The sequence below is a fragment of the Lepidochelys olivacea genome (assembly GCF_965140295.1).
Source record: "Lepidochelys olivacea isolate rLepOli2 genome assembly, chromosome: 1".
NCBI lineage: Eukaryota > Metazoa > Chordata > Testudines > Cheloniidae > Lepidochelys > Lepidochelys olivacea.
The window spans coordinates 34658710-34730544 of NC_140411.1; the positions used below are offsets into that span (position 1 = coordinate 34658710).

General features: G+C 42.6%; 3 protein-coding genes across 3 annotated transcripts; all 3 read right to left on the bottom strand.

Annotated features, from left to right (window-relative positions):
- Window positions 1-1255: 1255 nt before the first annotated feature.
- Window positions 1256-9794, bottom strand: LOC311515064 (matrix metalloproteinase-27-like). The gene is made up of 10 exons (XM_084617916.1): window positions 9634-9794; window positions 9030-9268; window positions 8241-8389; window positions 8013-8141; window positions 5921-6082; window positions 5640-5760; window positions 4567-4697; window positions 3899-4058; window positions 1872-1975; window positions 1256-1612 (listed from the first exon to the last, which is right to left on the bottom strand). Exons 1-10 carry the CDS (start codon window positions 9748-9750, stop codon window positions 1512-1514), a joined length of 1413 nt encoding a protein of 470 aa, XP_084474042.1. The 5' UTR covers window positions 9751-9794; the 3' UTR covers window positions 1256-1511.
- Window positions 9795-24177: 14383 nt separating this feature from the next.
- Window positions 24178-32710, bottom strand: LOC311515065 (interstitial collagenase-like). The gene is made up of 10 exons (XM_084617917.1): window positions 32491-32710; window positions 31387-31631; window positions 30896-31044; window positions 30676-30801; window positions 29063-29224; window positions 28522-28639; window positions 27601-27734; window positions 25875-26034; window positions 24713-24816; window positions 24178-24476 (listed from the first exon to the last, which is right to left on the bottom strand). Exons 1-10 carry the CDS (start codon window positions 32593-32595, stop codon window positions 24376-24378), a joined length of 1404 nt encoding a protein of 467 aa, XP_084474043.1. The 5' UTR covers window positions 32596-32710; the 3' UTR covers window positions 24178-24375.
- A 7909-nt stretch (window positions 32711-40619) lies between these two features.
- Window positions 40620-49455, bottom strand: LOC311515982 (stromelysin-1-like; the record flags this gene model as incomplete). The annotated part of the gene is made up of 9 exons (XM_084619550.1): window positions 49261-49455; window positions 48794-48942; window positions 48574-48699; window positions 46266-46427; window positions 45275-45419; window positions 43855-43988; window positions 43104-43263; window positions 40914-41017; window positions 40620-40723 (listed from the first exon to the last, which is right to left on the bottom strand). The coding sequence occupies exons 1-9, from the start codon at window positions 49449-49451 to the stop codon at window positions 40620-40622; spliced, it is 1275 nt and encodes a 424-aa protein (XP_084475676.1). The 5' UTR covers window positions 49452-49455.
- Between the last annotated feature and the right edge of the window lie 22380 nt (window positions 49456-71835).

Consider the following 71835-nt stretch of genomic DNA (forward strand, 5'->3'; position numbering starts at 1 on the left):
TAGCTGTGTTTCTTTTGTTCTTGAATTTACATGTTCACAGTCACAAAACTGAAATATCTGACCTGACATATTGCCCCAGGGTACTCTCGGGTGCACCAGACTCTAGGGTTTGTTGAATTTTTATCTCATTTTTAGATGCAATTGGCCAATCGTGTAATTCAGTGTCACTCCATTGGCTTCAGTGAGACTAGAACAAGAAGAGAAGTATTAAATTCTACGGAGCTACACAGAACAATGGAAAGAACTGTTGAAGCCCTGATTGGCCCCATATTGGTTCAGATTCCCTGATAGCAAACAGGTCAATGGGAATGGAGTAGTCACACTTTCATCTCAATATTATATTATTATTATACTTTTTATTATTATTATTTTATTATATTTACAGTAGGGCCATGAGGTCCCAGGTAGGGATCAGGGTCCCACTGCACTCAGCACTGTGCACACATGTAGTAAAAAGAAACTCCTTATTCCAAAGATGCAATATGCGACTGAAACAAAGATGACAAAGAGGGGGAAGGAGGACAAACCAATACAGTGCAAGCATGTTTTCACATAGATTAGTGCACAATATAACTTGCTGACGAGGTGTTCTATAGGCATTATTGCATAAGGGTGTCTGAAGGAAACATATGAAGGGAGGATAAGGTAGCGACTTTATGGATTTTTGTGGGGAGTTTGTTCCATGCACAAGGAGCAGCATGAGATAAAGCACACAGGTACTCAAGTTAGAAGTAGACTAATGGGTGGGAAAGGCTGTCATTGTTGGTGGCACAAAGATTTACCCATGGTAAGATAATGGATTGACTGAACAGAACAGGGTTAAATTATGAATGGACATAATGTTCCAAGAAGATTATACTTGATGCAAGAGAGAGGGGTGACATGGTTGAAGCAACAAGCAAGGAGAGTGATTCTGAATTGATTTGAGGGTGAAGGTTGAAGCAATCAAGGCCAAAGAGGAGATGATGAGAAAGTTAAGACACAAGACAATAAGGGCCTGAATGACAGATTTGGCAATGTGGACAGAATTATTATTCGTTAAAACGGAGCTACAAATGACTTGGAGATTGGAGGTGTTGTGAAGGAAAAAATGAAAAGATGGGGATATATAATTTAAAAATATATTCAGCATATTTGTGTCAAGTCCTTCAGACCTTTTCTGTTTTAGAAATGTGAAGTGTCATAAACAGATGAAGCAAACAGCAGTTAATACCAAGCATAAAACACTTTATTGCCAAAATAGTGGGAAGTCCATTCAGAGTATAAAACACACATGAATATGTTATACTTTGTTATGAAAAGAAATCGAAGACTGTAGCTCTACTTTGACCATTGGACATACAATGAATATGAACAATACTGAGAATTAAAAAATGTAGACATTCATGAAAAAACAGCCCTGTTGCCTTTCCAATATACTAGGTTCTTTGATATCACAGTGATGTGCGATTTTATAGAAAGCTAGCTAGCTAGTCTTTCTTTTCTTAGGTTGCATATAATAATGTTTCATATTAACAGTTAAACCAGATATTGCTCTTCATCACACGAATAACTCTCTTAGCATTAGGGTCAAACTCCCATTGCTTTGATCCACGGAAAAAGTAGAAGAATCCTAGAAATAAAAGTAAGTGGTATGATTAGATTGTACAAGTCATTTGTAGCTCTATTTTAACAAATAATGCTGGAGACAATAGCAAAATTCCATCTTCCATATGCACAGAAAACCTCTTGTTACTTTCTGCTCTTAGCAAGGTAATAATAATAATGGCATATAATGTGACTAATATAATAATGACTAATAATATTTTTAATCCTCCTGAAATTTACAACAGTGCAAATATTCTGCTTACTTTAAAGTTCATTCCACTTACCTTTATGCTGGAAAACAGCATCAACTTTCTTGCCAATTCCTGGAAAATCATCTGTTACCTGTCTTGGATAGCCCTTTTCCATGGATTGACTGCTTTCCTCATACCTGAATGATATAACAGGGTAGAATGGATTTGCAAGAATTTAAGCCCTAATCCTGCAAAGATTTAAGCACGTGATTAACTTTATTCACTGTGAGTAGACCAATTGACTTCATTAGGCTACCCACATTGCACAAAGTTAAGCACATGCAGCAACTCAAGACTACATGATCACAGTGGACTCTTCTAACCTTAAAACCTATGAGCCTATCTACTCTTTGCAGGAGTGTGGCCTCGTGTTTAATATGGGAGCAAACTCTTTGAGGGGCAGAGCTGGAAGTGTCTAGCTGGGAGCTGAAGAAAAGCGAATTCAAATTAAAAAAAACCAAGGCACAAGTTTTTAACAGTGAGGGTGATTAGCCATTGAAACAAACTGCCAACAGAAGTGGTGGATATTCCATCTCTTCAAGTCAAGACTGGATGACTTTCTAGAAGATGCATTTTAGTTAAACACAAGTTACTGATCTAAATGCAGGGGTAAATGCATGAAATGTAATGACTTGTGTTATACAGGAGGTGAGACAAGATGATCTAATGATCTGTTCTGGCCCTAAAAGCTGTGAATTTATGTATTACCATATGGAGGCACAAAGTTTGGCATTTAAGCTTTGTCCATAGCTTGTAACCTGGAAGCATACTCAGCTTTGAAATTTAGAGGAGAGAGGGGGAACTGGCTTATCACTCTTTGATGATCCATCTAGTCAAATTAAGGTCAGTTCTGATGGACCCAGTTCTCCTTGGTGTGAAGGACAGTTAATATAATACTGGGTTTACTTTAGCGGGTGAAAGGAGGAACTAAATGGTTCTTTGTTCAGAAAGAACTAGGAACACTCCCTGCTGAAACAAAAAGAAAATAATTTGTTTTGTCTTTGGATATAAGACATTTTTGGAGGAAGGCTGTGGTTCTGAAATAATTACTGTATTAATAGTACATTTTAAAACTCTGTATGGTAGCTTTTATGTGGGCAGCTAATGTTCCTTTGCCCTGTCACCAGGTCAGTAGAACAGCAGCATATGTTATTGCAAGGGTTTTTTCCAAAACCAGTAAATACAAATGATAGGAAACCACAGACAACTGTAAATTCAGCAAACATTGTGTGGCTGACTTGACTCATCAGACTAAGGAAATACACAATGATGATAAAGCTTCTTTGACTCATCCATGCTCCTTACTTATTGCAGGGACCTCTGAATAGTGACCAACTCTGCATAATGGGCCACTCACATGTCTAGTTTATTATCTGTCTTATCTGCCTGTTTCTTATTTCTCTGGTATTTCGTGCTAAAAGGCACTCCTGTGAATTAGGTGAGCACGGTTTGGCCATGGCTAAGCCATGCTTCTGCTGCACCTACCATACTACTGTGACTACACAGCTATTTATACTCATGCTCGTTCAACAAGCGCTAACCATGAATCTGCGTACGTGAGCAGGGGAATTGCACCTTCAGCTCATGGTATAGACATAAGCCGACACTGTGAGTCAATGTACTGTTATTTGTACAGAAGTTAGAGTAGGTAAAGTCCGGTTGGATCATCCAGTCCATCTCCCTGCCAACAGATAATTGCTTTGTACAGCACATTTTCTAGTTTTTTGTCCACTTTATTTGTAAAAGTCCCAAGTGTTGAGGCATCTACCATTTTCCTTGAATACTCTTATTGTCTTATACAGTGCACCAAAAGAAATCTACATGCAGAGTACTGTATTAACAGTCCTGTTAAACCGGTCTTTGAAAGAGAAGCAAAGGTATATTCTTTTCTCAGTTCAGGAGTCATTTAAACAAATACTTTCCTTGAAAATTAAAATATATTCCTTAATAAAGTGTCCTAGCTGTCTAAATATTTAAAGGGAAAATCTTATATTTAAATGCACACATGAAGGTTGCACGGAAGTCAACCAGAAAGAAAAAAATTTAGCCATTGATCTTACCTCCAATACTTGTCACCTACAAAAAAGTCTGTTGTTCCTGTGTTTTTATTAGAAACGGCTGCATCAATTTTCTTAACACTCCTTGGGAAACCCAATGTGTTGATGTTCTTAGGATAACCAGGGAGCACCTGGTACCCACTGATAACCCAGAAATTATTTCCTGTTAAAAACAACAACAAGATTTGTAATGTTTCACCTGTGGTTTTTGACAAGCCAAACAAACACAAGTGCATTTGCTTAGTGGAAGTAACACATGGGCCTGCACAGTAGCAGAATTCAGGAAATCACATATAAGGAAAACTAGGTGAAATTTCCTGTAATTGTTCATTTTATCCAGGCCAGGTCTATACAGGGAATTACACTGGTGTAAATATGTCTCTCGGGGTGTGAGACATCCACACCACTGAGAGATGTAGCTATACCAATCTTACCTCTCCCTGCTACTCCCTCGCTCCCCCCGTGAAGAAAGCCACTTGGTCAACAGAAGAATTCTTCCATCAACCTACCTATGGCCTCTTGGGAAGGTGGATTACCTACACCAGTGGGAAAATCCTCCCATTGGCATAGGTATTACTCACATTGAAGCACTACACACCCCGTGCTTTCCTCCAATTTCCTCCCAAAAATTACACGTAAGAAGAATTTAGAGAAAATCATACATATTTTACCTTTGAAAAATAGAATCTGATCTTTAATATTTTCATAAGCAGCTTGAATACCAGATGGGAGAAAAGGCCAGAATGTAGAAATTAATTCAAGTTCAACTTCTGAATTATCAGGATAAACTCTCCATATGTGCCTGATTTAAATATGATACAATTTTCACAGTAAATAATAAACCCATGTACATTTCTGTATATTCATAAGACTGTAAACAGTGATGGGACGTATAACCTCTTTCTTGTCAAGGGAATCTAGCAGGATACCATGTGCATTCTATTAATCAGTCAATGATTTCACCATGCTAGAAAGTAAAACATTGGACATACTGGGAAAGAAAATTCTGTCACTTGCTGCAGTCAAATATCCAAATATATCAGCTACTTGTAGAAACCCCTTTTGGTGACTGACCAGTCCACCCTTGCTGTTGACTGACTAAGAATATAAATTAGGGCTAGATGAGGGATTAGGTAGTTTCTGTGCCACAGTCTAACACATGAAAGAATCAGCTAGAGGATCCAGGATACACAAAATAATGAGTCTGATTCTGATCTGCTAACTTATGAGTTCCCACTGATTGTGGGCTTGTACAGGTATAACTGAGAACTGAATTTGGCCCCAAGAGGTATTACAGAACATAACCATTCCTTTGCAAATGATGGTAGCATTTACTTATCTCACAACTCAATCTGACCATCTGCTTATTTTGGAATGAATCATAGACCTTTGCTGGACCTGAGATATTTTCTGGGAAAGACAAGGCAACTCTTGCCAGAGGACTCACTTGACATCTAGTATAAATGTAGGCGAGTTTGTAAATAGCTTCACTGTTAACAATAAAACATCTCTTATTTCTGTGGGTAATTAATTTTGAAATCTTTCTTTCTTTCTTTCTTTCTTTCTTTCTTTCTTTCTTTCTTTCTTTCTTTCTTTCTTTCTTTCTTTCTTTCTTTCTTTCTTTCTTTCTTTCTTTCTATGGTGCTTATCACTGGAGTATGTTGTTGCATTCAGTCATTAAGAAATAACGTAAAAGAAATGTCCAAACAAAGGTTAATGTCAATTGAAGAGGGACTGGGTTTACCTGTCTTTAAAAAACATGACTTCTCTGCGCAGTGTAGTGATAGCATCGAAAGACACCATAGGGTCACAGGTTTTAGGTGATGCGGGTCTGGCTGGCTTATCCGGGGTGTTAGGTGAGGGTCCTAGGGAAAGCAGTTTAAAAAGAATGTACCAAAATGTGTGGGATAGTCATGTATTTCACACACAAGAGGACAATATTGAAATATAATTAGTTAAAAATTATTTCACTTTGTCTGAGATATTGTTTGTTTCTGATTTTTTGAGGAGATGGATTCTACTCACCGTAAATGGCCTGTATGCCACTAATGTCATCCGGGGACAGTGGGAATTCAGTGGGGTTGATGTAGGCATAATTTGGGAACATCAAGGCTCCACGGTCAGTGGAATGTGAGAGACCCAATGCGTGGCCAAACTCGTGGGCAGCGACAAGAAACAAGTTGAACCCTAAAAAAAGCATAGGTGCAAGACAGTTTAGATGTATTTTTGTCTACAGGACTGCAACTGAGAAGTCCAGCTGACTGCTCAACACACAAGTGCTACAGAGGATCTTAGTGGTTCTACAGCCATCACAGACTATACCTCAAACCACTGGTGGTGGGATATAGCATGAAACGTTATATAAACAAGGTGGTCAGGGCTTAAATTCAGCTAGAGCTGTCCAGAGTGGAGCTCCAGCAAATATTTTCAAACCTGTGGAGCGAGCCCTGGTGCAACCCAAGGGGCTGAAGCCCCAAGTCCCAGCGTGCCCCATAGGGCTATAGCCCTGAGACTCCCCCACCCCGCAGCTGAAACCTGGAGCCCTGAATGGGAGGAGTGTAGGGGGCTCCAGGAAATCGTATATGAGAATTTGAGCCCTGAAGGTGATGTTCTTCCAGAGTCAAGAAAGGAGTGCCTGTTTGGCTCTTTCCTGTTGTTGTTGAAACTAGGTGAGCTGAGTGAGTAGTTAGCTAGAGGCGAGCATGAGAGCAGTTTTGATGAATTGCCAGGAAAGGCTTTCCAGTTTACCTACCCCTGACTGTCTGGTGATTCAGACCTATCAAGAGCAGGAGGGCTAGAACAAGAAGAATACTCATATTTATGCCTGAGGCACTGAATTGTTGTTCTATGGGACTTTCTTCCTTGCACACATGGTATACACAGTTTGGGCAGGAAATATAAAAAAAAAATAGTGCTGACTGGACGTTTTCCCTTTTATAAATAGATTTTTTTCTAGGTCTATGGTTTATTTAAAATATCCCCTAATAAAACTCATCAGACAAAGGTAGCCCTGATTTAATGTCAGCTCAACAAACAGGAGAAATTAGATTAGCTCAGATAGTTATCTTGATACTTTATAGTTATCAGTGTAGTATCTGAGCGCCTCACAGACATTAATAGATTTAGCTTCACAAACCCCTTGTAAGGCAAGGAAGAATTATTATCTCTCCTTCAAAGACAAAAAACTGAGGTCCAGAGTTGTCAAGTGACTTGCCAATATCACAAGTCTGTGGCAGAGCAGTGAATTGAACCTAGATCTCCTGAGTATGGCTGGCTAGAAAACAATAATTCCATTTTGCAAACAAAATATGAGGTTTGGACATTTCTTTTTGTTCCATTGAGGAATGAAACCAAGACTTTCTGAAACTTTTCACTGGGGGGAAGGAATGGAAGAAGAGAGAGAGGGAAAAGAGAGTGGAGTGGGCCATCCTTGAATATTCAATAGCCCAGTGGTTTGGACACTTACCTTAGATTTGAGAGACCTGGATTCAAGTCCTTCCTCTGCCAGTGTGGAACATAAGAAAAGGACTAGGAAATTGTATTGGAACCGGAGGATTAATGTGAGTTCCTCCAGAGGATTCTGGGAGTTTGACCTCTTTCACAATTTCCTATGGTTCCCCAGGGAATTCCAAAAAGCTTTTTGAAATATCCCACAAACCACCACTTGAGGGAGCTGTGCTGGAAACTGTGTGAGAGGTACTGCAGAAGTGTACTACAGCTCTAGTGTGGACATGGGGCAAAACTGCAATAGCCCTATTGCTACAGCATTAACAAGGACACACTATACTGCTGGTGCTTCAGACAGTGCTGTGCCATTTGGTACATTTACCACTGGTTCCATCCTATAGTATAGACAAGGCCAAATTTGTATATCTTCAGTCAGGCACTGTGGATACCTGAATCTAAACAAACCAGGTTGCTCAGGAGAAGTATGTACTCTTCCTCTACAATCTTTTTTCAAGCAAGACTGTGAAAGACATTTGAAGATGATCTTTAATATCCTAATTATTTTTAACATTAACATTGTACTACAAAAGGGTCCTTTATCTCAGGGCATTCCTTCCTCTAAACAACATCAAGATATCATTAACACATAGTACAGGAGATCTGGACCTACCAGCAGAGCCTTCTGTCCAGTGTTCATCTTCATCAAAGTGGACATCCCCTCCAATACCATTGCCAGGTGGAAAAGCATGGCCAAGAACACCAAGGGGTCCATCAAAATAACGGGGACAGTGACCATGAGCTAAACAGGAATTTGTTGAAAAAAAATTAGAGTTCCATATCATTGCTGTAGACAACAATATAAATTCATCTTACAAGTTCCATACAATTATTACAGTACCTCCAGTCCCAAAAGCAATCATTATATCTGCTATCCCTTTATAAATCCGAGTGAAAGTCAGTGGGGACACAGTGCTCCACACTTTAAATGCCTTCTGGATTGCTTTATCCACATCAGTTTGTGTCATATCTGGAGTGTAGTTCACAATTCTGTAGGAATAAAGAAACAAATGCATATGCTGCAATAATAATACTTATGGTTTATCTAGAGAGTTTATCCAGCAATGATAGCATATTGTACTAGAAGATACAAAAGGAGGCCTGACCGATGATCCTTGAGCATTCAAAACTCACTTTGGTTTCTGTGTGCCAGGAATGCAAGAACTCGTCTTTTCCATCTCTAATATTTATAATACCAATGTTCTATCATATATATCTGTCCTCTTAAATAATACCCTGACAAAATGGCTGCTGTTCAACAGATCTTCTCCTTGGGCACACTGAAAGTCATATCGACTGACTCTGGAGACACATTAAGTTGCCATTGATGACATCATTTGAAGACAACAGGGGTGTAACGAACATAAGTGAGACTCATGGTTGGCCTACAGAATCTTGACTAGAAATTATGTCAGAGAGGTAAAGTACCCAGCTAGACTCCCAGAGCCCAGGGTATATTTGCATGACTGGCAGGGAAAAACTGACAAATTTTTGTTTGTGTTAACCGAGCACACTTGCTAGGAGTGCTTTTTAAAAGAAAATAAATAAGGATGTCCACAAGATAACTTTTGAGCTCCTTTTCAGATGAGAACCACATTTTAAACACAAGAAAAAATTACATAGATATTACCTGTATGTCAATTTGGTTTTTTTCCATCCTGGGAGAATGAAACCATACTGTCCGACATCAGGAACTCCACACCTGGGCTTCTGCATCACTTCCAAAGTCTCAGGATCTGGCTTCCCGGTCACTTCCAATCCAAAAAATTCTTGCATTTTTTGGATCTTTTCAACCATGGGGCTAGTGCTCCTTCTCCATGCTAGATGCTCTGGATCTGGTTGAAGCTCATAAAATTTCTCTAGATACTCCTGACAAGAAATACATAAATAAATGAATGAATTCCACAACCTTTTTTTTAGATCTTAAAAAAATTACCTTAGGACCACTATTATTCGTACACTATGCTTTCATCCTCAATTTCCATGTGCTCCAGCAGCTATTTGTCTTAGGAATCTGGCTAAATAGAAACAGACCACACTTTCCATTTTTTTAATCACTTGACAATTCCTACTTATTTTTATCTGTTTTAGCAAAGTGTGCTTACGAGAGCTGTGCATGGTTGGGTAGGGAATTGTCATGGGATAACAATGTCTTGACCAATTCAAACATGCAGCTGCTTTAAAATCTAAAAGGAAATGGCTCAGCACATCTTAGATTCAGAAAATGAAGTTACCTGTACAAGCTGCATATTTTCTCCCTCATTGTTTTTTTCTGGAAGCACAGGAAAAGCATAAGAAAATGCCACATATAGAAACAGTGAAAATGGAAGGCTCTTCATTCTTATCCTCATTTCTGCCTTAGCGTAGCAAGAGTCAGGCACTACTTTCGGTATATGTGTCTTTCAGGCTTGTCAGTTTATATGGTTAATAGGGTGTTTCATAAAGTCTGCTGTAGAATGACTCACGGTTTAAAAGGCTTTAATTAGCAACAGATATCATATAACACAAGATGGAGTGACACAATACAAGTTAACTAATACCATCTGATTGTGCAACCATTTGAAGACAGTAAATACTGGAGGTGATTGTGAAATTTTTTATTCAAGGTTTTAATCTAAAATGAAGATTCATCAAAATGGAATCGTTTTGCTGTAACAGACCAGTTTTGATCCTACTTGCAAAGAGAGAACCCCCCCTCCCCCTTCCCATGAATAGCTGGGTGGTTAAGCCATTTACTTTGCTTATAGGAAGTCCAGGTCCAAGTTTCCAATTTGTCTGATTCAAACCAAGAGCTTGAACCTAGGTGTCTCAGTTCCCAGCTGAGTGCTTTAACAACTGGGCTATTGGCAGGTGAGACTCAATTTGTCCTATTGAAGCTGTTCCACTTTGTATAAATATTTATTGGAACAGGGATTTGAACATCCACACAGCTAACATTCCCATCCAAGCTCTGGTCATCTATGCCTTGATTATTGCAACATCCTGCTCTTCTTAGGTCTTAACAAATGTGATCTTGCCCCACTCATATCCATTTAGAAAGCTGCTACAAAGAGAATTTTCCTAGCCCATTGGTTTGACCATGTTTCAAGGCTGATTCCCCACTCTGACACTTCGAGTGCAGAAGGTGGGGGCCCACAAGGATTCTAAAAATTAATAGGTTTCAGAGTAGCAGCCGTGTTAGTCTGTATTCTCAAAAAGAAAAGGAGGACTTGTGGCACCTTAGAGACTAACAAATTTATTTGAGCATAAGCTTTCGTGAGCTACAGCTCACTTCACCGGATGCATTCAGTGGAAAATACAGTGGGGAGATTTATATACATAGAGAACATGAAACAATGGGTGTTACCATACACACTGTAACCAGAGTGATCACTTAAGGTGAGCAATTACCAGCAGGAGAGCGGGGGGGGGACCTTTTGTAGTGATAATCAAGGTGGGCCATTTCCAGCAGTTGACAAGAATGTCCGAGGAACAGTGGGGGGTGGGGGGAATAAACATGGGGAAATAGTTTTACTTTGTGTAATGACCCATCCAATCCCAGTCTCTATTCAAGCCTAAATTAATTGTATCCAGTTTGCAAATTAATTCCAATTCAGCAGTCTCTCGTTGGAGTCTGTTTTTGAAGTATTTTTTGTTGAAGAATTGCAACTTTCATGTCTGTAATCACGTGACCAGAGAGATTGAAGTGTTCTCCGGCTGGTTTATGAATGTTATAATTCTTGATGTCTGATTTGTGTCCATTTATTCTTTTATGTAGAGACTGTCCAGTTTGACCAATGGCAGAGGGGCATTACATGGCAGAGGGGCATTGCTGGCACATGATGGCATATATCACATTGGTAGATGTGCAGGTGAACGAGCCTCTGATAGTGTGGCTGATGTGATTAGGCCCTATGATGGTGTCCCCGAATAGATATGTGGACACAGTTGACAACGGGCTTTGTTGCAACGATAGGTGCCTGGGTTAGTGTTTTTGTTGTGTGGTGTGTGGTTGCTGGGGAGTATTTGCTTCAGGTTGGGGGGCTGTCTTTAAGCAAGGACTGGCCTGTCTCCCAAGATCTGTGAGAGTGATGGGTCGTCCTTCAGGATAGGTTGTAGATCCTTGATGATGCGTTGGAGAGGTTTTAGTTGAGGGGCTGAAGGTGATGGCTAGTGGCGTTCTGTTATTTTCTTTGTTGGGCCTGTCCTGTAGTAGGTGACTTCTGGGTACTCTTCTGGCTCTGCCAGTCTGTTTCTTCACTTGCGCAGGTGGGTATTGTAGTTGTAAGAATGCTTGATAGAAATCTTGTAGGTGTTTGTCTCTGTCTGAGGGGTTGGAGCAAATGCGGTTGTATCGTAGAGCTTGGCTGTAGACAATGGATCGTGTGGTGTGGTCTTGATGAAAACTGGAGGCATGTAGGTCGGAATAGCGGTCAGTAGGTTTCCGGTATAGGGTGGTGTTTATGTGACCATCACTTATTAGCACCATAGTGTCCAGGAAGTGGATCTCTTGTGTGGACTGGACAAGGCTGAGGTTGATGGTGGGATGGAAATTGTTGAAATCATGGTGGAATTCCTCAAGGGCTTCTTTTCCATGGGTCCAGATAATGAAGATGTCATCAATGTAGCTCAAGTAGAGTAGGGGCATTAGGGAACGAGAGCTGAGGAAGCGTTGTTCTAAGTCAGCCATAAAAATGTTGGCATACTGTGGGGCCATGCGGGTACCCATAGCAGTGCCGCAGATAATGCCTTATAGTGTAAGGTTTGCTGACGCCAAGTTAAAGGTAATAGGAGAGAGAGCTACAAGGCCAGACAGAATGTGCTGGTTGTTTAAGTTGCTAGGAATGCTTGTTAGAGGTTGCAGGAAATAAACATTGTTGTAACCCATATAAGGAAGGCAGAGAATTTGTGCAAAGTGTTAATTGGCTGATGTGTAGTGCAGTAGCATTAAGGAATATAAAAGTGTGTGTAATGACCTGCTCTGGTGTGCAGGATTTGAGATTGTATTCTCCCTGTACCTTGTTTGCAGCTGCAAATAAACTTTTCTGCTTCTCCACTCCATTGTGATTATTGAGTGAAGCACACTGGGTAACGAACCCCTGCTGTTGTTTTGCCTTTCGGCACTGGGTGCCGGCAACACTTCAATCTCTCTGGTCACTTGATTACAGACCTAAAATTTGCAATTCTTCAACAAAAAATACTTCAAAAACAGACTCCAACGAGAGACTGCTGAATTGGAATTAATTTGCAAACTGGATACAATTAATTTAGGCTTGAATAGAGACTGGGATTGGATGGGTCATTACACAGAAGTAAAACTATTTCCCCATGTTTATTCCCCCCACCCCCCACTGTTCCTCGGACGTTCTTGTCAACTGCTGGAAATGGCCCACCTTGATTATCACTACAAAAGGTTCCCCCCCCCCGCTCTCCTGCTGGTAATTGCTCACCTTAAGTGATCACTCTGGTTACAGTGTGTATGGTAACACCCATTGTTTCATGTTCTCTATGTATATAAATCTCCCCACTGTATTTTCCACTGAATGCATCCGATGAAGTGAGCTGTAGCTCACGAAAGCTTATGCTCAAATAAATTTGTTAGTCTCTAAGGTGCCACAAGTACTCCTTTTCTTTTTTAAAAAATTAATACTGGCCACTCCAGGCTTGTATTAAACTCCCAAGGTTACAGCTTTCTCTGACCTTGGCTTGGTAAATGCTGCCACCACCGAAATGCAAAAACCCCTTGGGACCCAGGAAGGCACACTTGGGAATTCCTCCCTGTGGGGTACTCTCAAGCCCTTTCACCCCCTCTCTAGGGAAGAGCTGAGAAAGAAAACAAAGGAAATCAGCTGTTGCCACCGGCTAATTAAAAAACATATGCACAAACCTCTTAGGACACAAAAAATCCAATCCTGTTCTTAAAAAAGGTAAATTTTATTGAAAACAAAAACAAAGAAAATACATCTGAAACTTGGTTTTTTTGCTAGATCTTAAAAGAAACAATTACAAAAATTAAGCATCAAGATAGCTCTCTTGAGGTTCAGCTTAAAGGTTACAAGCAAAACAAAAGCATCTGGTGTTAGCACAGAGGAGTCCACAAGCCTTTCAGAAAATAAAAGAAATAAACCTAATTGCTTCTTTCTAGACATTTTCTACTCTACTTACATATTTGGATAGTTCTAGGTATAATATAATAATTTCCATACTTGGCAAAAACAGAGCCCTGGCTTTGCTCTGTTCCCTCTCTCTGGAGAACAACCACAGAACACAAAGAGAAAGCTTTTCCTCCAATTTTAAAAAGTTTTAGCCTTCCCATTGGCTCTTTTGGTCAGGTGCCCACTCCCTTTCCTTTGAAGCTGGTCCAATAAAAGATATTACCTCACCGACCTTGTCTCTCTTCCTATCATCTCTCTTTTGTTATGTGAGCTGTCAGTAGGCCCATTATATCAGCCTCCCATTGCCCACTTGCAATGCCCACTTATCATAGTGTCTAGGAGCCTTAGTCATGGACCCTATTGTGCTAGGTGCTTTGTGAACACGGAACAAAAAGACAGTCCCTGCCCCAAGGAGCTTATAATTTAAGTATAAAACAAGAGATGACAGATGGATAAGAGAGGCAGATAGATGGGGGAGTGCAAGGAAATAATGAGACCACATTGCGTAGCAGCATAGGCTGGGTCTCACGTAAGTAGTTTGTCTGTCCGTCTATCTATTACATTTAATCAAAATGGTTTCACAACTTAGTTCGTCATTTTAACCACATTCACCACAGGACACTATCTCTGAGTAATTTAGAAGAAAGGACGGTTCAAGCTGTAACAAATTAGAGCCTGAACCTGTAAGATGCTGAACTGCTCCCAGTCCCATTGGTGTCCATGGGAGCTGAGAGGGTTCAGCACTTCTCAGGATCTGCAGAGCCTCTGACAAGATAGCGCTCGTCATTTGCAAAATAAGAGACAAATGTCCTCCATGTCTGGCTGTGTCATTCTGAGGAAAGACTTGTTTTCATGTTTGTTGCTTCACTGTCCTTTTTCAACCAGCATCTGAGGAAGTTGGTGGATGATGGACACAATCCCAGTTTCATTGTATAACATTGTTTGCTGAGGGGTTTCTATTGTTACTTAGCTTCAATGTGAAAACCTACTCTATTATTATTAATTGATGTTATGATGGCACTTAAGGACTCAAGTTCAGATTGGGGGTCCATTATGCTAGGTCAGTAACTTTCAACCTGAGGCCCTCAAAACTTTGAACTGTTGCCCTTGAAGATAGCTATGTTCATCAGAAAATGAATTTTTAACTATTCACGGAGGCTGTGTTTCTTCAGCTGTGCTTTCTATTTATAAGTGAAAGTGTTTATTAGATTAATAGATTTTAAGGCCAGAAGGGACCACTGTGATCATCTAGTCTGACCTCCTGGAGAACATAGTCCATAGAATTAATGATTCCTGCAGCAAGCACATAACTTCTGGCTGAAGTTTATACAGGTATTCAAAACTCTCTTTTATGCAGGTATTCAAAACTGATTACTGTCAAGGTTTGAATTAGCCCTGTAGCTATAGGGAGGAGGTAGGGGCATCACTTCCCCCACTTCCTCCCCTGTAGCATTAACAGCAGCCCTGGTGTGAGATGAGAGTGATCTGAGAAGCTGCTGTTTCCTCTCTACTATGGTTTCTCATCAACTCCTCCACTGGTGGCCTGTTAAATTGGTAAGGGAGGGAAGAGAGAGTATCTCCGGCAATTCCACAGCCTGATTTCCTCCCATTCTCTGGGAGCCCCAAGAAAAGCAGGGCAGGAGCTTATGAGAGCACCTAGTAAGGGATGACTCCTCTACCCCATGCCCCATGACGGGCTAGGAGAGGACAAAAAGTAGAAATGTGAGCTGGCAACGAGTTATAGCTCCTTGATTCTTTGTGTCAGGCCCAGCGCAGGTGAGAGTTGCCGCAACAGTGCTCTAATTTGTGCCAGCCCGCTGTGGTCCCAGTATCTGGGTACGTAACAACATGTATACTAAAATAGAAAAAAGAAAAGGAGTACTTGTGGCACCTTAGAGACTAACAAATTTATTTGAGCATAAGCTTTCGTGAGCTACAGCTCACTTCATGAAAGCTTATGCTCAAATAAATTTGTTAGTCTCTAAGGTGCCACAAGTACTCCTTTTCTTTTTGTGAATACAGATGAACACGGCTGCTACTCTGAAACTAAAATCAAAAACACCCTATCAAAACTAGACGCCACTGCACACACTTCTCCCCAATATGTTGCCTGCATCTGGGGCTGCCCAGAGAGGACCAGAATCAGACTATGCTGTGAGTGAACCTTACTTCAGTATCAGGAAAATTAGTTAAAAAAACAATTAAATATAAAAACACCTAGATGAACTTGATGTGATAGGGACAAATGAATATGAATTCTGCAAAAGAAAATCATGCCACTCCAATCTACTAGAATTTTTGGGGTATAGTCAACAAACACTGGATTCTGGAGAAATGGTTGAAACAATTTATTTGAACTTTCACAAAACTTTTGGCAAAATTCTTCCTAAGAGACTCTTGAGTTATTGAAAGGTTTCAGTGGTATCTGTGTTAGTCTGTATCAGCAAAAAAAAAGAAGAGTCCTGAGGGCACCTCAGAGACTCTAAGCCCTGGTCTACACTAGGACTTTAGGTCGAATTTAGCAGCGTTAAATCGATGTAAACCTGCACCCGTCCACACAATGAAGCCCTTTATTTCGACTTAAAGGGCTCTTAAAATCGATTTCCTTACTCCACCCCTGACAAGTGGATTAGCGCTTAAATCGATGTTGCCGGCTCGAATTTGGGGTACTGTGGACACAATTCGATGGTATTGGCCTCCGGGAGCTATCCCAGAGTGCTCCATTATGACCGCTCTGGACAGCACTCTCAACTCAGATGCACTGGCCGGGTAGACAGGAAAAGAACCGCGAACTTTTGAATCTCATTTCCTGTTTGGCCAGCGTGGCAAGCTGCAGGTAACCATGCAGAGCTCATCAGCACAGGTGACCATGATGGAGTCCCAGAATCGCAAAAGAGCTCCAGCATGGACCGAACGGGAGGTACGGGATCTGATCGCTGTTTGGGGAGAGGAATCCGTGCTATCAGAGCTCCGTTCCAGTTTTCGAAATGCCAAAACCTTTGTGAAAATCTCCCAGGGCATGAAGGACAGAGGCCATAACAGGGACCCGAAGCAGTGCCGCGTGAAACTTAAGGAGCTGAGGCAAGCCTACCAGAAAACCAGAGAGGCGAACAGCCGCTCTGGGTCAGAGCCCCAAACATGCCGCTTCTATGATGAGCTGCATGCCATTTTAGGGGGTTCAGCCACCACTACCCCAGCCGTGTTGTTTGACTCCTTCAATGGAGATGGGGGCAATACGGAAGCAGGTTTTGGGGACGAAGAAGATGATGATGATGAGGAGGTTGTAGATAGCTCACAGCAAGCAAGCGGAGAAACCGGTTTTCCCGACAGCCAGGAACTGTTTCTCACCCTAGACCTGGAGCCAGTACCCCCCAAACCCACCCAAGGCTGCCTCCTGGACCCAGCAGGTGGAGAAGGGACCTCTGGTGAGTGTACCTTTTAAAATACTATACATGGTTTAAAAGCAAGCATGTGAAAGGATTACTTTGCCCTGGCATTTGCGGTTCTCCTAGATGTAGTCCTAAAGCCTTTGCAAAAGGTTTCTGGGGAGGGCAGCCTTATTGCGTCCTTCATGGTAGGACACTTTACCACTCCAGGCCAGTAACACGTACTCGGGAAACATTGTAGAACACAGCATTGCAGTGTATGTTTGCTGGCATTCAAACAACATCCATTCTTTATCTCTCTGTGTTATCCTCAGGAGAGTGAGATATAATTCATGGTCACCTGGTTGAAATAGAGTGCTTTTCTTCAGGGGACACTCAGAGGAGCCCATTCCTGCTGGGCTGTTTGCCTGTGGCTAAACAGAAATGTTCCCCGCTGTTAGCCACAGGGAGGGGGGAAGGTTGAGGGGGTAGTCATGCGGTGGGAGGAGGCAAAATGCGACCTTGTAACGAAAGCACATGTGCTATGTATGTAATGTTAACAGCAAGGTTTACCCTGAAAGAGTGTAGCCACTGTTTTATAAAATGTGTCTTTTTAAATACCGCTGTCCCTTTTTTTTTCTCCACCAGCTGCATGTGTTTCAATGATCACAGGATCTTCTCCTTCCCAGAGGCTAGTGAAGCTTAGAAAGAAAAAAAAACGCACTCGTGATGAAATGTTCTCCGAGCTCATGCTGTCCTCCCACACTGACAGAGCACAGACGAATGCATGGAGGCAAATAATGTCAGAGTGCAGGAAAGCACAAAATGACCGGGAGGAGAGGTGGCGGGCTGAAGAGAGTAAGTGGCGGGCTGAAGACAGGGCTGAAGCTCAAGTGTGGCAGCAGCGTGATGAGAGGAGGCAGGATTCAATGCTGAGGCTGCTGCAGGACCAAACCAGTATGCTCCAGTGTATGGTTGAGCTGCAGCAAAGGCAGCTGGAGCACAGACTGCCACTGCTGCCCCTCTGTAACCAACCGCCCTCCTCCCCAAGTTCCATAGCCTCCACACCCAGATGCCCAAGAACGCGGTGGGGGGGCCTCCGGCCAACCAGCCACTCCACCACAGAGGATTGCCCAAAAAAAAGAAGGCTGTCATTCAATAAATTTTAAAGTTGTAAACTTTTAAAGTGCTGTGCTTAAAGTGCTGTGTGGCATTTTCCTTCCCTCCTCCACCACCCCTCCTGGGCTACCTTGGTAGTCATCCCCCTATTTGTGTGATGAATGAATAAAGAATGCATGAATGTGAAGCAACAATGACTTTATTGCCTCTGCAAGCGATGATTGAAGGGAGGAGAGGCGGGTGGTTAGCTTACAGGGAAGTAGAGTGAACCAAGGGGCGGGGGGTTTCATCAAGGAGAAACAAACAGAACTTTCACACCGTAGCCTGGCCAGTCATGAAACTGGTTTTCAAAGCTTCTCTGATGCGTACCGTGCCCTCCTGTGCTCTTCTAACCGCCCTGGTGTCTGGCTGTGCATAACCAGCAGCCAGGCGATTTGCCTCAACCTCCCACCCCGCCATAAACGTCTCCCCCTTACTCTCACAGATATTGTGGAGCACACAGCAAGCAGTAATAACAGTGGGAATATTGGTTTCGCTGAGGTCTAAGCGAGTCAGTAAACTGCGCCAGCGCGCCTTTAAACATCCAAATGCACATTCTACCACTATTCTGCAGTTGCTCAGCCTGTAGTTGAACAGCTCCTGACTACTGTCCAGGCTGCCTGTGTATGGCTTCATGAGCCATGGCATTAAGGGGTAGGCTGGGTCCCCAAGGATACATATAGGCATTTCAACATCCCCAACAGTTATTTTCTGGTCTGGGAATAAAGTCCCTTCCTGCAGCTTTTGAAACAGACCAGAGTTCCTGAAGATGCGAGCATCATGCACCTTTCCCGGCCATCCCACGTTGATGTTGGTGAAACATCCCTTGTGATCCACCAGAGCTTGCAGCACTATCGAAAAGTACCCCTTGCGGTTTATGTACTCGGCGGCTTGGTGCTCCGGTGCCAAGATAGGGATATGGGTTCCGTCTATAGCCCCACCACAGTTAGGGAATCCCATTGCAGCAAAGCCATCCACTATGACCTGCACATTTCCCAGGATCACTACCCTTGATATCAGCAGATCTTTGATTGCGTGGGCTACTTGCATCACAGCAGCCCCCACAGTAGATTTGCCCACTCCAAGTTGATTCCCAACTGACCGGTAGCTGTCTGGCGTTGCAAGCTTCCACAGGGCTATCACCACTCGTTTCTCAACTGTGAGGGCTGCTCTCATCTTGGTATTCATGCGCATCAGGGCAGGGGAAAGCAAGTCACAAAGTTCCATGAAAGTGCCCTTACGTATGCGAAAGTTTCGCAGCCGCTGGGAATCGTCCCAGACCTGCAACACTATGCGGTCCCACCAGTCTGTACTTGTTTCCCGAGCCCAGAATCGGCGTTCCACAGCATGAACCTGCCCCATTAGCAACATGATGCATGCATTGGCAGGGCCCATGCTTTCAGAGAAATCTGTGTCCATGTCCTGATCACTCACGTGACCGCGCTGACGTCGCCTCCTCGCCTGGTATCACTTTGCCAGGTTCTGGTGCTGCATATACTGCTGGATAATGCGTGTGGTGTTTAATGTGCTCCTAATTGCCAAAGTGAGCTGAGCGGCCTCCATGCTTGCCTTGGTATGGCATCTGCACAGAAAAAAGGCGCGGAACGATTGTCTGCCGTTGCTCTGATGGAGGGAGGGGCGACTGACGACACGGCTTACAGGGTTGGCTTCAGGGAGCTAAAATCAACAAAGGGGGTGCCTGTACATCAAGGAGTATTTCAGGCAGGACTGCATGGAGGGTTCCAATAAGAAATGGTGCACCTAAGTTATCGTTGTTATTGGAACAAGGAGGTTAGCCTGGCCTCTGATTGATACGTGGCTAGATTTACCTCGCTGCACCTTCTCTGTGAGTGACTGCAGTGTGATCTAGAGGAATGAGTCCCCTAGACAGGGGAGGAGGCAAATGAGTACAAAACAAATCTGGTCTATTTCTTGTTTTGATCCACTCCATCTATCTTTTACATCTTTGGCTGGCAGCAGATGGTGCAGAAGGACTGCATGCCATCCACATCTCATGGCTGCTCGGCAGAAGATGGTACAGTACGACTGCTAGCAGTCCGTATCGCCTGCCCGCTCACCATAAGACGGTTCAATAGGACTGACTGCAGGACTAAAGAGAATGACCTGGTCAAGTCACTCCAAATTTAGTCCCTGCGCCCATGTCTGCCCAGGCGCTCCCAGCCGACGTGGCCAGGAGCACCTCGGACATGACGATGACGGCTACCAGTCGTACTGTACCGTCTGCTGCCACAAGGCAAGGGGTTGCTGCTACTGTGTAGCAATGCCGTACCGCGTCTGCCAGCACCCAGGAGACATAGGGTGACGGTTACCTGAGTGGGCTCCATGCTTGCAGTGGTATGGTGTCTGCACAGGTAACTCAGGAAAAAAGGCGCGAAATGATTGTCTGCCCTTGCTTTCACGGAGGGAGGGAGGGAACGGGGGCCTGACGATATGTACCCAGAACCACCCGCGACAATGTTTTAGCCCCATCAGGCATTGGGATCTCAACCCAGAATTCCAATGGGCAGCGGAGACTGCGGGAACTGTGGGATAGCTACCCACAGTGCAACGCTCCGGAAGTCGACTCTAGCCTCGGTACTGTGGAAGTGCTCCGCCGAGTTAATGCACTTAATGCACTTAGAGCATTTTCTGTGGGGACACACACACACGAATATATAAAACCGATTTCTAAAAAACCGACTTCTATAAATTCGACCTTATTCCGTAGTGTAGACATACCCTAAGGTGCCACAAGAACTCCTCTTTTTTTGAGTTATTGAAGTAGTCAGTGGCTGAGAGTTAAAGTACTGTCATGGGTTAGATTTGACTAAGACAGACAACAAAGAGTAAGAATAAATGGTTAATTTTCAACATGGAAAGGTTAGCAGAGGGGTGCCTGAAATTCCATAGTAGGACCCGTGAGTTTTCTTTATTAATGATCTGGAAAGGGTGGGTGTGCTAGTGATTTGGTAGAACTTGCACAAAATTATTTAGAAAAGACTAAAAGAAAAGGAGTACTTGTGGCACCTTAGAGACTAACCAATTTATTAGAGCATAAGCTTTCATGAGCTACAGCTCACTTCCTCAGATGCATATCGTGGAAACTGCAGCAGGCTTTATATATACACAGAGAATATGAAACAATACCTCCTCCCACCCCACTGTCCTGCTGGTAATAGCTTAGAGCATAAGCTTTCGTGAGCTACAGCTCACTTCCTCAGATGCATATCGTGGAAACTGCAGCAGGCTTTATATATACACAGAGAATATGAAACAATACCTCCTCCCACCCCACTGTCCTGCTGGTAATAGCTTAGAGCATAAGCTTTCGTGAGCTACAGCTCACTTCCTCAGATGCATATCGTGGAAACTGCAGCAGGCTTTATATATACACAGAGAATATGAAACAATACCTCCTCCCACCCCACTGTCCTGCTGGTAATAGCTTAGAGCATAAGCTTTCGTGAGCTACAGCTCACTTCCTCAGATGCATATCGTGGAAACTGCAGCAGGCTTTATATATACACAGAGAATATGAAACAATACCTCCTCCCACCCCACTGTCCTGCAGCAGGACAGTGGGGTGGGAGGAGGTATTGTTTCATATTCTCTGTGTATATATAAAGCCTGCTGCAGTTTCCACGATATGCATCTGAGGAAGTGAGCTGTAGCTCACGAAAGCTTATGCTCTAATAAATTGGTTAGTCTCTAAGCTGCCACAAGTACTCCTTTTCTTTTTGCGAATACAGACTAACACGGCTGTTACTCTGAAACCTTAGAAAAGACTGTCAGGCATGTGAGAAGGACTTTTCAATGCTAGAAAAACAGGCAGCAAAGTGGCAGATGAAAGTAATTGTGAATCAGTACAAAGTAGCATAAAGAATTAACTGTTGACAAAGTATCCTGCATTGGAATAAATAATTCCACACACAGATAGATTCTGAAATCCTGGTTCTACTAAAATCAGTGGAAGTTTTGTTATTGACTTCAGTGAGGCCAGGATTTGATCCCTGGCCAGCAGTACTGGCAGTTCAATATCCTCTTCTTAGTGTGAAGCAGTGGCCAAAAAATTAAATAAAATATTAGGGTGCATAAAACAAGATGGAAATTAATATGGAAAAATATAGTATAAGATAAATCAGTCATTAAATATGTACTTGGGTTAATGTGTGGTATTTGTGTTTGAAATCCAGAAAGTAAGGCAATTTTGAACTGAGTTGATACTTTAGTAAGCAAGTAACAGTTTACATTTCTGAGTTTTTAAAATAACTTTTGGTTTAATCGTTAATGAGATTTTTTTATAATATTTGTTGATTTGCAAATTGATAAAGATCTCTATTAAGGATCCATAGTTAGACCTAAATCAACTCCTCAAGACAGGAGAGAAATAGGATTAAAATAAATTTACAGCTTTGTGATAAAGGGCTTTAATTTATTGCAGTTTGATAAGTTTTTACATACTATGTTAAATTAATTCATTAATATTTTTACACACTTGCAGATCACTATCTTTGTTTTGATTTCTGTAATTTCTTTTTTATTTCTAAATTCTATTTTGATTAATGAAAACATGTAAATCTATGAGAATTCTTTTAATGTGAAACTCGAAAAATCCTTGAGAAACATACTATAGATAGCTGAGTAAATAAAGCTGCTTAACCAATCTATGTTTTACTCACTTAACAGTACTGTTCTCAAAGGAAGAAGAACATCCATTTTTACAATGTATTTTAAAAAAATATAGCCCTCATGCTTCAGGACATATGGCAGTCCCAAGCTGCCTGAAATTAGGAAGAAATTCATCTTATGTGCAACTTATTCCATAAATGAGACATGAATCACTACTTTGATTTGGTGTAGTAATTCCTACATGTCTTATGTTTATAAGTAGAACTGGTAAAATACTGCAAATTCAGTGAGTGTTCCCTCAAATGCTGAGTGACTGTTCATTTTCACTAAGGCGGGTCGAAAACTTCCATCTAAACTATTTTTCAATGGAAAACTGGCCTTTCAATTACATAACATTTTTAATGGAAAGCGATTTTTCACAGAAAGTGGCTTTTGGCTACAAATTCACAGTTTTTTGACCAAAACAAAGAGAAGAAATTTGCACTTGGAAAAAGCTCCTATTTTCCAGTCAGCTCTAATTTCAACCATTTGTTATTTATTTGCTAGCGTTCTTGTGAAAGATTTCACTCCTATCCAGGAGGAACGGCTACTCTTTTTATGAATACTCATAGTGCATGCAAAGAAAAGTATGCATGTAAACAAGAATATTAACTATTTATTCATCATCTGTTATTCATTACTCTCCCATTTTAAAAATTACATATGCAGTTTTGAGGGCAACTATATCACAGAAACATCTTCTGTAGCCCAGTATTGTAGAATTAGGCTCTGGGCCACTTGGTTTGCCTGAATTGGCTACTTTTGTGACTTTTCTGTGGAATCTTCTCCTCCTATTGCTTTATGTCTGTCCAGTGCTTAAATCCCATCACTGATATGCTCTCCAACTGAATCAAGTTTAAGCTACTGGTTCTCCCTTTCATGCCTTTGCACATCTCTGTTTCACCTTAACTGGAAAATGAATGGATGAATGTGTAATATGTAGGTGGCTATACAGCATCAAGCTCTCCAGTTATGTTGCCATTTTGTTTTCTAGTTTTAAAATGTGGATTCTCTTAGGAATTAATTCTGAGCTGTAAATCTTCCTGAATGTAGAAGGAGTAATGCAGCTCCACTGTAGGACAAAAAGGATGCTATAAAGTTCAGAGAAGCAGAGCTCAGCAGATGGCCATGGAGAGAAATCTGGGTCTTGGGTGGGCTGGGAAGGGGAGAGGTTTGAGTATGACTAATGGATTGATGAGAGAGGGGATATATTGGCTCCACAGAAATTTTCCAGTGGGCCATGGATGGTAATGCAGCCTAGAGCAATGTGGCTGCTCCATTCTCTGCTTTTGAGTTGGGGGAAGATTTTTATACCTTAAGACTCCGTGTAATTTCCTTGTGCACAGTCCATTTACTCAGCTTGTGCTTGGGAGCAGAGTGTAGCTCTTGAGAAGTGGCAATGATCACAAGACACAGGAAGTGGTAGGACAAATATAATATACTTTATGGGTAATTGAAAGTCCAGCCTATAATAATACAATAATTTACATCATGACAGTACTATAACATTCTGTAGTTATTCAGACAGAACTCCCAGAGGATCAGGCCAGAGAACAGTACAATTTTTTTGATTTTTTAAGATCTATTAATAGATTAATAACACTGCATATAAAACAATTGCAACACGCAAGAAGGAAATCAATGGAATTAATCAGCAATTAAACCAGCTATTGCTTTTCATGACACTGACAACTCTCTTGATGTTAGGATCAAACTGGAACTGTCTTGTTCCTTGGAAGAAATAGATATATCCTAGAAATAAAAATAAATTGAATGTTATATTTTATAGGTGAAATGTTTTCCAACAAATATTTCTATAAAGCAAAATATAACATTGACAGTACCTACATATTCATTTGTGTTAATTTCTGATCTTAGTACAGTAGTGAAAATATGAATAATGATTGTCTTTTAAAAGATTTCTTCAACCTAGAGAAGCACAAATATTCTAGCATAGTAAACTGTTTTTAAAGGTTTGTTTTACTTACTACCATGCTGGAAAGCAGCATCAATTTTTTTGCTAATTCCTCGGAAGTCATTGATTATCTTCTTTGGATAACCCTGATCCATGGACCGACTGTTTTCATCGTATCTGAACAGAAGAAATATATTTATAATGTATGGTAAATAAATGACATTTAAAAAGTCGAAAACAAACCCTGACACATAAATGAGTCTATTCTTGGTAGAAAATCCATTAAGAATGAGCTAAACTAACTGAACTCTTAAAATCCTTGCTATTATGTTTTCAGGTTTGCGTGCATATGAGAGAGTCTAGAGGTGGAAATTCTGGCCCCATTGAACTCAGTGGCAAAACTTCCATTGAGCTTTCACCTCAGGAGTGTGTGTGTGCACGTGTACAGGAGTTTTGGCTGAATGGGCAGGGACAGGCAGGAACTGCATGTGTGGTAAAGATAAGCTAGAGACTGAGCTGGTGAGTTTGCTGGACAGTTTTGCAAGGCTGCCCCAAAGGAATAAAACTCTTCTTGCCTATATACAGCTTTGGCCACCACATCCTAGCCAATCAGTGTTTCCTGGGAAAGTGGAGCTCCAGCACGGGGAAGCAGAAGCCCTGTATGTGTAACTCTGAAATCATATTTGTCTTAGTGTCAACTGCTCAACAGATATATAATTTATTAATTAAAAGTCTTCTGTATCTTTGAGGGGTTTACTGTTATATTATGCAAGGGTGGCACCAGCTCCCAGTGGAGGGGCTGAGGTGGGCCAAACAGAAAATTGCCTCAAGGCCCTGCCCCCTCCGTGGCACTGCCCTGGGGCCTGGTCAGAGGCTGGAAGCCAGAGCTGGGCAGTGCAGGGTGCTGGCTGCTCGCAACTGGTAAGAGCTGCCCAGGCAGGGAACCCAGCTCGGGGGCTGGCAGAGCCCTTAGGGAGCAGCAACTGTGGGGGGCTGGAAACAGAAGCCCAGGCCAGAGCGGTTCAGTCTGGGCTTCTGTGGGGTTCAGTCTGGGGTAGCTCTGTGCAGCGTGCCCCAGCAGGCAGGGACACAGGCTGGGGACTGCTCTCAGGCACCCCAGTACCCCTCCAGGGCTTACTTCTCCGCTGCTGCTGGAGCTATTTTATGTTTCCATATTAACCCTCCAAGCCTAAAGAGAGAAATATATCTTAAGTCTGTTGAACATTAAATCTTACCTCCAGTACTTGTCACTTACAAAGAAGTATGTTTTCCCTGTATTCTCATCACTGAAAGCTGCATTAATTCTCTTAACATTTTTTGGGAAGCCAAAGTCATAGATGCTTTTTGGGCGGTTATACACTAAGTCATACCCACTGAGGACCCAATACTTGTTCTCTGCGAAGAAAAAATAGAATTAAAGTTTTCACCAGCAGCTTCTGCTCATACTAAACAACATCTGATCATGGCTTCTGGCTTAGTACTTTCATTACAATGATGATAACAAAGCAACTTCATTTTCAACAGACATGTACAGCTGAGATTTCATTCTCCCCTTTACTTCCAGTAAAATAAGGAATGGCACTGATCGTTGTATTTTAAACATAGTGTAAAGCCCAGAGGAGATGTCCTTCATATTTCTGAATTAGACCTTGGAGCAATGAGTCCAAGAAGAACCCTTCCCGTACACTTATACACTTTATACATTTTGGGAGAAGACTCCTTGAATTCTACAAATTGTTAAGTAATCCACCAAGAATTGTTTACTGGGATGCAGAAGATTAACAATACTTGGGTTGTGTTCAGATACTTTGGTGATGGAGGTGTATACATGTCTAAATAGTTAGATGTATATACAGAAATTTAACTATTAATAAGAGCATATGTCTTATCTAAATGATTAGGTGATCTTATGTAGATAACCCTGTTCTTTTCTCTCTCTCCCTCTCTCCACTTCAGTATATAGTTACTAGAGCTGGTTGAACTATTTTGAACAGACAGTTATTTTCATCAACAAACGGCCTATTTATGAAAACAAAACTTTTCACAAACGAGTGTCAGCATTAGCAACATTTTGGGTGGAAAATTTTGTATCCCTTTTGATATTCTTATCAAAATTTCCAAAAAGAAAAGGAGGACTTGTGGCACCTTAGAGACTAACCAATTTATTAGAGCATAAGCTTTCGTGAGCTACAGCTCACTTCCTCTCACGAAAGCTTATGCTCTAATAAATTGGTTAGTCTCTAAGGTGCCACAAGTCCTCCTTTTCTTTTTGCGAATACAGACTAACACGGCTGCTACTCTGAAACTTATCAAAATTTGTAACACAAATAGTATTGAAATGCTTCTTAAAATGTTTGCTTACCAAAAGTGATCTCTCTTAAACACTTCCAAAGAGAAACAGTTTTTAAATTTTTCACATACATAGGTTTTCATTTTTTAACTACCTCCAGTAATTACCCACATCTGTATGTCCTGTCTTCACCTAGATTCTAAGATCTCTGGAGGTCTTTTGTTCCCTGTGTTCCAAAGGTGCCTGGCAGACCTTCGGATGTGTCATCAATAATTAACCAATACTCTGCTGAATGCTTTTCAAAACAGCTGCTAGTTCTTTGACTTAATACTGATCATTAGTGTATTAATTCAAGGCCGCTAGTGATCTAGTCCACAGCAGATTTTGAATCTAGTCAAAGTTCTTCTTAATAGCCATATGTTATTTCCTATGATAAAACTGGATTTGACAGAAAAGTGAAGCCATTTTCATATCTTGCTTTTCAGAACATTTACATTAAATAGATAAGCGACCTTTAATTTCGCTATTCACACATTTTGGGGGCTTTTGTAATTTGAACATTTGAGTTGTTTCATGCAGTGTCATCTAAGGAGAATTGCACGTTCTGTGGAGCAAAGTATTCCCAGTAAATTCATATGTCAGAAGAACTAACACATTTTGGATTCCATTACCTTTAAAAAGAAAAACTTGATCCCTTTCAACATTTTCATAAGCAGCTTGAATTCCAGATGGCAGATTTGGCCAGAATAAAGAAATGAAATTGAGGTCGACCTCTGTCATCTGAGGATGCTTGCGCCAGAAATACCTGGTTTAAATAAAATTGGCATATTAAAAACTGTTCCTGCACATGCCATAAATGTAATACAAAGGTGAAGTGTGTCTAATTCTGTCTCCCTTTAGAGTTTGATCCACAGTGAGGAAAAGAGTCTGCTATGACTGATACCTACTAGAGCGAATCTTTTAGTAGTTTTGGTGCCGGAGGGCACAGGTTCTATCCCTGCCAATGAGCTACAATGTGGTGGGGTCATGACAAAGGAGTGTCCCAGTGTGTCACATAAACATACCAATTGCAAAACATGAGTTTGCAGCTGCCCTCTTTTTAACTGAATGTAGAGTGGTAACAAACCTATCATTCCACTGATTACAGCGGCAGAGTAGTTGGAATAGAATCTAGGGGGCAGTCCTGACTTACCTTCACCAGCCTTAGCCAGTAGACCACAAACATTTAAGTTCCTCTCCTCTGATCAGAGCTGCGTATAGCAGAATCTGGGTCAGAGTTCCCATTGAAAAGAATTAGAATTCCTTAGAAACTACAGTACAATGGTTGGTGCCCTATAGCCATCTCACCATTTGATGCAGCCACTTTGGAAACAGCTAAAGCATTTTGTCATGCCTGAGAGAAATGTTAGGTAAAGCTAGGCACCCATCGTCAGAGAATTTGGTCCTCCTTTTGTATGTGATTTTTATTGTTAGCGCTACATTTCTAAATTACTGTTTCCCCTCATGTCTCATGGGAATTAAATGATCTGAAATATTGTTTCCTTTTAAGTACTGCAGTTCAAAGAAGTAACTCAGAAGTTCTTTGCTGTTACCTGCCCTTAAAGAACAGCAGTTCTCCACGCATGGTAGCAACGGCATCAAAAGTCAATTTGCGGTCACAAGTTACTGGCGTTGTGGGTCCAGTTGGTTGAATGGGGTTATCTGACTGTCCTGCATGAAGATTAAAGAAAAATTGGCATTGTATAATATGGAGAAATACAGCTGAAAACCAACGTTATGAAGGACTTGGTGGACACACAAAACCTTCTCCTGAAAAACTGTGCTGGTGGTCATTAATCAGGGTTCTACTAGGTAACTTCAGGTCTGTAACGCTCCTAAACTCAGCAGAGGTGAGGCTCTAACTACTAAAGTCTGCAAGAATGGGCATGCAGAGGAGCTGAACTTCAGTGAAACCACCTTCAGGGCCATTGCACACCTCTAGTTAACAGGAGCTCAGCAAAACTGGAATTGCTCTGTGCAGCAACACTAGAATGTTTCTAGAATTAGTAGAATGTTTCGTAAAATACACATGTATTATTGGCTAATCAGCATTCTGCATAACCCAGCATATGACTAAACATTTATTTTTCTTACCATAGACCTTTTGAATGCCGTTAATGTCATCCTGAGGAAGATGAAATTCCTTCGGCTCAGTGTAGGAATAGGTGGGGTACATCAGGGCACCAGGATCAGTAGAATGAGACAGACCCAGTGAATGACCAAGTTCATGGGCAGCGACAAAGAACAAGTTGTATCCTGAGGAATTAAAAAAAAATGTACATTTAATATAAGTGAACTGTGTTTGAATCTATAATACATCTGTCTAAGTAGGAAATACCTATACATGCCAGCCCAAAGCACATTAGAGACACTCATGATTCTTTCAGTAATTCTGCAAAAATAATATGAAGAAATGTAGAAAGAGAAGATTTTTTATATGGACATACAGACCAATCAGGCCCCAGTCACTGCTTCCTTTGCCCTTATTGTAACCCCCCAACCCTTCAAAAAATGCCCCAAATTTCCTTCTTAGACTGCTGTAAATCAGGAATAATTCCATTGAAATAAATGGAGAGTCACTGACTTTAATAAAATTATTCCTTATTTACATGAAAACATATGAGAGGAGAATTGCAGTGGTCCCCAAAGACCCCAGTCAGTATCAAACCCATTGTGCTCGTCCTGGGCACAGAAAGGCACTGTCCCTGTCTTGAAGAGTTTGTGATAATTTCAGCATGGACTGATGTTTCCTCGCTGCCAAAGAAAACTAACTTTTCTAAGCACCACAATTTCTTTCGCAAAACCCATCATAAAACGTGCCAGACTGAAACAACCCAATCTGAACCTCACCAAAACATGTCATCCTACAGAGTCGTTTCCCTCAGATACGTTTGTTGAAGAAGCGAGGGAGGAAAAACCAGTCAGAGTGCCAGATTCGGCTACCCTCATTCACACAGGGTAATACCTGACATCAAAGGAACAGCTCGTGGAGTAAGGCTCAGGTCCATGTAAGGACTTAGGTGCCTAATTCCCACTTTAGAAATCTAAATGTCACTAGGATCCTCAAAATCCCTGTTCAGCTGCCACTTAACTCTGTAGGCACCTAAGTTCCCCCAGCACCTAGATTTTCACTGTAAAAGTCCCCCGGACAGCCAATGTTTCTACCTCTGGGCAGGCACAGTACTGCCTCAGGCAGGTGCCCAGACACTTGTTTCACATCTAAGCCCCAAGCATGATCCTTAAACAGGTGAAACTAGGTGTTCCTCCACCAATCCAGTCTGTGGGGGCCAATCCAGTAGATGTGCTCAGAACATGCCTAATGCCACACAAAATGGCCAGCGAGAGAGGAGGAGGCAGAATCTTCCCAGAGAAGTTTTATCCCTGTGATTAGGGCATTCACTCAGGAGGTGAAAGATGCTGATTCAATTCCCTCCTCTGCCTGATGAGAAGGGATTTGAACATGGGCTTCCCACCTCTGTGGTGAGTGCCTGAACCACTGGACTGTAGTCATGCTCCTTCACCCTCTCACCCAATTAATATTTAATTATTTATACACAGTGGATCATCTTCAACAGGGGAGATTGAAAGAGAGTCAGAATATCCTATAACCCAGTCTTTTGTGGGTCTGAGCCTAAGTTACAACTTAGCGTGAGCAAAGATTGCACAATGTGATCCTGTATAAACAGGGGTAGTAATGAATCTCCTACCATTTGAGCCTTTTGTCCAATTTTCCTCCTCATCAAAGTGGACATCTCCACCTATACCATTGCCAGGCTGAAAGGCATGAGCCAGGAGTCCATTAGGTCCATCAAAGGGAGAATTGTCACGATGATCTAAAAATAAAAAAGGATAATTAACTTAATTCTTATTGCAAAGCTCTTCTATAACTGATGATGGCTAATATTTGTATTTGTATAACGTTCTTACCTCCAGTTTCAAAAGACATCATTATATCTGCATTGCCATCATAGATCCTTTTGAATGTTAGTGGTGACACGTTGCTCCAAAGTTTAAACGCCTTTTGGATTGCTTTGTCCACATCTGCTGGATTCATATCTGGTGTGTAGTTCACAATCCTAAAATAACCCATAAAGTAAGATACACATTTTGGTATCTACACTTGTAGTTTATGTAGAATATATTGGTTTAGGCAAAAATATTTCAAATTTGGTGCCTAAAGTTAGACACCTTAAAGCCACATTTTGGCAGCATATTAAGTGACTTGATTGTCAAATTCTGAGTATTTACAACTCCCACAGACTTTAACGTTGGTTGCATACTCCCTTTAAAAACAGAACACTTTTTAATCTTGGTGCCTAAATATGGAATTAAGTGTCTAACTTTGGAACTTTTGGCAAATCATATGAAAATTTTGGCCTTAACTCTTTTGCTCAATAAATTCTTTAGAAAAATGTTACCTGTACGTCAGATTCTTTCTTTCCCATTTTGGATTCCCATCAGTGAGGACATACTGACCAATATCAGGTACACCACACCTGGGCTTCTTCATCACCTCCAAAGTGTCAACATCTGGTTTCCCAGTCACCTTCAGCCCAAAGAATGCCTGCATTTCCTTGAGTTTTTCAGTTACAGGGTCAATGTTTTTATTCTTAAAGAGAGACTCCTTGTCTGTTTCAAGCTTGTAGAAATTTCGTAGATAAGTCTGACAAAAACAAGAACAGAGCTTTGGGTCATTTGTATTCATTAAGTCATGCAAAACAGTTTAAACATTTACAATATTACACCCATGTGCCTGGGGTCTGTGTTTTCCAGGAGTCAAGACAGATCGCTTTCTGCAGGGATTTATTTAAACAGTAAGAGATAATATAGTATAGTTTTCCTACTGACCTCTAGATTTCCTGTTTTACAATGAAAGCTTTTGCAAAATGTATCTTTAAAAATCTAAAATTTACTCTTCAGTTATTTACTCTAAATTGGTATATTGCAACGTCTTCCCACAGCCCTTTATTATATGAGTAATCCAATTGACTTCTCCGGGGCTGCTCAAATCAGTAAAGGCTAATAAGATCTGTCCCTCCGCCACTACTCAGTTATGATTCTCAATGAAACCAATGGAGGATTCTGGATGCTCAGCACTTTTGAAGCCATCTATTTATCAACCAAATATGGATTTAGAAGCCTGACAATGAGACTATTTATGAGCTTAAAGTTAGGTACAGAGTTAAGTACCTTGCTGAATTGGGGCGTACATTTTTATAGATCAACACAATCTGGTTGCTAGATAACATAATTAATGCCATGTTTCTGTAGTATTTTATTACTTTATTATATCGTTTCTGACAGTCATTATCATAATTCAGACAAAACTAAACTGCTGCCAAAGGGAAATATTTCCCTTAAAACTTCTGCAACTTGATACCTCTTAACATCAGGACTGTTTCTAAAACATAAGAAATACAACTGCAGTTTGACAATTATAAGGTAAAATTTTGTAAAACTGATAAGAAGGCTCCTTCTTGCCATTTAATTTAGAGTGTCTGAAATTCATAGTAAATATTTACCTCCACAAACTGGACGTTTTTGTCTTCATCTTTTGTCTCTGGAGCCAAAGGAAAAGCAGAGGAGGATGCTACATATAATAACAGCAGAAGCAGAAGGGTCTTCATTCCTATTGTCACTTCTGTGCCTTGTTACACTAACACTGCTTATTCTATAGCTGCTACATACATGTCTCTCAGATAGCCCTGTTTATATAGCAGCTGTGGACATCAGTTATGATCTGACTCATTGTGTAGAACTTCCCCTGATTAGCAAGAAAACCGATACCTAACAATAGTTTCATCATCAAGGGGTGACACAACTAACAGAACTCCCTCCCCCTATTTTCACAATCAGATAATATGATTAATAAGAAAGGAAGAGGTTTTCAAATGAAAGAGTATGATGATTCCAAATTCCTTTCCTTCCTCATTTAGATTGTGTCCCATCCAAGTGCTCCCACTTTTTCAGAAAATTCAGAAAAACATTATAGTAGCCCTAGTTATGAAAATAAACACAGCAACCTCCATCTAGAACAGTGGTGGGCAAACATTTTGGCCCGAGGGCCACATCTGGGTGTGGAAATTGTATGGAGGGCCATGAATACTCATGAAATTGGGGCTGGACCCAGGGCCTCTTCCTCTCAGGGGATCCTGCCCTTTCTCCCCCCCACCCCCCGCCTGCAACCTCCCGACAAAACAAGGCAGGAGAAATTCCTCAAGGGCAGCCACATTGGGGTTTCCTCCTTCTGCGCGTTTTCCTTCATGAGGGGGAAATTTGGCCCGTAGTTTTTCCATTTATACCATTTTTTAGTACTATGAAAATTAAGAACAATAATTTGCAATTCAAAGAGCTGGTTTTAACAATTTCAGCATTTGCTGTGGCAAGAGCTATAGTCAGTTATACCTTTCCACCAGTAGGTGGCACTAGCAAGTTCTGTATTTGTTCTAAGAGGACAAATTGTACCTTTATGTGCAAACATCTTGCACTGCCATTTGTTCCCTAACGGGGTCTGCTTTTCATCTCTTCTGAAGCAATAAAAAGTAATGTCTTCATGCAAAATAATGTTATGCTGAAACAAGCTTTTTTGCTAATGAGTCACTTTTTTATGCACAAAGTTGAACACAAAAGCCATACACTGTGCTATTGTATATCAGTGTTGTATATCATGCTTTCTTTAACCGCTAGAAAATTCACACTGGGGCCCTGCACATTTTGATACTAACTTGAGAAAAAGGAGGCCTCCCCATGAAATTTGTCTCTTTAAGACTTCATACAAGCTCTTGATGTGTGTTATCGTAAATGAGGTGATAGCTAATGTTGGACATTTTCTTTAACCAAACAGTGTAGATTCTGCTTTAGGAGAATTATCAATCAATCAATCAATCAGATAAAACAAACAAAATGCCCAGTTTCACCCAAAAGTCATGACTTCTGTGACGTCGGCTCAGGCCATCAGCAAAGCCAGGAGGCTCATATTCCCTCAATTCAGAGAGGTGAGGAGAGGGCAGGGGAGGAGGGATAAATGCTGAGTTAGTATAATTAGTCAGTTGTATTTAAACAGTAACACTCTGACAGGTGATAGATGGGGCCAGCTCCTGAGTTACATCTCAGTGACTTGCCCAGTCTCAGACGTAACGTCATCAACTGAAATCAGTTGGATTCTATTTTAAGGATAGGCAAAGGAGTGCCACCTTTAGAAGCCAATAAACTGTTTCCTGAGTACAAAAACAATATGGGACAGATTAATCATTCTTGCAGGCACACCACTCTGTGCCAGCCTGGACTGCTGAATCCCAGGCTGGAAGTTACCTGGGAAGGGAAGACTGGTTGGGATCCCCTGGTGCAGTTTCCATCAGAGTCATACACTTTGTTTGCCACTCCGCTTCACAGATATCCCCTGATTTGTATAGATTCCAGGGAATCTACAGGAAATATGAGCCACACTCTTTATCTATTACTCCCTCTGGAATACCCACTGCATCAAAAAGAAGATCACTGCCATCTCTCTGAGATCTGGATAACCTTCTGTGAGCCTGCATCTACACTTACTGATGTGATACCTCTTTTCCTTACATCCCTAACCCGAAATCATCCCCAAAGAACTACAATAGGGGCCACTTGACTCCTCCCATCCCTCCTCCACTCCATTTGACTCTAACCTCCTGACAGCTTCTCCAGTCAACATCTCTGCACCTTTCCCTACCACATCCTCAAAGCCCTTCCTGAGCTGGTCTGCAAAGCTGAAATTTTATGTGTTGTTTAGGAAAATATAAAGCATTGTAAGATGTTGACATTTAACTTGTTGTCATTAGGCTTCAGAGTTAATCTCTATTGAGCCAAATGACAGCAATATATTATCTTTTAGAGCTACTGCTTCTGCCCATAATTATATTCAGACAGGTCTGTACTGGGTTCCATCTGGAAGGTCTTCTTTACCAGCAGCAAGGCCAGAAAAGGAATTTTAATTACAACTTAAATCCTATAGACAGTGAAGGGGCCACCAAACCATTCATGAACGGCATATTGGCCAATACTGACTCAACCAGACACATTCCTTCTATAGGGGAGAATATACAGTGTGAATCCCTGACCCACTCAGGTCAATGGCAAAACTTCCATTAACTTCAACGGGGCCAGGATTTCATTCTTAATGGTGAGTACTTTTGAAAATCAAAATGGTTACTCAATTTATGTTCTAGATTTCATTTTTCTTGCTTCTGTGATGAATGTAGACATAATTTAACATTGCCATGAACAGATGCATTTGATTGTCAGCACAATCGACAAAGGAAAAATACTATTTTATGTTGGGTTTTTAAAATTGTTTTGGTTGTTGCAGTAAATCATCATTGCAAGTTAGTGTTTGAATGGACAAAGGTGCAAAATAAGACCAACCTTTTTAATAGTGCGGGTGTTTTATCCCTGGAACAGTTTACCAAGGAAAGCGGTCAATGCACCCTCAGCTGGAGTCTTTAATTCAATGACTGGATGTCTTTATCAAAGGTATGGCCTACTTCAGCCACAAGTTATTGTGCCTAATAGTGCTCAGTTATGTAGTAGGAAACATAATTCCCTCCATTGCAGCATAAACTGGGTAAAATGTTATGGCCTGTGTTATGCAGGAGGCAAACTAGATGATCACAGTGGTTTTGCATCCAAGGATCGCATTAGTCCTTTTGGCCAAAACGTCCCACTGGGAGCTCGTGTTCATTTCCCCAAATCTTTTTTAAAGTCACTGTTTTCTCAGATAAAGTCCTTGGAATATAGACTACATTCTTTGTTCCAACATGTATAGCTTTACATTTAGTCATATTAAAACACATATTGTTTGCTTCCTCCCTGCTTACCAAGCGAGCCAGATCACTCTGAATCAGTGACTCGTTCCCTTGATAATTTACCACTCTCCCAATATTGGTGTCATCTGCAAACTTAATCAGGGATGGTTCTATGTTTTCTTCCAGGTCATTGATAAAAACAGTTAAATAGCACAGGACCAAGAACCGATCACTGAGACCCCACTAGCAACACACCTGCTCAGTGATAATTCCCCATTTACAATTACATTTTGAGATTTATCAAGCTTTTAATCCATGCCATGTTAATTTTATCATTCTACTTTGTTAATCAAAATGTCATGTGATACCAAGTCAAATGCCTTAGAGTTGTCTAGAGAGACAAGATGGATGAGGTAATATCGTTTTTTGGGTCAACTTCTGTTGGTAAGAGACGCAAGCTTTTAAGTTTACACAGAGCTCTTCTTCAGGTCTGGGAAATGTACTCAGGGTATGGCTACACTTGCAGATGTAGAGCGCCGGGAATTAAACCAGCCCTCAGAGACAGCAGCAGGGGAAGCGCTGCCTTGTGTTTACACTGTCAGCTTGAAGCTCACTGGCATGGCCACATTAGCAGCTCTTGCACACCACAGAGAGCAGTGCATTGTGGTAGCTATCCCAGTGTGCAAGTGGCTGCACCGTGTTTTTCAAAAGGGGGGGCGGAGTGTGACAGGGAGTGTGTTGTGTGTATGTGGGGGAGAGACAGTGTGTTTTGGGGAGCAGAGAGTGTGTCAGCATGCTATCTTGTAAGTTCAGACAGCAGCAGGGGGAAACTCTGACATGAGCACCCCCGCCCTCCGCACACAAGCCTGCCTCCGCAGCAGCAGCATTCCACAGTAATGGTTTCCTTTGTCCCGGAGCAACTAAGCAGCTGGCTGTCAGAAAAGGAGCTTTGGAAGGGGATATCCACATACCTGCAGCCGAGTTCAAAACAATGACAAGAGTGGCCACTTGCAGTAATGCAACACGTCGTCCACACTGTCACCCAGGTGTTTCAGCCGGGGCGGAGCAAGCGTTATGCCTCTCGTGGAGGTGGATTACCAGGATCGCTCCAGCTGCAGAGTCCAGGCGCTCCAAGTACCTTGCCAGTATGGACACCTCAGGAGTTAGGGCGTCCAGGGCTGATTTAATGTGCTCTAACTTGCAAGTGAAGCCAATGCCTCAGAGTGTAACAGCTAAATACAAGGTGGAACAAATTATTTAATGTAAGTAGTTAACACATATTTGAAGGGACCATTCAAGGTAAAGTGGCCTGTTAACACCTCTCTAGTCATAGGGGGAAAAGGGAGAAAAAAAATCTGTTCCAGGTTATTTTTGTAGACAACTGAAACAAGTGTCTTCCACAGTCACATGGATTTTGGGAGAAATCTCATTGTTACTATAGTGCCATAATCTGCTCACCTTACCCATTGGAATAGTCCTTGTGCGGTAAGACACTGAAAAATCAGTGCTGACTATTTGCATCACTTCCAGGTTATCTTTAATAAGGTTCTTAGCTCTATTGGAACCACCCATGCCTCTCTCCGCCCATTGCTCCTACCTGTACTACCAAGCAACAATCCTACGCAGCAATTAAAACTTGATTCTCAGGCCTGGTTAAGCTAAACTGAATGCAGGAATTGGGGATGGGGTAAAGGACTGTTGCACCACAATCTTAATTCTGGAGACAGCGAAGGAACAGAACAATAAAAGCTAGAACAGTCCTTAGGAGCTGGTCTATCTTACACTATGCTGAACATTGTACAGAATAGCAGGAATGTACTGTGCTCTGACTATATCTCTCCTTCAACATGTCCCCCCATAATCCACCACCACACCCCTGGTGCTCCCTTACACTGGGGGCTGTTAGGGGAGTGATATGGGAATGTCCTGCTGGCTCTATTTTACCAGAATCTCCCTTATGCCAGGGGTGATGCCCAAGTGGCCAGTTCTGCCTCCTTTGTGGCCCTGGTGTACCAGCAAAGCCCAAGTACTGAGCCACCACAGAGCCCAGAATCCGGGCCTAGCTCTTATGCTTTGGATAATATGTTCTCCACTATTGGTCAGGAAACTTTCTCTCTGCTTCATATGGCGCATGCACCAATCAGCAGCAGCATCCTGGATATTGGGCATGAGGCCTTAGAAAGTCCCCCCAAAATTCATAAGTTCAAATTCTTCACTAATGGTTTAACACCATCATCTCCACCTCAGAGTGGAGAATTATCTTTTCTTTCATTCTCCATCACAAGGGGCACAGGCTGCCACAGGAAGCAGGCAGAGGGACCTCCATTCAAAATATAGTGAGGGATGGCAATAGCAGAGATTTCTGAAAGGAGAGGTACATACATTACAGAGACATTTGCTGAATTATTTCCCTTTGGGACACATCAATGGAAACCAGCAGAAAGGAGCCCCAGGAGATAGCTGTCCTGATGAAGTCTCAAGTATCTGCTTTCTCCCCCCTGGATGGTTGGTTGGTCTTGTTGAAACAGGACACAGGACGGAGATTCAGGAGGAAGCAGACACTTGGTCATGGGGCCTAAATTTTCCATACTCATCATTGTTTGTATTTGAGTGCTCATCCACAGGGGCACTGGGAAGGTTTTAGTGAGGTTGTTGTGGTTCTTCGATTGGCAGGACTCAGCAACATTGTCAAGTATGCCCTGTTGCTAACTTTTGCCATCTTATTCTGTTCCTTCTTCCCCCCTCCCTCCCCCCCAGTTTCTTGGTGCTGTCGATCACCCACTAAAATCATTCACTTTTCTTAGTATATCATCCCATGTAGAAACTTTCATAGCCGCAGAGGTGTTTTTTGAAGCCTTGCCCATGAAGAGATCGAACCTAGAAATGATCTCCATAATGAGAATCTCTTGTTCTTCCACAGAGATTTGACTTGCTGATTGCTACACCCTCCTTTCTCAAAGCCTCTCTCTCAGGAAAGTCTCATACCATTGTCTGGCCCTTGCTTTGCCAGGGTTGATAACCCCACAGGCAGCATTCCCTTGGCCAGAGCCCCTAGTAGGAACACCAGAAGAAGACATCATCCTCCTGTGGGCACAATGCTGAGTAGAAATCTCAAAATTTGACCCCTGAGGCTAGTGTGTATAAATATGGAGCCATAGGTATGTATGATGTTGCTGAGGATGCCAGCTGCAGGGGGAGAGGCTTGTACCCCTTTTCTGACAGCTGCATGATGACAACTCATATGAATCAGATAGTCTTTGTTTAATGGCAGGGCTTGCTGTCTTAGTTGTGCTTTCTGTGTGGCTCCTGGTGGGTCTCCCTTCCTTTCCAGCCTAGGGTGTGTGTTCCTCCCAGAAGCCTAATCTACCATAATTTCCTCTTCGACAATAAGGATGCTGGATCCACTAACATCCCTTTGTGCAGGAATCACTTCCAGGTCAGACTCAATTCATTTGAAAATCTCCATGCATGTGTGTCTATCTAAAGAGGGGACTAAACACTGCCAGGCGGGGCAACGATGGAGCTGAATTTCCAAATCCTCTGAACATTCATCTCCTATTCAGGCCACGCGAGAGCATTCTTTTCTCCAGCAGGGAGGTCCACACTGCACCTCCTCTGGAAATTGCCTGCTAGGAGCATTATAACTTGTGTTTCTCTTTCCTATGAAGTAACACACTGGCCACTGCTGCATACTGGACTATACTGAACAATGATCTGATTGTTGATGGAAAATCTCGACTGTGTACACGCATTTGTGACAGTAATAAGCAATGAGATACATTCTCTCAGTGTGTGTTTATTCAGGGCCTGATACTACTCTGAATGCAGTCATTAGGTTTGCACATAACTTTTGGCATCAGTGAGAGCAGGGTTGGGCTCACACACCATAGCTGAGATTTTCAAATGTGATTGGTGATCGTGGGTGCCTCGGATTTTGGGTGCTCAATTTAAGACACCATAAAGGGACCTGATTTGGGTAAGGGCTCAGTGCTCTATCTATGAACAATTTGCACCTGGTGCTGACATAGCTATATCCAGTTCCAGTCACCAACAATTGAATCATAGAATCATAGGACTGGAAGGGAACATGGGTGTGACTGCCCTCTACTGGATGGAATCAGGACTACTCAACTGCTTGTCATAGGCCCTGTAGAAAATAGCTCATGTAGTCGAAATATGCTTTAGGAGTAAACATACTTGTGCGCTATCACCAGAGCGCAGTGAACTTCCACATGGTCAGTGTCCAGCATAATGCATGACAATGTCTTAGATGGCTTATAGGTATCTTAGAACTATCAACTCTTATGAAGCAGGGAGTGAACGTCTAGTGCTGTGCTTTTATCTTCTTCTTCTTCTAATATCTATCCCCTTCCCTTAAGATCATTTCCCCTTGCTTCTACCCTGGAGCTGCCCATTTACTTCTGCCTCCTGCTCTGCCTCTCCTCTACAGTGAATGGAGTCTCTTAAAGTCATCATATTGTCTGAAAGGCTGAGCTGGGAGTTCAGACTGCAGTGCAATTAAATTAAATGGCCCCTTCACTCGTACTGCTGACCAGAAAGACCATGAGTCTGGACCAAAAGAAACAAAGACTGTTATATACACAAACATAAAATAGCTTTATTGCTCAGTGACAAATAGATTAATAAATAGCCTAAATACAATATGAAGATAAGTTAAAACTATATATATTATATTTAACATTTTTCTGTTATTTAAACTAATATTTATCCGGGATTGCAGCTCTTATGTGACTCAGACATAAAGTAAAAGATGAATAACACTGATTAAAAACAAAAAATCTATGAAACGCCATCTGTAACGCATACAAAATTGGGTTCTGTTTCTTTTGCACCATCACCTTGTGTGTCTGCTCTTATTTGCAACCAAACCAACTATTGCTCTTCATTTCACGAATAACTTTCTTGGACTTGGTGTCTATTTCATACTGCTTTGATCCATGGAAAAAATAGAAATGTCCTAGAAATAGAAACAAAATGAATAATTACTTTGTACAAATGAATATTCATTCTCTTTCCACAAACACTGCTGCAAATTAAAATGTGTACACCTAAAGAAACACCCTTACTAATTTCTGTAATGATTCTTGAGTCTATGGAAATGCAAATTTTCCAGTATATTCAACTATCAATGTATTTTTTTTATTTACCTTTTTCCTGAAAAGCAGCATCGACCTTATTGCCAATTCTTGGAAAGTCAACTGATATGCGTCTTGGATAACCCTTTTCCATGGATTCAGTGACTTCATCATAACTGAATGAAGAAAGGAAATGAAAATAATACATGAACATGTGATGTTTAATACTGAGTCCAACTGACCTTTACAACAAGTAAGTCCTGCCCTTAGCTAAAACTCACTAACCATGAGCTACTGTAACTCATTGAATTGTTTAAATCCATACTATATGAATACTTTCACCTTGACTAATCGATGCACAGTCGTCCTCAGCTAGTCTGACTAAAAAGTTTGTTTTTCCTACTTGATTGCTGTAGGAGGAGTGGTGTGGGGCCCAAGTGTGCAACCTTGACATCTGGGCCCTCATCCTGCAAAGACATTTCTGTACATGACTTGCTTTATGAGTTGTCAATGGGACTAGTCACCTGAGTGAAGCTAAGCATATGCATAAGACTTTGCAAGTGAGCCCTTAGTTATGTGATAACTTCTTCACCCAAGAAGAAATAGGGGTGCTTTGGGGGGGGGAGTGGTTACAAAACCCGTCTATTTGTAGAACTATTTTCTTAATTTAATTTTAGAAACTGCTTGAGTGCAGTTCCCCACTGCACGGGACAGCAGCAGTGCTGTAAAGGCCAGCCTTGCCCCAGCCCTGATCAGGTAGGGGTTGAAACAAGAGGAGGGGCTGGTCTTTCCACCCTCACACAGCTACTGGTGGCTATAGAGCTGATAGGAAATCCCACCTGCTACTGTAACACCGACAGGCCCTGGTTATCGGGATCAAACCTGAGACCTCTGGAGCTAAATGCATGAGCCTCTACTGCTTGAGCTAAAAGCCACGTGGCCATTAGCTAAGGCTGTAGAGCAAACTCATTGATCTCTCTCTAGGTGGTCTTGGTGCCACTAGAGGGGACAAAGCACCACCCCCAGGAGGTGTGTGGGTTACATACTTCTCCTAGCTGAGGAAGCGCATCCTGAGCTTCAGAGACTTCCCAGCTGAAATCCCAGATGAGCCCCACCCTGTAATACCAACAGACCCTGGTCGTCAGTGGGTGGGATTGAACCTGGGACCTCTGGAGCTAAAAGCCATATGGCCGTTAGCTAAGGCTGTAGAGCAAACTCATTGATCTCTCTCTGCGAGGTTCGGTGCCACTCAATGGGACAGAGCACCACACCCAGGAGGTGTGTGGGTTACATTACCAGCTCTCCTACCACTGGAGGTGGGGCATACCACCTGGGGGAGACCGCTCACGGTAGTCATGAGCTGCAGGGACACCAGAGGCACAAACAGAGAACTCAGCCAGGGCTGGGTGATGGGCACAAGGAGCAGCCAAAACATGAGGTCCCTACAGGCCTGCATCACACACAAGAATCAGCCAATGCTCAAAAGGAGGGGGGTACCTTAAACTTGGACTAAGAACAGAGACTGGAAGGGTAGTCGAGATTTTTACTGCTGGGTTTATGATGCTCTCCTATTAACTGTTCTTTGCAATGACACCAGGGCTCAGCGTCTGCTAATAAAGGTGCTGGGATGGAACTTTGCGTAGAGCATTGGTCACAAGAAAGAGAAAACAAAAATGACAAGAAACAAGTGTGCTGCCTCCTCCCTCAGGTGCCACCCCCGCAGCTCCCATTGGCCAAGGTTTCTGGCCAATGGCAGCTGCGGAGCAGGCACTTGGGGTAGGGCAGGGGCAGAGCACGGAGCTGCCTAGCTACGCCTCCACGTAGGAACAGTAGGGACAGGTTGCTGCTTGTGAGGAGACGTCTGAGGTGAGTGCCCTCCGGATCCGGCACCCCGCACCCCCTCCCGTGTCCCAGCCCCTCACCCTCTCCCACACGCAAACTCCCTTCCTCTTAGTTAACTGGAATTTTTCACTTACCACACCCCCCATTCCCCCAACATGCTGGATAAAAAAGCTTTTACTGTACTAGCAACGAATGGAAAATTTTCTGTAACTTGAGTGTTTTAAGGAAGAGGAAAGGAAAAGGAAGAGCTGAGTTCTACCTCTGTTGTCATTGACATTCAGCTTACAATGGGGTGTGCAATAGATGAGTCATGAAATCCTACTCAAGGGAGCCACACATTTGTCCTAATTCCAAATGTAAAGGGTTAATAAGGCTTTAAAGAAGCTGCATGGATTATTTGCTGGGAGAATTTAATCTTACCTCCAATACTTGTCACCTACAAAGAAGTACGTTTTTTTGGTATTCCCATCAAAAACAGCGGCATCAATTTTCTTAACGTATCTTGGAAAGCCCAGGGCATGGATGTTCCTAGGAAAACCTGGCTGTACAAACTCTCCTTTGACAACCCAGTATTGGTTGCCTGTCAAGAAAAACAAGATAGAAAAGCTTGATAGGGACTTCTGATGAGATTAAGCAGTATTTAATTGAAACTTTAAAGGAAACTTTTATGTTCCCTGCGGGGTGAATTCCATTAGATAGCATTGAATTTGAAGACATTCCTTTCCTGCAAGGCAGCTGGAATGTTTAATGTTTCAGGACATTTGGATCTTTTGCTTTATAAATTCATTACAGTAGTTAAAAAAAAAACATTTTCCCTCCATGGGAGCTGGGATTGTTCAGCACCTCTGAAAATCAGGCCACTTAGTTAGGTGCCTAAATATGAATTTAGCTGACTAAATGTAAGCACTCCATTTTAAACACTTTAGCTCAAATATATAACTGATCCTCTCCTCTACCTTAAGCACATCAGTTAACTTCACTCTCAGTTTTCCTGATTATGAAATAGGCATATTTCACAGGACTGTTGTGAGGTTTATTTAGTTAATGACTGTGAAACAGCACTTTGAAGGTGAAAAGTTATGTCAGTGCTAGGTGGTGGTGTTGTTATTAATAATAATTGCTTCTTCATTTCCACATGTAAGAAGAATATCTAGAAATTCAATAGAAATACCTTTAAAAAGAAACACTTGATCCTTCTTGTAAATTTCATAAGCGGCTTGAAAGCCAGATGGTAGAGTTGGCCAGAAGGAAGAAATTAAATCCTGCTCAATACCTGGGAAATAAGGACTCTTGCGCCAGATGTACCTGATTGAAAAGACAAGTTGCTTGTTTATATAATTATATGTTACCATTAATTCATGAGATCATCAACAGGGAAATTTAATAAAAATTCCTACTACATGAGCTGTACATTTGTTCACTAGCTGCTGGCGGTGGGACATGCCCCCAACCCACAGATCAGGTCCACTTGGAGATGCAATGCCCATTTGGTAGTGCCCTCTTCAGTGCTACAGAGAAATCCTGTCCCATTTATTTGCACTGGGGTTCTTCCACCCTGCCCTTTTACCTCACCCTTTCCCTCCCATTCCTTTGGTCTCCAGTAAGGCACAGGGAAGAGCTGGGTCAGGAGGAATCCTTTTGCCCACCATGTAAATGCAGCCATCTCTTCGGTGCAATGTGTCAGCTCTTTGGTAGTGCACAGCAACACTAAACTGCACTTTTTAGGAGGGAAATTTAAGAGTAATTTCTTCATTTGAACCTTCAGGGGGCATTTATGTAGGCAGAATGTCATTCCCTGAGTTGGTATTTGCTCAAAACCCTGGGGATGCCGCTTTTATTCCATCTTCCAAGAAGTGCATTGGGATCTTTAAATGACCCATTAAAGAGTTAAGTATCAGATGTCATTGAAAAGATGGGTTTCAGAGTAGCAGCCATGTTAGTCTGTATCCGCAAAAAGAACAGAAGGACTTGTGGCACCTTAGCAACTAACAAGTTTATTAGAGCATAAGCTTTCATGAGCTACAGCTCATCCGATGAAGTGAGCTGTAGCTCACGAAAGCTGCTGCTCTAATAAATTTGCTCTAAGGTGCCACAAGTACTCCTATTCTTTTTATCGAAAAGATGGCGCCTCTAACAGTAGAATGTCGCCAAGCACTGCAGCTGGGGCCTGGGTTCAATGCTCTCTGGAGGCTAGGAATGCCACCTACTGAATCACCAACAACACTTTTTATAGCCCCATAGTTTTCCCTTTCGATCTGCCATCCATAGCCTGACACCAGTCTGTCAAGAACAATACTTCATGTGATATGGCTGCAGGCCAAAGTGCTCTGATTGCTCTGATTGCACAATTGCCATGGAAATGTAACAGACCGTGCACAGGATGACTAAGGATGATTTAAAATATTATTATTTACTCACCCTCAGAAAGCCCAGTTACTTCGCCCAGGTTGCATGGGCAAGTAGAAATTTGTGAGGTTGTGTTGACTATACATTTGGAAGGAAATCCCCCTTCTTGAACTAATTGTCAAAGCATTGCCATTACAAGTGTAATCTAAGCAAAACTTGATGTTGACAAAACAGAAATAATTTACCTGTCTTTAAAGAATATTATTTCCCCACGGAGAGTGGTGATGGCATCAAAAGTCATGTGAGGGTCACAGCTGTCTGTTGCTGATGTTTCTGTTGGTGTTTCTGTGGATGGTATGGAAGCTGGTGGCTCAGTAGAGGTTGGGGGTCCTTAGGGAAGAGGTTAAAAGCAGAATTGGAAGGTCAGTTAGTATTGCTATTACAGAGCTTGGAGAACAGCATTACTGGGCCAAATTCTCAGTGGGTTTGAAACAGTGTTTTCCCATTCTATCAAGGTAATTATATATATGGCCACCACAGCCATATTATCTGAGCTCTTCACAGTCTTTAATGTATTTATCCTCACAACACCCCTGTGGGGTAGGACAATGCTATTATCCCCTTTTTACAGATGAAGGAACTGAGAGGATAAGTGACACAGACGCTCTATGGCAAAGCAAGAAATTGAAGCCGGGTTTCTGGAGTCCTAGCTTAGTGCCCTCACCAATGCCTCTCTGAACTCCTCCTTGACATTAATGGAGCTGTGCCAATTCACATCTGCTCAGGAGCTGGCACAAGACCGTCACAAAGTTTCATACAGAAACATATTTAAACCTTTCGGATTAGTGATGCCCAGGAAGCACTCACCTCTACAGGGAGGGGGGTGCCTAATAAGCATGAAGAAGGGGACACACTATGTACTCCTCGTCACAGGTAGCCAGCTGAGCTGGCTCGTGCAGATGGAGATAGAGTGAGCCATGGCCTTACCTGCTTCTCATTCCTTTGGCTATGATTAGCACCCAAACGGACAGAAGAGGGAACACAGTCCCTGTGTAAAGGTAAGAGCAAGGACTGCAATTACAGCCAGCCCCTGTACACTGCTCTAAGGGTGAGGCTCCTTACCCCCTTCACACCCCACACAAGTCGGCCACAGTTGATCTTGATTACAAATTCTCATCAAATTTTTTGTAACCTGTAGGAGAGAAACTTTAAAAAAAAGTGATGTTTCCTCCTTACCATATAGGGTCTGAATGCCATCAACATCATCCTGAGGGAGCCTGTAGTTTCTGGTCTCCGTCTGCAGATAGGCTGGATACATCAAGGAGCCGAGGATATTTGAATGACCAAGACCCAGTGAGTGCCCAAACTCATGAGCAGCAACAAGGAACAAGTTGAATCCTAAAAATATAAAAAGCATAGCATGCATGTAAATTAAATACATGTCCCCGTAAAACAACAGGAAAGGACAGGTGAGGTCCCAGAGGAGTGGAGAAGGGCAAACATAGTAGCTATCTTTAAAAAAGGGAAACAAAGGGCATGTCTACACTGCACTGTAAATTTGGCTCTGTAGGACCTGGGACTGAGAACGCAATGTCTCCAAGCCCATGCTTAAGCATCCATTCTGCATTGTAAACCCAGGTCTCACAGCCATATTAGCGCATCCATATGGCACTACACACACCTTCTGACTCTGGTCTGCAGCTTGAGCTGTGTTCACACTGCAAAATGTCAGGGCTTGGATCCAGGTCACAGTGGGACTCAGGCTCTGAACCACCACCACCCCGTCTCCTCCCACCTCCTCCCCTCCGCCACACACAGCAGAGTCCTAGGACCCAGTCCTGGAGCACGCACGGGGAAAATTTGGTGGGTGCAGAGAACCCACCGGCAGCTCCTCGCCCCAGCTCACCTCACCTCCGCTCCGCCTCCTCCCCTGAACGTGCTGCCCCGCTCTGTTCTCCACACCCCCACCCCCGGTTTCCCGTGAATCAGCTGTTCTGGGGGGAAGCCGGGGAGGGCTGAGAAGCAGGCGGCGGCTTCCCACTCAGGCCGAGGGTGGCGGAGGTGAGCTGGGGCGGGGAGCGCTTCCCCTGTGACCCTTCCCGTTTACCTGCTGTGGCATGGGCAGCCCTTCTCGTGCCCCCGCCCCAGCTCACCTCCGCGTCCCTGGGCCTGAGCGGGAAGCCGCGGCCTACTTCTCAGCCTGCCCCGGCTTCCTGCGCGAACAGGGGGAAGCGGGGGGGAGGGGTGGCAGAGAAGCAGAGCGGGGAGGCGTGTTCAGTGGCAGAGGCGGACCAGAGTGGAGCTGGGGCTGGGGCTGGGGTGCTCTGCACCCACCAAATTTTCCCCTTGGGTGTTCCAGGGCTGGAGCACCATGGAGTCAGCACCTAAGGCACCACTTTTGGCCTGTTAAATTTAGTTTGGCCTGTTTAGTTTTTTTAATTTGGCCTGTTAAATTGTCCCTCGCGGAACAACCGGTTCTGAAAGGGCTTCTAAATTTAACAACCGGTTCTAGCGAACCGGTGGGAACCGGCTCCAGCTCACCGCTGGTCATATGTAAGACACAAGAGGGAATTGTGCTTCTTGTGAGGCATCAGCTGGAGTACTGTGTCCAGTTTTGGGTGCCACAGTTTAAGAAAGATGTGGAAAAATCAGAAAGCATCCAGAGCAGAGAAACCAAAATGATAACAGGTTTACAAAACATGACCTGTGAGGAAAAGTTAAAAAAAGATTGTGAAAAGAATTCCTTTTGGACTATGTAGGCCTGGTTATTACTTTTTTTTTCCTTCAAGGAAACAAATCTGAGGCCAGCCACCATGAAAGCATCTGTTCATACTGCAGAAATATCCCTCCTTACATATAATCAAGGTTTTGTTAATATTGATGAGTTCAGAGGCCAGAAGAGGCTATTATGATTGTCTCGACTGACTTTCTGAATAACACAGGCCATGGAATTTCACTCCGTAATTCCTGCATTGAATCCTATAGCTTGTGATCTCACAATATATTCCACGATAAAGCACATTAGACAGAAGCACTCAACATGCACCACAAATACACTCATCCACTGAACACACATGGTTTTCCCTGCACAAGGTCGTTAAAAGTTATCATCACTTTAATACTTTTTTTTATTTAAAACGTGGTGAGTTCAGTATTTTACAACTGCTAAGAGCCTCACCCTGAGGGCACAGTGTCATGCCATATTGTCTAACTCAGTAATGCCTATTGTCTAACTCAGTCAAACCAGTCCACTTCCAGGGTAATTCCAGTCACTCCACGGGAGCCACAGTTGTAGTCAGTGCATTGACTTCAGTGGCATTACTATGGATTGTCATGGGTGTCATTGAGACCAGAATCTGAACCACTGATTTCAAGGAGAACTCTGCTGAGAAGTACAGCAGGTTCCCACCCTGTATATGTAGTTATTGCTAAGCTGCATTACTTTTGCGCCCCCATCTCTTTCCAGTGTAAAAATGAGCAAATAGCTCTTAAAATCAAATACTGCACAGTGGAGAATGCTAGTGAAATAGTAAGGGATTCCTACCTTTCAAATCTTTTGTCCAGTATTCATCCTCATCAAAGTGGGCATCTCCACCAATACCTTCGCCAGGTGCATAGGCATGAGCGAGAGTTCCACCCACTCCATCAAAGGAATAGAAGTCACCATGAACTAGAAAAGGATACATAAAAAGTATGATTCTTCTCAATTGGGACTGTAAGTAAATGTGTCAATACTTATCATGGACATATGGGGATTCTCTTACATCCAGCCACAAAGGAGATCATTATATCTGCGTCGCCTTCGTAAACTCTGGTGAATTTCAGTGGGGTCACGCTGCTCCAGACGTTCCAAGCCTTCTCAATCACTTCATCTACATCAGCGGGTGCCATGTCTGGTGTATAGTTCAAAATCCTTTAAATACATAATAAGGAAATAAAGGTAGGCAATTAAAAATGCAACTGAGAAGACATGTACTTCAAGTTAAACATTTTGCTTCCTTGTTGTCTGTATATTACTATTTGTATCTCTTGTCTTTTTAGGCAATATACTCCTTGATACACAACATATGTCTATCTCTGTGTTTGTTTAGTACCTACTACAATAGGGCTGTGATCCTGATTCAGGCTCCTAGGTGCTACCATAATGATAAGAATAAATAATAATAAACATAGAAAACTAATTCCTTCTGTAATTCCCAGTGGCACTCAAGGAAACACACTGAAATATTACCTATATTTCAGATCTGTTTTTGTCCATCTAGGAGACCGTGGAAAGGTGCTGAACTGACCGACATCAGGTATTCCACACCTGGGCTGCTTCATCACCTCCAGAGTATTGGAATCCAGTTCCCCAGTCACTTTCAGCCCAAAGAATGCCTGCATTTCTTGGATTTTGTCACTTATGGTTTTTCTGTTCTTCATTTTAAAGATAGGTTCCGCCTCTGTTTTAAGTTTATAGTACTTTTCCAGATATTTCTGATGGGAAAAAACACCCACATTTTATGACATTCATGTTTCTTTTAGAATGTATAGAATAATCTTAATAGTTATACAATTATTCCTGTGATCTTAATATAATAAAAGACTAATTCTTCCTATCAGCTTTAATCATATATACTGTCTACAACCGTTACCTCAGCAAATTGCATGTCTTCTTCATTTTTCTTCTCCATTTCTGGAACTACTGGAAAAGCATAAGAAAATGCTACACAGAGTAAGATCTGGAATGCAAGATTCTTCATTTTCAACGTCACTTCTTTATCCTACCACTAGTTTAACAAAACCTCTCAGTCTCTAGCTTTTCTGTGCATGTCTCTTCAGTGTCGCAGTATATATATCACTTGGGTGCTCTGTAAAGTCAACAGTGACATGACTCACAGTTTATAACATCCTCTGATTTTCCACAAAACATACACAAAGCTACTTTTAGCAGACGTATGACACACTACAGGTGACCTCGTCTGAAACCCCCTGATTTTGCAATATTGTCAGAGGCTGTCCGGGATACTTTCCTGTTCCTTTCCTTCCCATTTTTCCCCCTTTCCTTCCTAAATTAGGCCAACATTTTCAAACTTGAGTTCAGCACCAAAAGTCATACCTAGGTATTTGCATAAAAGTAGTCTGATTTTTCAGAGGTGCTGAAGTGTGAGAAAAAACATTATGTTAGCAAATGTTAGACTTGTCTTAATCAATTAAATTGTTCCAGTTTGTTGTCAGTAGTTGTCTTGTTTCATAAGCTAAAATTGTAATATGAAATTGTTTTGCTTTAAAATCATTTTGTATTGTTACAAGTCTTGTCTGGTTGTTAAAAGATTGTTTAACTGTTCCCTTTGCTGTTCCCTTTAATTGCTCGTTAGAACATTGTTTAGCCTTTCTTTGTGTGAGTGAGGATGCAAGTGTGTGAGTAAATAAGAAGAGATGCCAGCAGCAGATGGGCATAATCACCAAAGAGGGAGTGAAGAAACAAAGACGCCAGTATTATCTTGTCCTCACGGCCAAAAAGTGCAGATTAACAACCCTAAAGTACAAAGGTATCCACCCAAAAACAAGAACAAAATGCCATAGGAAAAGATGATTATGTATACAGCCAGCCTTAGTCTTTGCTATTGATTTCAGCAATAGAGGCTGCCACGCCAGTTAAGCTGCGTGTGCGTACATGGCCCTTAGCATACAGTCTGGGGCAGATGTGCCTGGAGTCTGGGGGAGAGGAATCCTCTCTCGGGGTATCCCTACACAGCATTTTGGAGCAAGCCTCCCTGCCTGCATCATCTGACTCGAGCTAGCAGGCCTTGCAATAGCGCTCTAAAACAGCGGTATAGGGAGCATTTTGAAATTGCAGCTCAGGGATCCTAAGCCCGCCCCTCTACCTAGGCCGAAGATCCCGAGTTCCAGTTCAAGCTGCCACTTCAAAGCACTGTCTGTACAGCAATTTTTAGAGCGTGAGCATGAGCCCCACTAGTCCGAGACTCTTGACGAGGTTGGGTGGCTTGCTCCATAATGCTATGTAAACATACCCTACGGGGGCTTCAGCTAACCCAAAGGCTGGAGTAGACTCTGCTGCCCCCTTTTGTGGCAACAGTGAATTTTTGGCTCTGTCTCCTGGCCCACCCATATCCCCCCCCACACACCCCCCTCACACACAATGACATTTAAGGGGCCTCAGCAGAGCACCCCAGAACCACACTGGCCCCCTGCCCAGGGAGTCTCCACGTCTATGGAGGAAGGGACTGATGAGCTGAGTGAAAAATCTGTGTGTGCTCAGTATGTGGTTTTCAAATGTGCCTAACTAGGTCAAATCAAGACCAGTTTCCTTCGGAACAAGCCAGATGTCAGCTTGCAGATCTCAGCCACTGTGGTATTAGGATTGTTTTTAAAAGGCTGTAAGAAATTTGCTGTTGCTGAAAAAGTGTTTCCTTTCTTTCTTTCTCTCTCTCCCCTTTCTCCCCCCCCATTCAAAAATGGCTAACTTGTTTTTCAGATCAAATTTCCACTCCCACCCTCTCCTTCCCAAACCATGTTTGTGCACAAACTAACTATGGGAAATGTCAGCTTCCAAAAGGGAACGTTTCAGAAAGATGCAAGCAACTAACGACAGGACTAAAATGGAAATCGTTGTGCAACATTAACTCTGGAGCAACATGATTGGCACCCCACTATAAATAATTATATCCCCTCTGGAAGGAGCAAGCATGTCTAATAGTGGGTGTTGCCACAGTAGGCTCTGGTATGAGTATCCATATCATAATCTTATCCCAGTTTGATTGCTAATACATGGGCCCTACCATAGGACTTTATGAGGGAGAGTAGGACTGTGACCTCACTTTTTTCCTGCCTCTCCACAATGCTTGAAATGCTGTATCTCATTCAATGGCATTTGACACATGGGACCATAATGTTCTTATCTGTAAACTTCAGTCCATAGGATTGGCAACTGAACATGTTAGTAACTAAAAAATTACAGACCAGATTGTGCCTGGCTCTCGCCCAGGGCTCTCAGAAGGTGAGGTAGGGAAATGAACAAGTTCAGTTGCCAAACCCTGCAGATTTACAAGCTTACAGATAATGATTTTATGGTTCTGCATATCATTTGTGATGAACTGAGAATCGACATGACTGTGAAGGCCAGATATGCAAGCCAGGTCAAATTTACAGCCACAGAGGTGAGTTCTGCAGGTTGTCAGAGAGCAGTTCACACATTTCTAAGTAATTGTACAGGAACCATGACAGGGGTATTCAGGAGGCATTGTGACTCAAATCATCTCTCTGAGGCAGTGGTTTTCAAACTTTTTTTCTGGCAACCCAGTTGAAGAAAATTGTTGATGCTCGGAACCCAGTGGAGCTGGGGATGAGGGGTTTGGGGTGTGGGAGGGGCTCAGGGCTGGGAATGAGGGGTTCAGGCTGTGGGAGGGGGCTCTGGGCAGAGTGTTGGGGTGTGGGAGGGGGTCAGGGCTCTGAACTGGGGCTGCAGGCACTGGGGTGGGGCCGGGGATGAGGGGGTTGGGGTACAGGAAGGGGCTCCAGATTTGGGAGTACTCAGGGCTGGGGCAGGGGATTGGGCAGCCGTGACCCAGTGCCTTCCATTCCACAACCCAGTACTGGATCGCAACCCACAGTTTGAAAACCCCTGCTCTGAAGCACAGTTCCTTCTTTGCTTTCCCCTTGCTCTGGGAGTAGACAGGGAGAGATAAGAAATCTGCTACTGGCCTATACCAATAACACCATTACAATTGACTGCACTGCCTGGTGTGTGTGTCGGGGGTGGGGGGGAAGCCCAGGAGCCACCCACCTGCTCCGGATGGGAGATATACATTGTTTAAAACATATATTTGTATAATATAGAAGTGAAAAAGCAGAAATCCCTACAGCATCAGTGACAGGCTTTCAGGAAGCAGTGCTCACTGCTACAGAAGGGACTTTCAGTGATCTCGCTCAGTTACTTATATTAATCACTAGAGTGACTGAACATCTCACAATCCTTAATATATTCATCCTCCCAGCACCCCTCTGAGGTAGAGAAATGCTATTATCCTAATTTGATAGATGGGGAACTGAAGCACAGAGAGGCTAAGTGACTTGCTCACGGTCTGTAGCAGAGCTAGGAATTAAACTGAGGTCTCCTGAGTCCTCAGGCTAATGTCCGAACTGCTGGACCATCATTCAGCTCTCCTGCACCATCCTTCCAGTATTGTGGATCACCACTAGTGCAACATATTTCTCCAGTCCTATTCACATGGTTGTCTGAGGTCTCAAAATGTCACTTTTAATTAAATTTCAACAGTACTAAATTTTTCTGCAGATCATCAACATCCCAGTGCTAGCTGGAAATTTTGTGGTTTCTTAATTACAGATATTTGAAATTCTACCCAGAAGTAGAATTTGGCACTTCGGCAATTTTGGTTTATGGAGAGAAGGAAAGGAAAGATAAATTAACAATCGGAAACAATCACACTCACAATCACACTCATATCTTGACTTTAGTAAGGCTTTTGATACTGTCTCGCATAATCTTCTCATAAACAAACTAGGAAAATACAACCCAGCTACTATAAGGTGGGTGCATAACTTGTTGGAAAACTGTTCCCAGAGAGTAATTAGTGATTCACAATTAAGCTGGAAGAGCATATCAAGTGGGGTCCTGCAGGGAACAGTTCTGGGTCCAGTTCTATTCAATATCTTCATCAATTATTTAGATAATGACATAGAGAGTACACTTATAAAGTTTGTGGATGATACAAAGCTGGAAAGGGTTGCAAGTGCTTTGGAGGATAGGATGAAAATTCCAAATGATGTGGACAAACTGAAGTAAATAGGATGAAATTCAATAAGGACAAATGCCAAGTACTCCACTTAGAAAAGAGCAATCAGTTGCACACATACAAAATAGGAGATGGCTGCCGAGGAAGGAGCACTGCGGAAAGGGATCTGGGGATCATAGTGGGTTACAAGCTAAATATGAATCAACAGTGTAACACTGTTGCAAAAAAAGCAAACATAATTCTGGGATATATTATGCGTGTTGTAAGCAAGATATGTGAATTAATTCTGCTCTATTCCATGCTGATTAGGCCTCAGCTGGAGTACTGTGTCCAGTTCTGGGCGCCACATTTCAGGAAAAAGAAAAAGCAATAGAAGAATCATAGAATCATAGAATATCAGGGTTGGAAGGGACCCCAGAAGGTCATCTAGTCCAACCCCCTGCTCGAAGCAGGACCAATTCCCAGTTAAATCATCCCAGCCAGGGCTTTGTCAAGCCTGACCTTAAAAACCTCTAAGGAAGGAGATTCTACCACCTCCCTAGGTAACGCATTCCAGTGTTTCACCACCCTCTTAGTGAAAAAGTTTTTCCTAATATCCAATCTAAACCTCCCCCACTGCAACTTGAGACCATTACTCCTCGTTCTGTCATCTGCTACCACTAAGAACAGTCTAGATCCATCCTCTTTGGAACCCCCTTTCAAGTAGTTGAAAGCAGCTATCAAATCCCCCCTCATTCTTCTCTTCTGCAGGCTAAACAATCCAAGCTCCCTCAGCCTCTCCTCATAAGTCATGTGTTCCAGACCCCTAATCATTTTTGTTGCCCTTCGCTGGACTCTCTCCAATTTATCCACATCCTTCTTGTAGTGTGGGGCCCAAAACTGGACACAGTACTCCAGATGAGGCCTCACCAATGTCGAATAGAGGGGAACGATCACGTCCCTTGATCTGCTGGCAATGCCCCTACTTATACATCCCAAAATGCCACTGGCCTTCTTGGCAACAAGGGCACACTGCTGACTCATATCCAGCTTCTCATCCACTGTCACCCCTAGGTCCTTTTCCGCAGAACTGCTGCCTAGCCATTCGGTCCCTAGTCTGTAGCGGTGCATTGGGTTCTTCTGTCCTAAGTGCAGGACCCTGCACTTATCCTTATTGAACCTCATCAGATTTCTTTTGGCCCAATCCTCCAATTTGTCTAGGTCCTTCTGTATCCTATCCCTCCCCTCCAGCGTATCTACCACTCCTCCCAGTTTAGTATCATCCGCAAATTTGCTGAGAGTGCAATCCACACCATCCTCCAGATCACTTATGAAGATATTGAACAAAACCGGCCCCAGGACCGACCCTTGGGGCACTCCACTTGATACCGGCTGCCAACTAGACATGGAGCCATTGATCACTACCTGTTGAGCCCGACAATCTAGCCAGCTTTCTACCCACCTTATAGTGCATTCATCCAGCCCATACTTCCTTAACTTGCTGACAAGAATACTGTGGGAGACCGTGTCAAAAGCTTTGCTAAAGTCAAGAACCAATACATCCACTGCTTTCCCTTCATCCACAGAACCAGTAATCTCATCATAGAAGGCGATTAGATTAGTCAGGCATGACCTTCCCTTGGTGAATCCATGCTGGCTGTTCCTGATCACTTTCCTCTCATGCAAGTGCTTCAGGATTGATTCTTTGAGGACCTGCTCCATGATTTTTCCAGGGACTGAGGTGAGGCTGACTGGCCTGTAGTTCCCAGGATCCTCCTTCTTCCCTTTTTTAAAGATTGGCACTACATTAGCCTTTTTCCAGTCATCCGGGACTTCCCCGGTTCGCCACGAGTTTTCAAAGATAATGGCCAATGGCTCTGCAACCACAGCTGCCAATTCCTTCAGCACTCTCGGATGCAACTCGTCCGGCCCCATGGACTTGTGCACGTCCAGCTTTTCTAAATAGTCCCTAACCACCTCTATCTCCACAGAGGGCTGGCCATCTCTTCCCCATTTTGTGATGCCCAGCGCAGCAGTCTGGGAGCTGACCTTGTTAGTGAAAACAGAGGCAAAAAAAGCATTGAGTACATTAGCTTTTTCCACATCCTCCATCACTAGGTTGCCTCCCTCATTCAGTAAGGGGCCCACACTTTCCTTGGCTTTCTTCTTGTTGCCAACATACCTGAAGAAACCCTTCTTGTTACTCTTAACATCTCTGGCTAGCTGCAGCTCCAGGTGCGATTTGGCCCTCCTGATATCATTCCTACATGCCCGAGCAATATTTTTATATTCTTCCCTGGTCATATGTCCAACCTTCCACTTCTTGTAAGCTTCTTTTTTATGTTTAAGATCCGCTAGGATTTCACCATTAAGCCAAGCTGGTCGCCTGCCATATTTACTATTCTTTCGACTCATTGGGATGGTTTGTCCCTGTAACCTCAACAGGGATTCCTTGAAATACAGCCAGCTCTCCTGGACTCCTTTACCCTTCAAGTTAGTCCCCCAGGGGATCCTGGCCATCCGTTCCCTGAGGGAGTCGAAGTCTGCTTTCCTGAAGTCCAGGGTCCGTATCCTGTTGCTTACCTTTCTTCCCTGTGTCAGGATCCTGAACTCAACCAACTCATGGTCACTGCCTCCCAGATTCCCATCCACTTTTGCTTCCCCCACTAATTCTACCCGGTTTGTGAGCAGCAGGTCAAGAAAAGCACCCCCCCAGTTGGCTCCTCTGGCACTTGCACCAAGAAATTGTCCCCTACGCTTTCCAAAAACTTCCTGGATTGTCTATGCACCGCTGTATTGCTCTCCCAGCAGATATCAGGAAAATTAAAGTCACCCATGAGAATCAGGGCATGCGATCTAGTAGCTTCCGTGAGCTGCCGGAAGAAAGCCTCATCTACCTCATCCCCCTGGTCCGGTGGTCTATAGCAGACTCCCACCACTACATCACTCTTGTTGCACACACTTCTAATCTTAATCCAGAGACACTCAGGTTTTTCTGCAGTTTCGTACCAGAGCTCTGAGCAGTCATACTGCTCCCTTACATACAGTGCTACTCCCCCACCTTTTCTGCCCTGCCTGTCCTTCCTGAACAGTTTATAACCATCCATGACAGTACTCCAGTCATGTGAGTTATCCCACCAAGTCTCTGTTATTCCGATCACGTCATAGTTCCTTGACATCACCAGGACCTCCAGTTCTCCTTGCTTGTTTCCAAGGCTTTGTGCATTTGTATATAAGCACTTGAGATAACCTGTTGATCGCCCCTCATTCCCAGTATGAGGCAGGAGCCCTCCGCTCACAGACATTCCTGCCTGTGCTTCCTCCTGGTATCCCGCTTTCCCACTTACCTCAGGGCTTTGGTCTCCTTCCCCCGGTGAACCTAGTTTAAAGCCCTCCTCACTAGGTTAGCCAGCCTGCTGGCAAAGATGCTCTTCCCTCTCTTCGTAAGATGGAGCCCGTCTCTGCCTAGCACTCCTCCTTCATGGAACACCATCCCATGGTCAAAGAATCGAAAGCCTTCTCTCCGACACCACCTGCGTAGCCATTCGTTGACTTCCACGATTCGATGGTCCCTACCTAGGCCTTTTCCTTCCACGGGAAAGAGCAATAAAAATAATTAAAGGTCTAGAAAACATGACCTATGAAGGAAGATTGAAAAAAAGGGGTTTGTTTAGTCTCGAGAAGAGACGATTGAGAAGGGACTTCTTGTTACAAGGAGGAGGGAGAAGAATTGTTCTTCTTAACCTCTGAGGATAGGACAAGAAGCAATGGGCTTAGCTTGCAGCAAGGGCAGTTTAGGTTGGACATTAGGAAAAACTTCCTGTCAGGGTGGTTAAGCACTGGAATAAATTGCCTAGCAAGGTTGTGGAATCTCCATCATTGGAGATTTTTAAGAACAGATTAGACAAACACCTGTCAGGGAGGGTCTAGATCAGGGGTGGGCAAACTTTTTGGCCTGAGGGCCGCATCGGGTTTCAGAAATTGTACGGAGGGCCGGGTAGGGGAAGCTGTGCCTCCCCAAACAGCCGGGTGTGGCCCGGCTCCTGCCCCCTATCTGACCCCCTTGCTTCTCGCCCCCTGTCGGCCCCTCTGGGACCTCTGCCCCATCCACCCCCCCGCTCTCTGTCCCCTGACCACCCTCAGATCCCCTGCCCCTAACTGCACCCCACCGCCCATCCAACCTCTGCCCCCCTCCATCCTGACTGCCCCCCGGGACCTCTGCCCCATCCACCCCCCCCGCTCTCTGACCGCCCCAGGAACTCCTTACCCCATTCAACCCCCCTGTTCCCCGACTTCTGACTACCCTGACCCCTATCCACACCCCTGCTCCCTGCCTCTTTACCGTGCTGCCTGGAGCACCGGTGGCTGGTGGTACGGCTGTACCACGCAGCACAGAGCACCGGGTCAGGCTGGGCTCTGCAGCTGCGCTGCCCTAGGAGCTCGCAGCCCCGCTGCCCAGAGCACTGTGCTGGCGATGCAGTGAGCTGAGGCTGAGGGTTGGGGGAGGACAGGACGGGACGGGACAGCCTCCTGGGCCAGGAGCTCAGGGGCCAGGCAGAATGGAGTCCCACAGTCCGGATGTGGCCTGCAGGCCGTAGTTTGCCCACCTCTGGTCTAGATAATACTTAGTCCTGCTATGAGTGCAAGGGACTGGATTAGATAATGTCTTGAGGTTCCTTCCAGTCCCACAATTCTATGATTCTATGATTTGTAATTTATTGTATACACAGATGCACATCATGTCCAGTGGGCATAGGAAAGATCAAGAGCATATGCACTCTAGTTCCTCTTCTGGAAATGCTAAAGCGATCTATTATGGCTCCTGCCCTCCTTTCTTCACCCTTTATCCCCCACCCTAGGATCTGGCTAACACAGAGAGCCAAGCTGAAGAATCAAGGCCTTGGCAGGCCTAAGGATGGCAGAAGTAGCTCGGTCTTTTCACTCTGTAGGAGCAGGTGGTGGTCTATATGAGGACAAGTTCCCATTGCTTTAGTGTTGTTTCTACTTACTGGGTATGGGGTGAAATCACACAGGTTTTGAATGACCAGAAACTCTGGCTGCCCACCTGGTGAGACAGACCCATCCTGCCGTTATGCAGCCAGATTCCAAAGACCCTGCAGATGACTGAGGTGTCCAAAAGGACAGGGACAATTTTTATGTTTATTGGAACCTATAGAGGACCTCCACCAGGTCTCACAGTTCTCTCTCTACACACAATCTCCTCTACCCTATATAATGGTGTCTTCCTGCCGGGAAGGTGGACTATCACCTTCTTCTGTATCTTCTTTGGAGCAAGGACTGTGCTTCCCTCCAAAGTTTTTGAGAAATGCTAAGCAGGACCACTGCCCGCCTACAATCCCAAGGGATGGAGATAATCTGCTCTCTCCACCAGACTGCAGCCTGAGGGAAATGGATCACCCTACCACCACCACCAACCATTGTTGCTGGCTATTTGAGAGAGAACACACTAAATGCAGCCACTCCATCAGAGGAAATGAATCAAAATGTCTTTATCTATTTGTCCTGCTGACTGCGTAGGGTAGACTCACCCAGTCAGGAAAACAGAGCCAATACCATGCGGCAACAATGAAGACCAACTAGCCCAGTGCAAAATTTGAAAAAGCAGTCTGAAATTTTGTTTCTAGTGCACAGAAATTTTCAAGTTTCTGAAAAATGGCTACTCATTTGGTAAAGGTTCCATAAAATTCAAACACAGATACATCTTAATAAAACAGTCTGATGTCAAAGAGACTACAGCTGGAAAAATCATCCACTGTAAGTAAATTACCTGATGAATTAAACACTTTTTCTGTGTGTTTGAGAATTTTGTGTGAACAAATTCTGATTTCTGCAAATATTTTAGCTATTCACAAATATGACCCAAAGAGGTGGAATTAACATGTGCCAGGCTATGGCTTGCTTGCAAACCCTTCATTTTAACTACCCATTCCTTGTCATGTGAGACTGGTCCGCTGTCACATGGCATCATTTCAGCTTCCTAATTGGTTGACTGAGACTTTAATGGGGCAGTGTTTCTACCCACCTGAAAAGAGCTGAAAATCACTGAGAGCTGAAATCACTTAAGACAGGGTAGCGTTTCTGCCCAGTCTGCAAAGAGCTGAAAATCATTAAGAGGCTGATGTATACCACTCACAGCAGAAAGGCAGGTGGCAACAGAAGGTGACTGACAGTCAGCCGGCAAATGAGTGGCTGGAGAGACGCAGCGAGTGGCCAGCAGGGCGGCTGGTGGAGAGGCACAGGGAGTAAAGTGCCTCCTTATTTCCACCCAGGGTGGGAGGTGAACTCTGCAGCTGTACCTCTGAACTCTAGCTCCACACTGACCAAGGTCTCTCTCACCAACAGAAGTTATTCCAATGAAAGGTACTAAGTTAACCACCTTGTCTCTCTAATTTCTTAGATAGTCATCATTAAAAAAAGTTGAAGAATGAGTGAGGATTTTGTTTCTCTACCCACACAGAGCTAGGATGAAGAACAAATCCATGACTTTTAGCTTCTATTATTGCACATGCTTCAAAGTAGCCAAAGAATATTTGTTAGGGTGATTTTTGTGGCTGAAGAAAGCTGACTCACTTTCTGTCTGTCTGTGGTACTGTGACTATCCCAAAATTCAGCCTCAAATTAGTATTGGTCTGAATTCCAGCCAAAACTCGAACACCCAGCTTTAGGTAAATACATTTTTCAGCACCTGTTTGAAACTGAATAGTAAGGAGGTAGCACAACTTAGTCCCTGTGAAGACTAAGAAAGGAAGCTAGCAGACTGAAAGGAAGCTGTGTGGGAGGGGAAAGAGACTATTTGAAATGGAAAGATGGCCTATGATAAAACCAATGGTGTGGAAGTCAAGATCTGGGCTCCATTTCTGCCGAACTGCCTGCATCACCATGGGCCACTCTCTCAGTCTTTCTATGCATGGATTCCCATGTATAAAAGGGGGATAATAATAATTCCTTTCTCTTGCAAGCATTTGCGGACAGGAACTATATTTTACTATGGATTTGTACTTCCTCAATGATAGCTTGAGCCTCTCAATGCCATTCTAATAGTAAAGAGCGATATTAATGTTTTGTATGTTTTCAAATTCCAGTGGGCATATAGGCCAGGTTCCATTGTAATGAAACATAGAAAAATGATCCACTTGACTATCAGTGGCTGATCTCAATTATTAGGGATGAATTCCCAGCATTGTCTTGTAAAGTCAGTTTCCTCTCCTCAAATGACAGCAACAGTAACAAAGATTAAAGCAGTTCCATATTTGTATTTAGTGGACATGTATAAACAAATTACTTTAGCCACATTTCATTTCCCAGCAGGAATGTTTAATCAGGAGGTTTTTTTCCCCAAATATGTGATCTTAAGTAGTTTTATAATTTGTTGTGATTATGTCATGACTCTTAAAACCAGAGATAGGCCTAAGCAAAACACCCCACAAGTTTGAGGAATGTGGGAAGGAAATCTAGATCCAAATTTTGAAACTTGAGACCTTCTCAAGAGAGATTTTCTGTAAAAAGATCCTGTCATTCATTTCAGGAGATCAGTTTATTGGAGCTAGGTATTCACTTTAGGAACCACCCAGAGTAATGGGTAGTGCAGAAAAGCAACAGGTGTCACCTCTGAGACACAATTCATTTGCTGCTTCCTTCTTGCTCTGCTGGCCTCTTCTAGTTTCAAATTGTGACACCCTCCCACCAAACCAGTTCAACTTCTCTGGCCACCAGCTGTGGGGTGCGACCAAGTCACTACCCCTCTTCTCCAGCAGATGCAGGGAGTAAGTAAACATGCAGCACCCATTTAATCTTATATACATGAATCTGGGTAGCCTGTATAGATGAGTAAGGTGAGTTCTTACTTCCCCTCAATCCCTTGCATAGGTGTTTAGTCTGAGTCACAATCTAGCCCGCAGTGATTTCTGCTGATGTAATCCACACACCTCCTGGGTGTGGTGTTCTGTCCCATCTAGTGGCACTGAGACCAGTTAGAGAGAGCTTATGACTCTGCTCTACAGCCTTAGTTAACATTGGGCATGGGGAAAGAAAGTGGGAGGTTCTGCAAATGTGGACAAGAGAAAATTATCCGTCTCATTGGTCTTATACAGGACATTTCTTATTTTGGGTATTCAGGGAATCTTACCAGGGACCCCGTGTCACCGTGCCTCAGTGGATCACAACTGAGAACACCAAATTCAGGACAAACTGCTGAGAAATAGGGCAGACACACTCCAAAACTGGTGGGTAGTCTTCCATAAAATATACTACCAAACCAGCAAGAAAAGTAAACTTCTGTCTCAGCACACTGGCTAACAAGAAGTCAGAAATGCAGCCTCCTTAGGTATTCCAGTCCTGGATTCAACACTAGACTTAATGATGAGTGGTTATTCAAAACCAATGTAATCAAACAAAGGGTTCTTGTGATCCCAAAGGACCAACCACAAACCCAGGTCAATATATAACTCAGATCTTACCCAATAATCACGCTGTTGCCAATCTTTTAGTATCTAAAGGTTTATTTATAAGAGAAAACAAAGAGGTGAGCGTCCATTAGGTGGGGATGGGCTTCTCCCATGGCCCATTGTGTTCATTGATGGGCCGTCAACTTAAACATTCCCTTCACAATGTGCTGGCTAGACTGTATGTAAATACCTTGTGGGTGTTACCGGACCAAACACATTTGAAATACAGTTACATAGTCAATATTCATAACTCCAGATACAAAAATGATACATGCATACAAATAGGACAATCACATACATCAGACCATAACTTTTCCATTGACACCTTACATGGCATACTTTGTACAAGATTTATTGCAATTGTATAACAGTGGTAGATCCAATGAGATACATGGTCATATTTTACTCTTGTAAGGTCACACCTTGCTCTTAGATTCATATTGTTTAATGCAAAACTGGTAACTGATACAATTCCCACCATCTGTGATTTAATCATTGATATGGTCTTTAACTCAATGGCCCCTGAGTACTGGTCCATGACTGAAGGGCCTAGGTGCTAAGACGATATACATACCTAATAATGATCAGTGGCTGGTGAGTTGCACCCTTGTCCTTGGGGCTAGTGACAGGAAGTGGAGGAAGCATTGGGCCCACTTGTTCCTGTAAGGGGGTGCTAATATCAGCAATAATCGTTGACATTAATACTTCTCTTCAGGTGGCTATTTCCCTGAAATGAGCAGCAGTTAGGGCATTATTCAGGAAGCCATTACTGGATGCTGGCAATTTTGCCAGTTATTGCCCTGTTTTTAATCTTCCTAACTGGGGGAAGAGTACTGCGTATTGATAACAATAGTTGTCAGCTGAAGCCCTCAGATTTCCTTGAGCAGTTTCAGTCGTATTGCAGCTCTGGGTATGGGACAGAGACCATATTGGTCTTGTTGTTTGTAGTTCTCCATGTGGTGGTCCACATTCACCCTTAGAGAACTGTCAGTAACCTTTTATACCACTGACCATGGATAACTCACCCACAGTCCCCACCTCATAAACAGGACCTCTTTAGAGTGCTGCTGTCCTTTTACCTCTGACAAGGGTCCGAGGGCTGCTTTAGGCTGCGGTTCTATTTTAAAGGCTCTGTTTTGTGGAATGCTGCAATGGTCTGTTTTGTATATGAGAGCACCAGGGGAAACAGTGAGACGTTCTGGGCCGGGCTGTCGTCAGCACACAGAAGTGGTGGCGCACAGCTCCATACCTTGTCTCCATCATACTTGGATAGTGCACTGTCTGTGCTTCCCTTAGTGCCTGGCTAAGATTGGGACTTCCAAGATGGCAGAAGAAGAGGGGAGCCTGCGACTGTGCTGAAAGTGGAGTTAGAAAGTGCTAAATGAAATTCAACTAATCATTAAGAAACATACTGTAGATAGCTGAGTAAATAAAATTACTTAACCAATATGTGTTTTACTCACTTAATAGTACTGTTCTCACAGGAAGAAGAACATCCATATTTTACAATGTATTTTTAAAAAATTATAACCCTCATGCTTCAGGACATATGGCAGTCCCTAGCTGTCTGAAATTAGGAAGAAATTCATCTTATGTGCAACTTATTCCATAAATGAGACATGAATCACTACTTTGATTTGGTGTAGTAATTCCTACGTCTTATGTTTATAAGTAGAACTGGTAGAATACTGCAAATTCAGCGAGTGTTCCCTCAAATGCTGAATGACTGTTCATTTTCACTAAGGCCGGTTGAAAACTTCCATCTAAACTATTTTTCAATGGAAAACTGGCCTTTCAATTATATAACATTTTTAATGGAAAGCGATTTTTGACAGAAAGTGGCTCTTGGCTACAAATTCAGTTTTTCTGACCAAGAAAAAAAAAAAAAGAAAAAAGAAGAAATTTGCATTGGGAAAAAGCTCCTATTTTGCAATCAGCTCTAATTTCAACCATTTGTTATTTATTATTTGCTAGCATTAGTGTGAAAGGGTTTCACTCCTATCCGGGAGGAACGGCTACTCTTTTTATGAATACTCATAGCGCATGCAAAGAAAAGTATGCATGTAAACAAGAATGTTAACTATTTATTCATCATCTGTTATTCATTACTCTCTCATTTTAGAAATTACAAATGCAGTTTTGAGGGCAACTATATCACAGAAACATCATCTGCAGCCCAGTATTGTAGAATTAGGCTCTGGGCAACTAGGTTTGCCTGAATTAGCTACTTTTGTGGCTTTTCTGTGGAATCTTCTTCTCCTATTGCTTTATGTCTGTCCAGTGCTTAAATCCCATCACTGTTCTGCTCTCCAACTGAATCAAGTTTAAGCTACTTGTTCTTCTTTTCATGGCTCTAAACATCTTTGTTTCACCTTATGACGGGTTCTGTCACAGAGCTCCCCTTGGGACAGTCACCTGATGTGCTGAGACTAACTCTGAGCTCATTTTCTCTGCCAATTTGGGCCTCCAGAATCCTGCCTTGTTGAGCCAGACATGCAAGCTTGCTGCAACACAGATCCAGGGTCTGAACCATACCCCCAAAACTGCAGACTTAACTGAAAACAATTAAGTGCTCCTTATTCCACCCAAATACCCAGCTCCCAGTGGGATCCAAACCCCCCAAAAAATCCCTTTGACTCTGTATAAAGCTTATACAGGGTAAACTCATAAATTGTTCACCCTCTATAACACTGATAGAGAGATATGCACAGCTGTTTGATCCCCCAGGTATTAATCACTTACTCCAGGTTATTAATAAACAAAAGTGATTTTATTAAGTATAGAAAGTAGGATTTAAGTGGTTCCAAGTAATAACAGACAGAACAAGGTAAGTTACTAAGTAAAATAAATCAAAATACACAAGGTTAACTTAATACACAGTAAGGATCTAGTTACAAATACCAACTTCTCACCCTAGATGTTATCTCAGGTACAATCCTTTTCGGACCAATGTTGTAGTTTATGGCCTGGGTCCAGCAATCACTCACACCCCCGTAATTACAGTCTTTTGTTCCAGTTTCTCTCAGGCATCTTTTTGGGGTGGAGAGGCCATCTCTTGAGCCAGCTGAAGACAAAATGGAGAGGCTTTCAGGGCCTTTTATATTCTCTCTCTTGTGGGTGGAAACCCCACTGTTCGTCTGTGCAAAATCACAGCAACAAGATGGAGTTTGTAGCCACCTGGGCAAGTCACATGTCCATGAATGATTCAGCTTTTTGCAGGCCAACACCATTGTTTACATGTTAATTTGAACATTCCCAGGAAAGCTCAGATGTGGATTGGCATCTCCTAAAGTCCATTGTTAGTTAAGTACTCCCAATTACTTAAATAATCCTTTCACATATAGGCCAAACCTTCCCTATGTGTTTTCTACAGCAAACACTTTAAATACAAGCATAGAGCCAACGCTCATAACTTCAGATATAAAAATGATAGATGCATACAAGTAGGATGAATATATTCAGTAGATCATAACCTTTGCAAATATATGTTACATGGCATATCTAACGTAAAGCATATTCCAGTTATGTCATATTTCCACTCATAAGCATATTTCCATAAACAGTGCAATGTCACACACCTTAATTGGAAAATGAATGTGTAATATGTAGGTGACTATACAGCATCAAGCTCTCCACTTATGTTGCCATTTTGTTTTCAAGTTTTAAAATGTGGATTCTCTTAGGAATTAATTCTGGGCTGTAAATCTTCCTGAATGTAGAAGGAGTAATGCAGCTCCACTGTAGGACAAAAAGGATGCCATGAAGTTCAGAGAAGCAGAGCTCAGCAGATGGCCATGGAGAGAAATCTGGGTCTTGGGTGGGCTGGAAAGGGGAGAGGTTTGAGTATGACTAATGGATTGATGAGAGAGGGGGTATATTGGCTCCACAGAAATTTTCCAGTGGGCCATGGATGGTAATGCAGCCTAGAGCAATGTGGCTGCTCCATTCTCTGCTTTATACCTTAAGTCTCCATGTAAGTTCCCTGTGCACAGTCCATTTACTCAGCCTGTGCTTGGGAGCAGAGTGTAGCTCTTGAGAAGTGGTAATGATCACAAGACACAGGAAGTGGTAGCACAAATATAAAATACTTTATGGGTAATCGAAAGTCCAGCCTATAATAATATAATAATTTACATTATGACAGTATTATAACATTCTGTAGTTATTCAGACAGAACTCCCAGAGGATCAGGCCAGAGAACAGTACAATTTTTTTGATTTTTTAAGATCTATTAATAGATTAATAACACTGCATATAAAACAATTGCAACACGCAAGAAGGAAATCAATGGAATTAATCAGCAATTAAACCAGCTATTGCTTTTCATGACACTGACCACTCTCTTGATGTTAGGATCAAACTGGAACTGTCTTGTTCCTTGGAAGAAATAGATATATCCTAGAAATAAAAATAAATTGAATGTTATATTTTATAGGTGAAATGTTTTCCAACAAATATTTCTATAAAGCAAAATATAACATTGACAGTACCTACATATTCATTTGTGTTAATTTCTGACCTTAGTACAGTAGTGAAAATATGAATAATGATTGTCTTTTAAAAGATTTCTTCAACCTAGAGAAGCACAAATATTCTAGCATAGTAAACTGTTTTTAAAGGTTTGTTTTACTTACTACCATGCTGGAAAGCAGCATCAATTTTTTTGCTAATTCCTCGGAAGTCATTGATTATCTTCTTTGGATAACCCTGATCCATGGACCGACTGTTTTCATCGTATCTGAACAGAAGAAATATATTTATAATGTATGGTAAATAAATGACATTTAAAAAGTCGAAAACAAACCCTGACACATAAATGAGTCTATTCTTGGTAGAAAATCCATTAAGAATGAGCTAAACTAACTGAACTCTTAAAATCCTTGCTATTATGTTTTCAGGTTTGCGTGCATATGAGAGAGTCTAGAGGTGGAAATTCTGGCCCCATTGAACTCAGTGGCAAAACTTCCATTGAGCTTTCACCTCAGGAGTGTGTGTGTGCACGTGTACAGGAGTTTTGGCTGAATGGGCAGGGACAGGCAGGAACTGCATGTGTGGTAAAGATAAGCTAGAGACTGAGCTGGTGAGTTTGCTGGACAGTTTTGCAAGGCTGCCCCAAAGGAATAAAACTCTTCTTGCCTATATACAGCTTTGGCCACCACATCCTAGCCAATCAGTGTTTCCTGGGAAAGTGGAGCTCCAGCACGGGGAAGCAGAAGCCCTGTATGTGTAACTCTGAAATCATATTTGTCTTAGTGTCAACTGCTCAACAGATATATAATTTATTAATTAAAAGTCTTCTGTATCTTTGAGGGGTTTACTGTTATATTATGCAAGGGTGGCACCAGCTCCCAGTGGAGGGGCTGAGGTGGGCCAAACAGAAAATTGCCTCAAGGCCCTGCCCCCTCCGTGGCACTGCCCTGGGGCCTGGTCAGAGGCTGGAAGCCAGAGCTGGGCAGTGCAGGGTGCTGGCTGCTCGCAACTGGTAAGAGCTGCCCAGGCAGGGAACCCAGCTCGGGGGCTGGCAGAGCCCTTGGGGAGCAGCAACTGTGGGGTGCTGGAAACAGAAGCCCAGGCCAGAGCAGTTCAGTCTGGGCTTCTGTGGGGTAGCCCTGGATCCTCCACCTGCCCTGTGCAGCGTGCCCCAGCAGGCAGGGACATGGGCTGGGGACTGCTTTCAGGCACCCCAGTACCCCTCCAGGGCTTACTTCTCTGCTGCTGCTGGAGCTGGGCACCCGGCCAGCAGCTACCACTCTCTCCACTGTGCCTTCAGAGCTGGATGGCTGGAGAGCAGCAGCAGCTACGGGGTGGCTGCCGGGGAATAAAGGCAAATTTTGGAGTGGCAAGCCCCCACTCCCGCCCTTCCAGCGCTGCTCCTGATATTGGGATTCCAAGAGCTCCATTCAACTGAATTCTAAACTGTTTTCAGAGGAGAAGCCAAAGAGCCATTGCAATGTGATGCAGGTATTAGTTCAGCGAGGTAGTTTATTGTAAAAGTTTACTGAGCTCCTATGAAATATAAACAAACCGTAACCACAAACTACTGCATAATCAAACCCATTTGACTGTTCACACCGAAGGAACAAAAATCCAGTATATTAATAGTTCTGTTAGCTTGAAGTTTGAGAGACCCAGGAGTACAATTTCAGAACCTTACATCCTTTGCATAATTCTTAAAGAACTTACTAGGTTTCTACAGGTTTTGTGTCTCATCCTCTAGAATGTAATTACATCCCTGCCACAGATTTCTACCGGATGATTGGGAAAAACCTATAGAAGAAAGGTTAGCGTTTTCTATCAGACTCCCTAGGTTTTAAAACTAACTTCCATCGAACCCTATTCAGTTTTGCGGAATCCAATTTGTTTAATCCCTATTACATGTTATTTTATGTTTCCATATTAACCCTCCAAGCCTAAAGAGAGAAATATACCTTAACTCTGTTGAACATTAAATCTTACCTCCAGTACTTGTCACCTGCAAAGAAGTATGTTTTCCCTGAATTCTTGTCACTGAAAGCTGCATTAATTCTCTTAACATTTTTTGGGAAGCCAAAGTCATAGATGCTTTTTGGGCGGTTATACACTAAGTCATACCCACTGAGGACCCAATACTTGTTCTCTACAAAGAAAAAATAGAAGTAAAGCTTTCACCAGCAGCTTCTGCTCATACTAAACAACATCTGATCATGGCTTCTGGCTTAGTACTTTCATTACAATGATGATAACAAAGCAACTTAATTTGCAACAGACATGTACAGATGAGATTTCATTCTCCCCTCTTTTTTCAGTAAATTAAGGAATGGCACTGATCGTTGTATTTTAAACATAGCATAAAGCCCAGAGGAGATGTCCTTCATGTTTCTGAATTAGACCTTGGAGCAATGAGTCCAAGAAGAACCCTTCCCGTACACTTATACACTTTATACATTTTGGGAGAAGACTCCTTGAATTCTACAAATTGTTAAGTAATCCACCAAGAATTGTTTACTGGGATGCAGAAGATTAACAATACTTGGGTTGTGTTCAGATACTTTGGTCATGGAGGTGTATACATGTCTAAATAGATGTATATACAGAACCTTAACTATTAATAAGTGCACGTCTTATCTAAATGATCAGGTGATCTTATTTATAAAACCCTGTTCTTTTCTCTTTCTCCCCTCCCCACTTAAGAGTATAGTTGCTTGAGCTGGTTGAACTATTTCAAACAGACAGCTATTTTCATCAACAAACGGCCTTTTTTACTAAAACAAAATTTTTCACAAACGAGTGTCAGCATTAGCAACATTTTGGGTAGGGAATGGGGATTGTGGAAAATTTTGTAACCCTTTTGATATTCTTGTCAAAATTTGTAACACAAATAGTATTGAAATGCTTCTTAAAATGTTTGCTTACCAAAAGTGTTCTCTTTTGAACACTTCCAAAGAAAAACAGTTTTGAAATTTTTCACTCAAATAGGTTTTCATTTTTTAACCACCTCCAGTAATTACCCTCATCTGTATGTCCTGTCTTCACCTAGATTCTAAGATTCTAAGATCTCTGGAGGTCTCTGGAGGTCTTTTGTTCCCTGTGTTCCCTAAGGTGCCTAACAGACGTTTGGATGTGGCATCAATAATTAACTAATTCACCAATACTCTGCTGAATGCTTTTCAAAACAGCTGCTAGTTATTTGACTTAATACTGACAATTTGTATCTTACTTCAAGGCCAGAAGTGATCTAGTCCGCAGCAGATTAATAGCCGTACGTTATGTCCTATGATAAAACTAGATTTGAAGGAAAAGTGAAGCCATTTTCATATCTTGCTTTTCAGAACATTTACATTAAATAGATAACCGACCTTTAATTTCACTATTCACACATTTTGGGGGCTTTTGTAATTTGAACATTTGAGTTGTTTCATGCAGTGTCATCTAAGGAGAATTGCACGTTCTGTGGAGCAAAGTATTCCCAGTAAATTCATATGTCAGAAGAACTAACACATTTTGGATTCCATTACCTTTAAAAAGAAAAACTTGATCCCTTTCAACATTTTCATAAGCAGCTTGAATTCCAGATGGCAGATTTGGCCAGAATAAAGAAATGAAATTGAGGTCGACCTCTGTCATCTGAGGATGCTTGTGCCAGAAATACCTGGTTTAAATAAAATTGGTATATTATAAATTGTTCCTGCACATGCCATAAATGTAATACAAAGGTGAAGTGTGTCTAATTCTGTCTCCCTTTAGAGTTTGATCCACAGTGAGGAAAAGAGTCTGCTATGACTGATACCTACTAGAGCTAATCTTTTAGCCAATGAGCTACAATGTGGTGGGGTCATGACAAAGTAGAGTTCCAGTGTGTCACATAAACATACCAGTTGCAAAACATGAGTTTGCAGCTGCCCTCTTTTTAACTGAATGTAGAGTGGTAACAAACCTATCATTCCACTGATTACAGCGGCAGAGTAGTTGGAATAGAATCTAGGGGACAGTCCTGACTCACCTTCACCAGCCTTAGCCACTAGACCACTAACATTTAAGTTCCTCTCCTCTGATCAGAGCTGCGTATAGCAGAATCTGGGTCAGAGTTCCCATTGAAAAGAATTAGAATTCCTTAGAAACTACAGTACAATGGTTGGTGCCCTATAGCCATTTCACTATTTGATGCAGCCACTTTGGAAACAGCTAAAGCATTTTGTCATGCCTGAGAGAAATGTTAGGTAAAGCTAGGCACCCATCGTCAGAGAATTTGGTCCTCCTTTTGTATGTGATTTTTATTGTTAGTGCTTGTCATAAATATAAAGGGAAGGGTAAACCCCTTTAAAATCCCTCCTGGCCAGAGGAAAAATCCTCTCACCTGTAAAGGGTTAAGAAGCTAAAGGTAACCTCGCTGGCACCTGACCAAAATGACCAATGAGGAGACAAGATACTTTCAAAAGCTGGGAGGAGGGAGAGAAACAAAAGGGTCTGTGTGTCTGTCTATATGCTGCTTTGCCAGGGATAGAACAGGAATGGAGTCTTAGAACTTTTAGGTTTCAGAGTAACAGCCATGTTAGTCTGTATTCGCAAAAAGAAAAGGAGTACTTGTGGCACCTTAGAGACTAACCAATTTATTTGAGCATGAGCTTTCGTGAGCTACAGCTCACTTCATCGGATGCATGCCGTGGAAACTGCAGCAGACTTTATATATACACAGAGAATATGAAACAATACCTCCTCCCACCCCACTGTCCTGCTGGTAAGTAATCTAGCTAGGTATGCGTTAGATTATGATTTCTTTAAATGGCTGAGAAAAGAATTGTGCTGAATAGAATAACTATTTCTGTCTGTGTGTCTTTTTTGTAACTTAAGGTTTTCCCTAGAGGGATTCTCTATGTTTTGAATCTAATTACCCTGTAAGGTACCTACCATCCTGATTTTACAGGGGTTATTCCTTTACTCCTATTTACTTCTATTTCTATTAAAAGTCTTCTTGTAAGAAAACTGAATGCTTTTTCATTGTTCTCAGATCCAAGGGTTTGGGTCTGGTCACCTATGCAAATTGGTGAGGATTTTTACCAAACCTTTCCCAGGAAGTGGGGTGCAAGGGTTGGGAGGATTTTGGGGGGAAAGACGTGTCCAAACTACGTT

What these genes read in the sequence shown, in the direction of transcription:
- LOC311515064 (XM_084617916.1), bottom strand. Translation starts at nt 9,750, where the DNA reads ATGAGGATAAGAATGAAGAGCCTTCCATTTTCACTGTTTCTATATGTG. An exon ending in AAAATATGCAGCTTGTACAG is followed by an intron (nt 9,269 to 9,633) that starts GTAACTTCATTT and finishes ATTTCTTGTCAG; the next exon opens with GAGTATCTAGAGAAATTTTA. An exon ending in GTAGGTGACAAGTATTGGAG is followed by an intron (nt 1,976 to 3,898) that starts GTAAGATCAATG and finishes TATATCATTCAG; the next exon opens with GTATGAGGAAAGCAGTCAAT.
- LOC311515065 (XM_084617917.1), bottom strand. Translation starts at nt 32,595, where the DNA reads ATGAAGACCCTTCTGCTTCTGCTGTTATTATATGTAGCATCCTCCTCT. An exon ending in AAAACGTCCAGTTTGTGGAG is followed by an intron (nt 31,632 to 32,490) that starts GTAAATATTTAC and finishes TGTTTTTGTCAG; the next exon opens with ACTTATCTACGAAATTTCTA. An exon ending in AGAAAGAATCTGACGTACAG is followed by an intron (nt 31,045 to 31,386) that starts GTAACATTTTTC and finishes GGGTTATTTTAG; the next exon opens with GATTGTGAACTACACACCAG.